This window comes from Macrobrachium nipponense, chromosome 11, assembly GCF_015104395.2.
Source record: "Macrobrachium nipponense isolate FS-2020 chromosome 11, ASM1510439v2, whole genome shotgun sequence".
In the NCBI taxonomy this organism is placed as follows: Eukaryota; Metazoa; Arthropoda; class Malacostraca; order Decapoda; family Palaemonidae; genus Macrobrachium; species Macrobrachium nipponense.
The window spans coordinates 53,416,323-53,488,411 of record NC_061087.1 but is presented as its reverse complement, the minus strand read 5'-3'; the positions used below and the strand labels follow the sequence as shown (position 1 = coordinate 53,488,411).

Here is a 72,089-nt window from a genome sequence, read left to right as displayed (position 1 = left end):
ACTGCACGTGATTACAATCTGACGAAGAATCATGAGTCTCTAAAGATGAAATAAAATCCATGGACCAAGAGTCTAGGGTCTAGGACCAAGAATGAAGACGACTGACCAAGGTCTAAGGAGTTCTGCAAAATATAAACATTTACAGCTATATAACTTTATATAATATAATTATGTTCTTGACTGCAGAAAATGCACAATGAAGTAAAACTTAATGCAAACCTTGTTATACTCTATAAACTTTTGAACACTCACAGGTTAACATAAGACATTTCCAATACACAAACAATCTTCATTAGTTATACAGTATGCACTTATAAACACTGAATCACTTTAACACACGACATTATATAATACACTAATACATAGAACAATTTATATATAGGAGTCTTTTCAGTACTTACTGTTAAGGGTGGCTAGGTGTCAGGTAGTGATCAGAGAAATGCCGGGGACTCTCCATGTTAAGAAAACAAAAACAAACAAGGACAACAAAATAAAGAAATAACTTCTTTAGTCCATGGAGTGAAAAGATACACAAGGGATGGCAGCACAGCATTCCTCGACAAAATCAAGGGCAACCAAATAAAGAAATAACTTCTCTAGTCCATGGAGTGAAAATATATACAAGAGATCAAGAGATGGCAGCACAGCATTCCTCGACATATAATATATATATATATATATATATATATATATATATATATATATATATATATATATATATATATATATATATATATATATATATATATTATAATGACCTACTTTCAAGATAACTCAAAATTAGTTATCATGGGAAATATACAATCGCTTTCTAGGACAATATAGGTTGAAAATTGACTTCGCAATAAGCAGAATGAAAACCCCGAACTTACTAAAGCTGTATATGGTATGGTATACATCTTCATATTGTGGTTGTCATTATTTTAAATGATATATCAAAAGTAAACTATGGTCTAGCAAGGTGCATGAATACTTCATCAAAATGCGTTGGTTACCATAGCTTGGGAGGCCCGTCTGTTAAGTGTTAAAACTTAAAAATCAAGAAATGTTGGCCTAGTGAGTCGTGTCTATAAACAAGAGTAAAGTTAGCCGTAAGATAGAGAGCCAGGTGACAGATATCTTTTTCATTAAAACCAAAATCGAAATTCAAAATAAATTGTGTTTTATACAATTAGGCTCAAAGGCTACATATAATCAGGCAGTTTTTATGCAATACATCTTACCTTTGTTTTGTGAAAACGTCAAAATTATTCATATTCTACAGAGGACAGGTTCGAATCATTACAGGCTGCTCAATGACCAAAAGCCCGTGTCAGCACAAGGCCGAGGATGACTTAATCTCAAACAACACAACAGCAAGTTCAAAAAGTTTCATAATGTACCTACTTACATCTTCAGTCTACAATCAAACGCGTATGGAGGCAACATAACACAATCCACAAATTAAAGACTGCAATAGGAACTGTATCGTCAACTGACAGAATTTCGATTCAAATATCATCATTAACGTTACAGCCTACAGGGATACAGGACAGCCTACAGGGATACAGGCAAACACAAAGTTTAAACGACTATCCTACTTGAATGAAACATGAATGGCACCTAGCTATTAGCCTCAGCGTTGCCAACCATTTAAGAACTCCTTACCCTACCTAGGCACTGAAATTACCCCACTTTCATTGTCATTACCCTACGCCTGGCCTTAAGATATAAGTATAAATAAATTTGTTGTCCATTGGGTACTTTTTATTTATCATTTACACTTTTAAATGGTCAGTTATCTTTTTATTTCTACGCTCTTCCCCCCCTGCCTTTGATTTAGTAACCAAAATGGCATTCCATAATTCTGGCCCCATTTTCTTTGTTTGTTAGTTTTGTATCAGTTAAAAACGAGAAAAAAAAAAAAAACCTTTCCGTTTCACCATTTGAGTTGGGAAGAGTGAATGCTAATTTGGCTAAAACTAATGAATTTTTAAATTCAGGCACATCATTGTCAAATTCTTAACATTGGCTATATAGGAAAACCCAGAATTCATAGTTAGGTTTCCTTTTCAGGTCTTTCGTTTCCATCTCATCAAAGTAGAGGCAACTTTCGCCATTCCATATCAATATCACTGTCATGACTAGCGTTGGTTGCAGCGTTTGCTTTGACCGATTTATAAAAAGAAAGGAAAAATTATTTTTTGCTATATATCTTTTGCACACAAAATTTTAATAATGTAAATGAAAGTAAAATACAAGACAAACATCTTGAAATTACCCTACATTTTGCTTAGATTTCGTGGCATTAACCCGTTACCCTACAGACCCAGATTTGAGGCTGAATTACTTTATGTATAGGGTAATTACCCCACGGTTGGCAACTCTGATTAGCCTTGCTCACGCTGCCGTCTATTGCCATGAGAAAAATAATTCACCGGGCAAACGGAAATCGGTGCCCTATTATCAAGAAGCAGAAAGGCGAGAATGATATATCTTAGTTCTAACTGCCACTGTGACTAAATGCTTACCCCTTTAACTTCTGATATACTGGTTGCGCTCAAGGCAACACACATGCCGTTAATTCATTTATAATTCTTAAGCTTTTCATGCCTTTTATTCTTAATATTTATCATTTCATTAATCAGAGGCTACTCCCACAAGTTTTTTGGAGATTCTCCTAAAGTAGCAACACTGACGCTGGAGGTCCTTAAATTTAAAATTCATTCACATGGGGAATTTCGAGCGTGGGGGGGGGGGGGGGGGGGGGGGGGGGGGGGGGGGGGCGGCACGCCACAGTAGGCGATGTACACAACTGTGTCGTTAACATGTTGAATTTCCTTATGCATAAAACAACTGATTGTCATTTACGTTTATATGAAATTCTGAAATTATATATTAATGAATAATCTCCTTTTGCATTTGCACATTATTTTCCACAAGCTTTAGGTTTCTTTTTATCGTTCCTTATGAACATTTCAATCTTCATTTGTCTCAAGTAAAAAAACATTTAAAATATTGGAGAGGGGTTGTAGTAAAGGCAATTGCTACCTGTCAAAAATTGCCATTTATTCCCTTTGAATCAAATTTCCCAGTTTCTACGAAAATACGTTGATATATGATTATTTTGCTCCACAGAAGTAGTTTTATTATATTAACTATAGCAATGAGTTGGTATAAATTAGTACATTGATATTCAAAGTAATAAACCACTTTTTTTGCATATTTTGTCCATCTCTATAAAATTAGATGACATATAATTACAGTGTGTCAAACTTCTTCCTGTGGAGACTATATATATATTATTTTCTTATTGTAAGGGCACATGCCAGTAATTTATGCTTGCCTTCTGGACGAAACCCTCTTTTTTTTGTATGTTGGGTTACGATTAAAGCACTTGATGTTTGTTTTTAAATTGATGTTTGTTACGTAACCCTGTAATTTTATAGATGTGACAACTGTGTTATGCAATATACTCCTCCCGAGTTTTCTTCTAGGGTGGAAAGGTGAAGCTCTCTGATTTTAGCATCTGACTCCACGAAGGCAAGTAAAAGAAGATATTCTTATAGAATCCAGCCACATCACCTCGTGAATCGTCGTCGCCATTGCAGTAACTTCTTCATTAGGATATTCTGAGATCCTGTTTGCCATTTAAGTTTTATTTCTATCGAAGTAACGTAACGTTTTTGTTAATAATTTTTTGCAGTAATGTGTTAGTTTTCTTGCTTTTTAACGTAATTTGGATCATTGTTGTGTTCTTTAAATATTAATTATATGTGTTAAACCTTTAAATGCGTCTTTGTGAACCCGTGTGGCATCACCCAAAAAGAATTGGTGCAGGAAATACAGTTGATTGTTTCTTAACTGCACTTTTGTTGAATAAAATGCAAGGTTTCATGACTGTAAGTTGGTAAACTCCTCAGCACTGTAACTTGGTCTCATTCAAAGCTAGTGCAGGAGGGCTTAAGGTTGAATGAAATCGTACCGAATGTGGCCCTAAAACTCAGTTTAGTTTCACCACAATACCCAAAGATTTCTGTGTTCAACATTATAGACATAAATTATTATTTAGATCAGGAAAATGTTTAGTAGATACAAAATATAAATATTTCACAAAATGTATTACATTACAAAAGTATAGGTACGTACATATTTATATGTAACATCAGCAAGAGATTTTACAGTATATAAATACATAAGAGAACAAAAAGGAATTCGAATACAGTACCATTGTTACATACATCAGTTACAAGAAGTTTCCTCTGTGATAATGTTAACAAAAACAAAAAGGAGAAACAACTGGCAATCAAATTAATTTTGATAAAAAATACACAAGATTTTATTGTATAGTTGTAGAATGTTTACAAAATAATATAGTAAAGGCGCTACAAGAATTCACCGTAAAAAACTATCAGAGAAAAGAGTTACAAGAAGTTTCCTTTTTGATATTGTGTTAAGAATAACAAATAGAAAATCAAAATACACTTTTCATCACTAGGAGCCGTCGTGGTAATGACTTTGAAGTACCACGAGGCGTACTCGAGGCTAGACTCATCGTACATGGAAATATATTCTCCAGGAAACTGTCGCTGGCGACTTAGCTGAGATTTGACAGCGTCACGGTCAAAGGCGACGGCGACGGCGTCATGACTTGCATGGGAGTTGACGACCCACCACCAGGAAACTTGCTTTCCCAAGGAGACAGACGTTCCCACTGGAGCATTTTCTGCGGCGACAGGCGGTAAAGTTGTTCCGGTTGGGGAGCTGATTGATTGGCAAAGGATGTGGAAGGCACAGGCTGAGGCAAGAAGGATGTCGAAGGAACAGCAGGATGAGGCATGAAAGCTCTGGCTGATGATGTTTCTTGGTCCATTTCCACAAACGTATATCTCGTATATGGAAATAGGTTGAATGAAGCTCTCAATTTTCCCTCCTTCGATGCCTTCTGTCGTCTCTGATCAAGAAACACGATTTCCGTCTGAAGGTAATTATAGAAGAAAGAGTCGATCTCAGCACAGTCCTTCGCAGCCTTTGCAGGTAGAGATTCCAGCAAGCTCTCTGGCATTTGGATTCACCTGGTCAATGACAACGTGCCTGGCCGCTTTGGCATGTGCAATCATCGAATATATATTATATATATATATATATATATATAATATATATATATATATATATATATATATATATATATGTGTGTGTGTGTGTGTGTGTGTGTGGAATGTCATCACAGAAAAGCAATATAAAGTTCATTGGAAAAACAATGGGGAAGAATTTAAGAAAATTGTTACGAGTAATTTCTTGTGTTCAAAATTTTAATTGTTGAAATAATGTAAAAATTGTATTTTTGTTTTTTTTAAAATGAATAAATAAACAAAAACAATATAAAAATATGAAATATTAACCTTGTCAAGGGCGCTGTTTTGGTTGTGTTGACCTTCGGATTCATTCGGTGTTGGCCTGCTTTCCTCGATGGCCGGGATGATGGTCCCGTCCCCATCATCTCCCCCCCACCACCACCGCCAGCAGCGGACAGTAGGGAAAGAAAAAAGTAAATTTATTAATATATTTGGAAACAGCATATATGAAACATGAAAATCTTGCATGTTATGATATTTAATAACCAGGAAAAAACACAACATATGAAACCAATACAAGGAAGAACGATTACCAGTTTTAATCCTTCTTCAGAATCTAACAGGATCACACATGGAGTTTAAATATTTCCCTATATAGAAGCTCCTCGGATCCCTCGATCGCCAACTCTCTCTGCATCCGTCGTTGACTCCTCGTCCTCGGCAAACATATCCACCTCGGAGGGCAAGTCAAGTCCCCGACTAGTTACTCCTCGACGTCAGTCGGGACCAGTGATTACTTTTTAGAAATCTCAGTAGTCGATTACCGTTTTTTTTTTTTTTTTTTTTTTTTCCCGAGACAAATTTCTTTCTTCGTTAATATCCGTTATGGGAGCCTTACTCTGCATTTATATTTATTTTAAAGGGATTTTCAAAATTTATTTTGCATTCTTATAGAAAATAATAAATGTTCTTTTTCAAAAACAAAAATTTATAAACTAAATAGAAGTATCAAGCTTATTTTTTATTTCTTTAAGAGTTGAGACGTTTATTTTTCATTCAAAGAAGTTTTTTTTTTTTTTTTTTTTTTTTTTTTTAATCAGCTAGCTCTTCATATCTTCATGAAAAATAAAGAATAAGAATATTCACCTGTTTTATTTTAGGATAAAGACTCGGGGAATTTTTTTTCTTACTTCATTATCCATATAAATGGATTATCGATATTTACTTGTGTGCATAATGTAATAACAAACACAATACATATAGGTTTAAACTTGAACTTATTGCCAATGCCAGTCCTCATTTGTTATAATTTTCAAGGATTCTTAGCTTAGAGAGAGAGAGAGAGACATAAACCATAATTTTATAAATCAATACCAAGGACCTCTGGACTTGATTATACTGTAGTAGTACGTGTAATGTACCAGTTTCCTGTGAAAGTAATCGTTAAGTAATCGATTACTGATCACCAATTTATGAAATATAAAAGGTCACGGGGCAATTAAAATAAATCCGAACATTAAAAATCTTATTTTCATTTTTATAATTATTTTTTTTCTTTATTGTGCAGGTGGGAACATGAGTAAACGTATTTAATGTGCTCGTGTGTTCCAGTGTAAAGGCATATGACTTTTGGCATCATTTTCATGTTAAAGATTTTATTTTCATTCGTCATTTAGTCTCAGTGGCTTGTCTTGTGGCCAAGAACTGTTACGCCATTTCATTTAAATCCTTCGGCCTAACCCTGTGAGAGCCGTTAATCAGCTCAGTGGTCTGGTTGAGCTATTTTAGTAATAATAATAATAATAATAATAATAATAATAGTAATCAGTTTGTGATTACTTCAAGAGAGGATTCATTCAGAGGACAATCCCTGATTCCCAATACTACTGTATTGGGAGGAAAAGTTTTTTTTTTTTTTTTTTTTTTTTTTTTTTTTTTTTTTTTCAAACTAGGGGATCTGACAGTTTCCTTGTTTTTAGTTGCACCTTCAGGTTTGATAGTTTTCGCCACGTCGGCATCGGAAGTGTTGTCAATGGTGGATGGAGAGAGCACAATCACTCACTCCATCAGCAGTCATGGGCTGTCAACTCAGCAGTCTTATGCAGTGGAGTCAGACGCACAGGTATTCTCTACCTGGTTGGAGTACGACATACTCGAGTATACTACTACATGGTCGGGAGTGTTCTATTGAAGAATAATGTCATTTTGCGGAGTACGCCATGTTCAAGTATACAGGGTCGGGGAGATGGATTTAACGTCAAGAGATAATAAATGCAGTTGAAGCAGTATGGTTTTTATTTGTTGGAGAAGGACATTCTCTTTGTGAGGACAGCATGGTTAAGTGGCGTGGTGTGCGTCATACAAATACGACGTGATTGGGTGGTGTGGAGAGCGACATGGAGTTGAGCAATGTCTCAATGGGAGCAGAGAGCTGTGTTGGTGATGTGTGTGATCACCCATTTTGATTGCTGGTTATAGGCAGTGTTGAGGATCGCCTCGTTGGCAGTGGAGTACAGCTGGGATGACACGCATGAAAATCTGTTGTCGTGACTTGGATTAAAGTCTTAAATCTTCAGAGTATTTTCAATATGTCATGTTGATGTTTAACGGGTTAGCTTATTTTCAAAGTGTCGTGTTTCTGTTTAATAGTTTAGTTAATTTTCAAGTTGTCCTGTCAATGTTTAACAGTTCAGTGTATTTTTAGTATGTCGTGTTAATGCTTAACTATGATTAATAACATTTAATTTATTTATGAGTTAAGAGTTTCTTTTATAAGTAATGGTTTAAGTGTTTTGCCATTACCTTTTGATGCCATCTAATTTCCATGTAATGTTTATTCTTGCTACGGTTGGCCTATTGGGTAATATTTAGGCTCGCTGTGTTTTGCGAAGTAATATAGGTGATCGATTTTGCGTAAATAGATTTTGCCGCTATTGATTTAATAAAATTTAATTAAAACTGCGGTGACTCTGTATACAAATGCATATAACTTAGGTCATGACTGAGTCTGCTGAAGTTATTGTTCAAATTTTACTTCACTCATTGTGTGCATGTTGGCAATGGCACACTTACAATTATATCTATCTAATTGGAGATGGGCCACTATTTTCTTTGCATTTTCTAATAACATGTCTGAGAACACTAATACCTGTTTTGTTCCACCAGGAAACTCCAGGTTAATGAGGTTTCATTTTAATTATAGCCCCTTGAACTCTTTTCGAGGTTGTTTAAATAAAGATATAGGCTTCAGTATTGAGAGCTGAAAGACTTAACATTTTTTGTCCACGACGATGCTCTGGCTGGTTCGCTCTAATCTGTCTGTCTCTTCAAAACGTCCATTTCGTAGGAAATTCATAAGGGTATTCTTAGTTTATTTTAAAGGAACTGTAAAGTGGTGTATTCCATTCAAATATTCATCAGCTTACCATGTAAAATGTTTTTGATGAAAAAGCAATGTTTATGATTACTTCAAGAGAGGATTCATTCAGAAAATAAATGACTACCGTATGTATTTTAAAAGGTCCCTGCACTGTTAGCATTGCCTAGCATTTTCCATTCGAAGCGGATACATTACTACCCCAAAGAGGATGACGATCACTGAAACTGCCAAGTGGTTGGACTGGAGAAAGATAAATGATGATTAAATTCTGAATATCAGCTGCACTTAAGCCACAAACGGAGGAAAGTTCAGGGATTTTATCTGAATTTATATTCTCTCCATTTTTCTGAACCATTGTTGTTGGGGCACAATATGGGGTTGGAGCATTAACATATGCCAAAATATCTGAAGGTTTTCAGAGTGTCGTCATAATTGTTTTAAGTATTTTGCACATTCATGAATGGAAGTTTTCATTTTTCTTTGTAAAGGAAATACAATTACCTTGATATTCTCTCTTATTAACTACTGTATTTAAAACTACCGCTTAATTAAAACTAGCAATTATCTCTTTCTGTCGGTGAAATGGCTACGCATGCGCCTACCGTTACCGTACTTACCTCTGCTTTTTTTGTCAGGAAGGAGGGAGACGTTCAAGAGCTCCGGCTGTGAAAGGGAGAGTATCCTTGTTCCTTGGGGTCCAATTCATGGCGTTTAATTCTTAAGTGTATTTCAAGACCCAATGGAACCTAACAGACGAACTTTGTAACCTTCAGTTTAGTTTTTGTGTTAACTCTTCGTTTGTGCTAGTTTGTTATTGTTTGTTAATGTTACCGTAACTATATAGTTTGTGTAAATTTGATTCAATTATAGTTTAACGTAATTTGTTAGTGTTTGATGATCGTGATTGTTTGTTTTTTTCTTAGTTTGTCTCTATTTGTTTTACGTTCATTAGTGGTAAATGTTCTTGTTTGTATTAAATAGTTTAAATTTTACATAGCCATTGATTCTGAGATCCCCCCCCCCCTTTTTTTTTCCCTGTGAATCAGTTAAGGTCAGTACCTGATATAGGTACGTATGTGCTTGAGTAGGTAATTGTCCCCCAAAGGGATCTGAAAATAGATCGTATCAGAGAGAGAGGAACAGGCCAGTAAAACTCAACCTGTGGTACCTATAGTCTGTGCATATCGAGTAATAATTTCCCACACATAGTATTTTAAATAAAATACTAAAAATATTTACTCAATAATTGTAGCACCTCCACGGTCACCAATAGAACAAGAAAATGGCCTAATTATCTACAGGACTGAAAGGGTTATTGCCAATCATGGTTTCTTTAACCACACCATTTTAGGAAAATTATCATAAAGCATGACCATGAGTTTTGCAAAATGTTTGGTTTAAATTCAGAACATTAGAATTTTCTGCCTGAGTTTAACAGCTGTACCAAAGTAGGAAGAAAAGCTGCAGTATTAACTTGAACAGCAGAAGTTGAGAGGTTTGGGTCATTGAAGAATTTAGTCATTTTAAGAACTGGGATTTGTAGAACATATGGCAAGAATAGGATAGGATTTTGATATGTAAGGGTTTTAGAGAATCTAAGCAAGGTAGGTCTCCTCCACTTCTTAGTATTGGGAACCTTCTTTACTTTCTGGTTTCCTTTGTAAAGATAGAATATAGGACTCTGTTGTTTATGGTCTATCCCTTGAAATGTCATAGAGTACCTCAGCTTGACTTAATTCCCTGGGTGAGGGGGAGTGCTCTTTGTTCTCCTTCCCTGTCCCTCTCATATTGAGTAATGAGCCCTACATGTTTGAGGACTTTATTTTTTGAGTTGCCTGTGGGGCCAGTTCGAAGAAAGCAAAGGGTTTTCTAGTTAAAAATTATATATATATATATATATATATATATATATATATATATCTATATAGATATATATTATATATTATAGATATATATAAGATATAGATATATATATATATATTATATATATATATATATATATATATATATATATATATATATATATATATATATCTATATATATATAATATATATATATATATGTATATATATATCTATATATCTATATATATATATCTATCTAGATAATTCTATAATAAATAATATATATATATATAGCTATAGATATACATATATATAGAGATAGAGATATCTATAAAGTATTATATAATTAGATAATTATATAAATATATTATTAGGATATATATATTATATATATATAGTACATCTCTAATATATTATATTATTATATAGTATTATATATCTATAAGTATATTATATATAATATTATATATATATACATATAATATACAGGAGATATGATAGAAGTATATAGTTGATTATATATGATATATATAATATATAATATATATATATGAAATAATATAATAGATATTATGATTAATATCATATCTAAGAGAGATATTATATAGAGACTATTATATAATACTAGAATATATTATGAATAGATATATATAATAGATATATATAATAGTATATATATATATATATATATATTATATATATATATTATATATATTATATATATATATTATATGTCAGAATATTCTTATATAATATATTATATTATATATATTTAAATTAGAATATATAGATATTATATATAATATATATATATATATATATATATATATTATTATATACATATATATATATAGCTATATTATATATATAATATATATATATTTTTTATATATATATATATTAGATATATTATATATATAGATATATTATATATATATATTATTATATATATATATCTAATAATATAATATATATATAATATATATATATATTATATATAATATATATATATAGATAATACATATATATTATATATATATATAAATATTATATATATATATATATATATATATATTATATTTATATATATATATATATACATATTTATTATCTATATATAGAGATATATATATATATATATCTATTATCTAGCTATATATATATATATATATATATAGATATAGATCTATCTTATCTTAATCGATATATATATCTATATATATGATAGATATAGTATATATATATACATCTATATTATATATATAATATATAATATTGTATATATTCTTTCTATATCTATTCTATATATTCTTATAATATCCTAGATATAGTAGTATATATGGGGGGATATATATATAGATCATACATATATATAGTATATATATATCTATCTATATATATATAGATTAAAATATAAATATATATATATATAGTATCTCTCTTATCTTATATATCTTATCTATATAATTATATCTTATCTTTATATCTTTCCTCTCTCTATTATATATGTCTTGTTTCTCTATATTTCTTCTCTTATTATCTCTCTTATCTCTCTATCTTCTTATTCTTATTATCTCCTTCTATATTTCTTATATTATATATTCTAATATTCTTTAATATCTATCTATTATTAATCTCTATATCTATATATCTATCTCTATCTTCTCAATGATCTTATCTCTCTATCTCTATAATATATTATACTCCATCTCTTCTCTACAATCCCTAATTTTAAATAAAAAATATATAATAATATATATATAGATGATATATATAATCTATATCTATATTGATATAGATATGATATAGATAGATATATAGATATATATATATATATATATATATACTATATATATACATATTATATATGTATATATATATATATATATATATATATATATATATATATATATACAGATCCTTGTTGGACGAGTGGATTTTGCGCTCAGCTACCAATCGGTGGTCCAAAGCTCGATTCTTGGCTTGGCCAGTAGGGAAAAAGACCCCATTTTGGCTCATCCTCAACACCCGACCCCCAATTCGGCTCACAGGAGAGAAACCCCATAAGCTTGCCTTTATCTGAACCTCACGTGTGTTGACCATTAACGACTCCATGGGAAAACCACCAAATATTCGCTTAGTTCAGAAAAGAACCCCAAAATGGATCATGAACTGTGGTTTTGCTCGACCCCCTGAAAATAACCAACTTATTTTGGCTCAAGATATACTCTACGGATGAAAAAAACCACCATTTCACGACTCCTTGAAAATACCCAACCCCATTTTGGCTCAAAATATACTATACGGATGAAAAAACCACCATTTCACATAAATATGAATATGAGTGAAAAAATTCTAAGTCCCTTAACCTAACCTAACCAACTGAGAGAAAAAATTCTAAGGCCTTTAACCTAACGTAACCCAACCCAACCTATTGGCTCAAGATATACTCTACAGATGAAAAAAACCCCATTTCACACAAATATGATTATGAGGGAAAAAAATTCTAAGTCCCTTAATCTAACCTAACTTAACCTAACCCACGTGAAATACCCAACCCCATTTTGGGTCAAGATATACCCTTCAAGGTATACCTAACCTAACTCAACCTAACCAACTGAGAGAAAAAATTCTAAGCCCCTTAACCTAAACTAACCCAACCCAACCTATTGGCTCAAGATATACTCTACAGATGAAAAAAACCCATTTCACACAAATATGAATAAGTCCCTTAACCTAACCTAACTTAACCTAACCCACGTGAAATATCCAACCCCAGATGAAAAACTGCCATTTCACATAAATATGAACACGAAGGAAAAAAATTCTAAGTCCCTTAACCTAAGCTAACCCACACAAGTATATGAAAAATATGAATATGAACAAATTCTAAGTCCCTTAACCTAAGCTAACCCACACAAGTATATGAAAAATATGAATATGAACAAATTCTAAGTCCCTTAACCTGACCTAGTAACTCACGTGTGTGAGTATATGAAAAGATATGAATACGAGTAAAATAAATTATAACTCCCTTAACCTGACTTTCTTCATGACTCACTGTCAGGTGCGCAACATGTTATATCACGTGATAGTATGAATGTGAAAAATTTCTAAACTCCATTCAAATTCAGATAAGCAGCTGATAAGCACCCACAACAGTCACTGCTTTTCTCTATTACTCACTGCCAGATGCACAACATGTCATTTCATGTAATAGTATGAATGCAAAAATAGATTTCTAAACTCCATTCAAATTCAGATAAGCAGCTGATAAGTACCCACAACAGTCACCGTTTTTCTGTGGCTCACTGCCAGGTGTACAACATGTCATCTCGTGACGGTACGCATTCACATGAGATACACAACATGATGCAACTATCACAGCTTGATAATCCCTCTCCATGTCCAGTGTCATACACAACACACACGACACGATATACTGCTTTAGCGAAACCTCATACAAGGGTGATAAATAGTCGATTGTAACTGCCTGTACACACATGCACTGTTAATTCTGCAGGTTTTGCTGATGTGAGTTAATCCCCAAGACCTGATGTGAAAAGACATTTACAATTGCTACCGCCGGTATATAAGGTCAAACAGCAGCAGCAAGACCCACATCAGTTTGCCAACAACATCTCCACAAGCAGACATGGATAATTCCACTAGCAACAGCGGTGATGAAACTATGAGTGACAGCTCCATTGAAATTCCTTTGCCATGGCATATATATACAGCACCGAAGGGTCAGACTAGCCAGAGGACTGCTGAGTCTGTTGTCAACGTTGAAAGAAGAGGAGTGAACAGGGGTGGGAACAGATCCGACCCAGGATGATCCTTAACAGGAGGTACAGCAAGGTGTGCCACTCTGCAGGATGGTGAGAATAATTAATTTTATTTAGAAGTTTGTCGAGATGTGACTCGCTGTAAGAAAATAATGCACATTGTCACCTCTACATTTACATATAAAACAATCAGTTTATTTTCAGTAAATTCTCTACTTGTTATTCCTATTTTTTGCAGGTTCCACCGTGAACGCTATCACAGCTCTACTGAATGGGAAAAGGCAAGGGAGGTCACTGTCAAGTAGGAGGTGCCAAACAACAGCAGACACTGCTTAACACGGAAGGAGAGGAGGCCAACCGAATTGTGAGTACTATCACTTATTCAACCGCAGTAGGAACGCACACTGACATGACAACGCGCTCAGAATTAACAGAACGCAGCTCACCAAGGACGTCTTGTTAACACTCCAAGAGAGGGGTATAAATTCTGTCATGTTATACCTGTGCATCATCATCACCAGGCAGAGAATGATGGGTGGCAGTGGTACCACCTGTGAAATGGGTTCTTTTTACATTATTACGCCACATGTGCTAACATTGGTGGACACAGTGTATGAATTGCTAGATGAAGCTATTGAATACGTGGCAAGCAACCTTGAAGACAGGCTCAACTTAAGCGATCACGTCGCTACACAGCATACAAATCAACATCTGGCAGCGAGAAATGGTGAACATAGCAAACTTTAAAGAGTATCCCGCAGGAGTCAGGGGCTACAGCCAAGTCATCAACATCGAATCTGGGTACAACTGCATTATTATAGCACTAGAAGCGTATGTGCTACTCAGGAAAAACCACAACACACCAGATAAAAACCTCACCAGGGATGTGGAAAACCGGATAAGGATGAATCAGATCAGCATTAAACACACACCCGACATGCCACTGAACAGCGACTCCTTCAAGACACTGGAAAAAGACAACAACCTTAACATCTATGTGTACAAATTGTGTGAACTGGTCATGGGAAAACATCAGAAAAAACGATGGACTGTGCATCTCGCTAGAAAGGGGGGTAACACGCCATGTCCCCGACTGGTCACTCTACTGCTAATCACAGATGACCACCTTGCACTCATCAAAGACATGTTCTCCTACGTGAAGGCATTCCATCACGGGGTAAAGACAACGAGGAGAGAATACACAGGTGGCCTGTGTTATCACTGTCTAAACTTGTTTAATACCCCCGCCATACGCGATGCCCACACCTGAAATTGTTCAACCCGAACCACAGTTCTATACCCAGAGCCCGACCAATTTAAACAGTTTTAAAAAGCGAAAGCACTGAAAAAAACCTCACACATCGCCTTCTTGGATTTTGAAGCATACAACAGACAGCCTGATGCGGATGAAGACCAGAGAGTTGTGTCAAAGCAGAAAGCATACACATATTGTTATGCAAATGTGTTATGCAATCGTCGACGGCAGAAGTGATGAATACTGTACGCACAGAGTAGGGGTAGGTGAATGTTGCGTCAAAAGATATTCTGGTAAAATTAGCCAAAGACTGGGAAAGGATACGTGAGACGATGGTGGCACACGAAATCAGCATGACCTGTGAAACAACCCGCCAGTTTGAACAGGCTACACACCGCAAAAGTTGCAACATTAAATTCACCGATAATTCAAAGTGCGGCATCATGTGCACCACATGCCAACAGACAACTATGTGTGTGTGCGCATTATGCAGGAAGTGAAATTTTAATTTGAAATATGCAGACAGAGCCCTACCAGTTTTAGTACACAATTTGTCTTATGATGCCGGACTCATTTTGAAAGAAGCGGCTGCCAAGCATAACTTCGAAATCTTGCAACGTGATGGAGGCACATTTTATTCACTTAAAATTGGGAACATCAGATTGATGGACAGTGCCCACATGATGAGAGGATCGCTTTCCAGTCTCACGTCGAGTCACATCAAGCAGAAAGGAGCTTTGGAAATCACATGCCGGATGTTATCTAAATATCCCGACGAGTGCACCAAATTAGTTTTGAGCACAGGTAAACAGTGCTACTCTTACGACTACGTGACAGGTTTCGAAGTGTTGCAAAAACCTGGCTTCCCTCCCAAAGTGTGTTTCAATTCCTCACTGACAGGGGAAAGCATACCCCGTGAAGGATATGAACACGTCTGCAAAGTGTGAAACACTGCAAACTGTTTTAACTTGCTGGATTACACCGTTTTATACCTTCTCGTAGACATGGGATTATTGAGGGATGTTTACTTAGCTTGGAGGAAGGCTGCTTATACACAGTTTGGACTGGACCCAGTTTACTATTTAAAATCTACCTCCCTCTCACTAGACGCTTTTCTCCACACTTTGTGAACGCGCCTCCCCCTAATTTCGGATGGGGAAACTTACCAACTGATCGCTAACAACATCGGAGGCGGTTTCTGCAGTCTAGTCCAAAGGCACACCATAGCGAACAACCCCAAGTTAAACCCACAATTTAAAGCTGGTGACCGACAATCATATATAATGTACGTCGATTTTACCAGTCTTTATCCTAAGGTGATGAGCAAATATAAAATGACGGATGAGTTCCCTCTAGCTATACATCACATGAACGTAACCCTCCACCAAAAAACCTATTGGAAAAGGTTAATGTGAGGCTCCCTAAAAAAATATCAAACTGGTAGGCACATACTTGCCAATGGAAAACCATTTATTTTGCTTTCTCCTATTGCAAACATTAATAAGACTCAGTGAAAAAGTTGATGTGATAAGAAAAGTTTACAAGTTCAAACAAGGATTTTATTTAAGGGAATACATCACAGCGAATGCGAAAGAATCAGACGATGACAAGAGGAACACCATCAAAATCTTTATGAACGGTCTTTTTGGCATGACCATTAAAAACCTTTAGTACTTCCACAGGACAGTTGTCACCACTGATGAACCCTCACTGCTTAGAAATGTGTCTAAGCACACATACAAGTCCTTTGAAAAGTTGAACAATCAACGATACATTGTGAATCACTGCAGAGAGACCATTACAGCAGAATCCGCAATCTATGTTGGGTTCAGCATACTGGACCTGGCTAAGGACATGATGTACAAGTTCCGTTATGACGTCCTTCAAAAACTGTATGGTGATACAGTTAAGGACACTGACAGTTTGATTGTCTCCCTGGAGACTGACAACCTCGCACACGAAGGATGTACTTAAACTGTATTTGGATTTGTGCAACTTTCCCAAAACTTACCAAGTGTATGAAGACATGCGCGAGGGGGAACTCGGACTCATCAAAGTTGAAACATGCGTTGAACTTATCAGAGAGTTCATTGGTGTAAAAATGATATTGTCATAATACAATAAAGTTTTATACATACTTACCTGGCAGATATATACATAGCTATAGACTCCGTCTTCCCGACAGAAATTCGAAATTCGCGGCACACGCTACAGGTGGGTCAGGTGATCTACCTGCCTGCCGCTGGGTGGCAGGAATAGGAACCATTACCTTCTAGATCCAGATTTTCTCTTCCACTTGTCTCCTGAGGGGAGCTTGGGTGGGCGATTAATTGTATATATCTGCCAGGTAAGTATGTATAAAACTTTATTGTATCATGACAATATCATTTTTATACATTCAACTTACCTGTCAGATATATACATAGCTGATTCACACCATTGGAGGAGGGTAAGAGACAGCTAGTTACTGAATAGAACGGTAAACAACATACGTTGTAGGTAATAAATAAATAAAACCTTGGTTCCTATGTGTTTAGACGAAGGGTTGACTTCCTAGCTATTGCTCGGAGTCTGCTTCGTCTCTAGAGCCTCAGCGAGGATGTGACCTATGGCTAAGAGTTCTTGTAGATCTGTCAATGGGGTCTTATCCACTTATTCGACAGAATCTAAAGGTCTTTTGTCAATGGGGTCTTATCCACTTACATGACAATACACCTGTGCCTGGTGGCAAAATTAAGGAGCACAACACTGATCCCGATCACCTGATCCTAACACGAGGGTTCGTGCTTAATTTGAAAAAATGATCCCAAAACTCCTTTCAAACAACCCAAAGAAAATACAATGTTAAAAAACAAAAGTTAACTCACTCGTTAAGGATCAGTGTTGGCTCCCCCAGCAACATATCCGCAGACACGTATAATCCAGAGAGAAGGATCTCTCTTAGATAAACTTGACTTCCTTCGATTAATGGGAACTCAACACCGAGTTGCATCTCCCGTAAGTGACAGCTAATATGTTCTCATGACATATTGTTAGGAAAGAATAAGAATTCATAAAGATTCGCATTTCATGCGCTTTTTAAATACTCAGCTGTTTGAGGGAATCATCAAGTTACTAATGAAGGGCTTCACACTTTTTTTCAAAGAAGACCAGTGCTTACTTTGAAATGTATCCCTTCTGGATGAAGCCTAGAGCCTAGTTAGCGTCTGGCTGGCGCCTGGCTGGAGCCTCGCGCCTGGCTGGCGCCTCGCGCCTGGCTGACGCCTCGCGCCTGGCTGGCGCCTCGCGCCTGGCTGGCGCCTTGTGCCTGGCTGGCGCCTTGTGCCTGGCTGGTGCTTTTCGTCTGGTTGGAGCCTAGCGCTTGGCCGGCGCCTCTTGCCTAGCTGGCGTTTTGCGCCTGGCTGGCGCCTTTAGCCTGGCTGGCGCCTTTAGCCTGGCTGGCGCCTCGCGCCTGACTCAAAGCAGGCTCTTTTTGGCGCCTGACGCCTGGCTGGCTCTTCCCCACTTGCTGGAGCTTCGAGCATGGTAAAGTCTCGAGGCTGTCTGGCAATATCCACATCGGACCCTCTTCTTTGGCCGATTTGTTCATCTCTGGCGCATCTGTGCCAGGTTGGAGGCCCGCTCTTTCTCCGCAACTGACAATGACAGTGTTCATTGCAATTGTCTGTCTCCGGCGTATTTTCGCCTGTTTTGTCATTAGCTGGCTGGTTGGCTTTACATTGTCTGAATGTCTTGAACAACCACAAATTTATCAGGAGAATGGAGAAGAATGGAAGAAATTCTTCCCTTCTTTAGCTTTTGGCCTCCGGCCAGGGTAGGTGATATACATCAATTACATCCATAGACAATGGTATATCTAACCATACGAGAGAGAAGAGTCTTTCTCCTAGGAGGAACCTTCGTGATTACTTCCGTTGCTATAGAGATCTCTTCTTACCTGGTGATGAGGTTTCTCGTTGCAGAATCTTCCCTATCCTTGCTCAAAGGAAGGGGAGGAGTCTGGAAGTCGAAGGAGACTCCGAGCTGAAATTGGGAGGACCTTAGATTTCTTGGCTCTTATTGTATCCCTCTGAAAACTTTCTGAGAAGTATTTTGAGCCCTCATAGCAACCTAAGGACTCTATAGGCAAACGCTAAACCCATTTCTTCATCTGTAGATGAAAACGTAAGCCCCCCCCTTTTTCTGGACAACGAAACTTCCATCTAAAAACGTTGAGTCAGACATACTATGCTGGTTAGAACCTATTGCCGAGTCTCTATGGAAACTGATGCGAGATTCCAAAGCATAAAAAATTTAATTGTCTTCTTGGTAGCTTAGGACCAAGAAAAACACAGAATCCCTCATAAAAAATTTTCTCAAAGATGTCTTTATGAGGAGCCGTTCCATGTTGTCGGAACAAGGAATCTGAGGCCACACAAACAATTATCTCGCTCAAAGTATATGATATCCTATTCTTGTCGAATTGAGGTATCGTATGAGATCCCGGAGATATAAATCCTCTGCTATCTCTATTCCCTTTGTAGAGACAGCGTATAGTCTTATACTGCGTTCTTTGATAGCAGATAAAAAACTAAGGTGATTCTTCCCTCTGGAAGGGAAGAAAAAACCGTTATGTGTTTCACAGAGGTATTGGAAGAGGACAGCCTCCTCATTCCATGTGGCACTATCTGTAAAGAATTTATATTTAGGGGAAAAAGACTAAAGTTTATTCCCCTTTCTATAAAATAAAGATGGCGTATATTGCTACCTCTCTTGGTTCGAGGAAAAGGAAGCAGTCTATAGGAAGCCTGTTCGTCTTCTACCTTGCTAAGAGATCTATGAAGAAGACTTTCCGTAGGTTCTCACAACTCTTTCCAATAAATGTTAGACATACGTTAACAGTTATTATCGTCAATCGAGCAGGTTCTCACGGACATGCAAAATCTTGCATCGCTCTTAGGTTAATAAGTCGCTAAAACGAGAAAATATCTTGGATGGTGCTCTTGGCTCATTGCGCCAAGCTGGCGCTTCTGGCGCAATTTGCGCCAGGCTGGCGCTTCTAGCGTATTGCGCCAGGTTGGCGCTTGCGCCAGGCTGGTGCTTCCTACTAATTCTTTTTAGGTTATGTGCCAGAACCTCTGTGCCTTTATGGCACCCGACATCCTTTCACATGTTAATTCCGTTCTTAGTAGGAAAAAACTTTTATATACGTAGTATAGTCCATTCAGGGAAACAATTTCTGCCACAAAGAGAATGTTTCCCATCCGACTCATCCATCTTCTGCGCAATATCCGATTCTAAAAAAAGTTGTGTGTGTTTCTCGAAAGACTTGACCATACCGTAGTCTTAAAGTGAATTCTCTACTACATCCATCTTCTCACTAAGCATGTACTCTAATAAGCCATGCTTTCGTAAGCATGAGAGCATTATATAATATAATGTTCTGCTGCGTTAGAATCCTTTAATAATGTTACCTACGGTAAACAGCATTGAAAGGTTGTAAGATCTTTCTTATTGAAAGCTTCCTCGCAAAAGGCAGACAATATTTTAATTATGATAGCTTCACTATCCCCTCAATCCGAGGCTAAGACCGCGATTGTAGGGGAGAGAAACGGTTAGTTATTCCATCCCGCAGGAGAGACAGATGTAACCGACCGCTCATGACCGAGAACTAGATGGTACTGCGTTGGTCTAAGCGATAGAAGTCTCCGTTAGCCGTCTGGCCTTACTGTTCCAGAGTTGCCAGCTACTCCATTCCATAAAGGAATCTTATAAAATTATTATCGAACTTCAGGAAGTTCTTATCAAAGCATATTTAAGCGAAACAAGACTTCGATAAATCTAGAAGCTAAGTAGGTGTTGTCTTAACAATCCCTTTAAGCATAGTCCTTCCTAGGAAAGTCCTAGAAGGATACTGGTAATTCATGGAAACCGCTTCTAACACGAAGAAAATGTTTCTATCTTACTCGCCATTCACCAATAAAGATATGCTTCTCCAATCACTTCTCAAAGACATGAGAGCATCATATAACTCGTACTCTACCGTAATAGAATCCTCTATAATACTGTTACATTGTGGTAAACCGTATTAATTTTGGAAATTTTGTAAGGATACTAGGAATTCACTTGACTATTTGGAATAATTTTCTGTAAGTGTATATGCTTTGCCATACCATAGTTTTAAGGTGAATTCTCTGTTATATTCTTTCCTTCCCGTCCTCATGCCTGGGCAACGAGAGAATGGAAAATTCTATCCTCGTTATTCTCCAATACAACAAATTATTGTTATACGCTTCTCCTAATAAATGATCCAGGATCGAGGAGTATCATTTCAGATTCCTATTCTTTGGACATAAGGCCGTAATGTACGGCTGAAGTACTAGAAAGAGCCTCTCACCCAATACTGAGAGCTCCTACGAGTCTTTTCCAGTACCAAACAATTACAAGTTCTCCCTTGGGATGCAGTTATCCGATTAATGCCATTCTCATTTTGAATAAGTTTACCGGAAGGGATTATTGATTGCAAGGAAAACTTTCTTTCCAGATACTCATATCCATAATGAGATTTATTTTGCATATTACGAGAGTTTTCGTCATTTTCGTTCCTTTGAAGTTCTTCTCCTATCCATCGTGGAAAAGTAGGCATAATAATCAGGGAGAAACACTGTTTTAGGATGCCTTTCCAATGGCTATCCTTGGCAGTCTGGGACGCTCTACAGAACCTGCCGAGGGGACGCCTGACCGGTGGGGATTCTCTGAAACCTCCTTACGGCTTTCGACATTCCTTCTCCTCTGGGCTTGGGAGCTTGAAAGAGGTCTAGGCCTGGGAGCGAGACAGAGCCGATCAGATGCACCCTCCATTGCAATGGGGAACACTTAATCACTTCTCATCTTTTAATAGCTCACATTTTGAGCTACATTATCTTCAAACTATTACTATCGATTTGAAGTTTCTGTAAAGTAAGAAGGTGATGAGGATGCAACACTACTAGTGCTGATAATTCTAACCGCTCGTTAGTACGAGCAGCCCAAAACAATAAACTTCTAAAGGAAGCGTATCTAGATACATGCTTTACTGATTCCCTAAAGTAGGAAGTCAGTTTATTCCCCCAATCGATTCTAATACTTATTACACTTATCAATGAATAAATATTAATATTTCCCTTTCTTGAAACTATGAGTGTCTACCGAAAATTTCGGTAGTTACATGATATAAAATCTTTGAAAATTTTTTGAAGCCAAATTCATTAAAATGTTAATATAAGCATATGTCTAGCCAAAGACCCAGTACTTCCCTGTAAAAGACAGCCCAGAAGATCGATGGCGATGAAACACGAAAATCAAGTCAGGAGGAACTGCAAACGTATGTTTACATTCCAAGCGACAGAGAAAATCTGGATCTATTCCTGCCACCCAGCGGCAGGCAGGTAGATCACCTGACCCACCTGTAGCGCGTGCCGCGAATTTCGAATTTCTGTCGGGAAGACGGAGTCTATAGCTATGTATATATCTGACAGGTAAGTTGAATGTATAAAACCCAAAGTTTATTCATATGAGACGCAAAACAGTCGGTGTAACACTTTAAAGGGATTCAAAGATGTCGCCAAAAGACTATTAATCATAGTCAATACCAAGCTATAATTGAGAATAATGAGAGCACTTACATCACGGTTCACAATTTGCAGATTGTGGGAGGAACGATGTGTCACACCCGACAGAGGAAGGTAGCTCTATGTCCTTTAGAAGATAAGAGGTATTACATCACCCCTTATAATATCCCTTGCTTATGGTCACCCACAGTTCCGGTCAATGAACGAGCGGGGGGAGCGGAAGGAGTTGATGAAGAAGATGAGGATGAGGAGATCCTGGCACCCCCGCCGCCGCCACCAGCTGTGGCAAGCACATCCAAAGCCTCCGATCAACCGTATGACTTTCAGCCCCCCACTCCTTCACACTGCTTTCCCAAGATAAAAGGTTGTATCAAAAGACAGAGAGTGGACAGCAAATTGGAGGTTAAGCAGAAGCAGCAACAGCGTCCAATAACTGCCCTCGCAAAAGGTCAACGTTCGTCTGATACAGTAGTGAAGCCGTGTAAGTGTAACTTATTGTTTGGGAAAGACGTGTTGATGACGTCACGTTGATGACCTTTAAATAGCACTACCCGGTAGCATATTTCCCAAGTCTGGAAGAGTTTAGGGATGGGGAAAATTAGGACCAATCAAAGCGCTTGGAGCTGATCCATGACATCACAAGCCACGCCTTTTAGCTCCCTCATCAGTCCTATATCTATTACTGCCGCCAGTCACGATGCCGAAGAAATACTTTCTTCTCAATTTCAGTTTACGGCTTGTATGACATATATGCTTACATTGTAATCAGATATATCTAAACATAATGCAACACTAATTCAACAACAATATATTCTTCAAATGAGATACACCGTGAAATATATTAAGCGTTATTGGCTTCTCCCTCTTGTAAATAATATTTTCACATCGCGAATTTCTAAATTATATACCAACAAGTATCTGTTGTTGTTGCATAATTCATTTTATTTCCTGTCAGTAAACAAATTATGATGCAGAATGAATTAATCCCTAGACAAAATTAGGACTATCTAGATGTCAAATGAAATACAGTTGCTTTTCCTCTTTAACTACTTAAAGGAGGCTACGCCCTTTCACAGTGATGTTATACGTGTGTTTCACCCCTCCTTATTCCCTAAACTACACAAACTGGGAACTCTTACCTGATGCCAACGGTGCCCTGTCAGCAACATGTCACGAGGCTTATTAAGACTGCGTAAATATAGAAAAATACTATTTATTTCCCAAAGCAATTGGTTATAACATAGAACAAAATGATTAACAAGTCATAATGGCATAAACACCCAAATCTACCCATAAAGAAACCAGTAAGATAACATTCTACCCTCCTGACTAAGGTTTCACTCCCAAACCCAAAAATGTCATAAAGTCTCGTATTAGTCAGGTTAGAGAATCCCGTTTCTAATCAACCATGGAATTGGACCCATCTGTAATAAAGATAATAGGTATAAAGACATATCCCCCACATCACTCTTTTCAAAGTATTCACGTAAAGAGAGTATTTCACACTTCTCTCTCTTTTCAAAAGGTAACAGTTTTTCTAATTTTTTTTTATAGAATGTGTCCTACCTTTACGATGGGCGTTTTCTCCCGACACTCGGAGCAACCACTTGATCTATTATCGTTTGTCTCAAAGAATGTGTCTTCCACAAGTACCCTGAACTAGTAGGCCTGTAACACGCGTACAAACGAACGTACATGCCTCACGATCGGGGGAATGATTTCTGAGTCAAGTTGCTTGTTCAGCAAATACCTTTACTCCAAGTGAACTTGTATTGCACCACCTCTTGTCTCTAAGCGAGGAGAGCTATGTGATTTCACTATCATTACATGACACTTTAAACATATTATTAGCCGTCGCGAAACTGTAGATTCGACGTTTTCTGCGGAAGTAAACGTGGTCACCACCCCGTTATTCTATGCAAGTGCTACTTGCACCCGCCTCATCGAAGACTGTAGACTCCTGATTTATCCCAGAAATTATATCGAAGACATCTCATCCTTTGCAAAGGCAGTCCACAAAAATGCCATTCGTGTGTAGACCTGACTCAACCCCTGGTACTGTAGAACGAAGTCGTCTCCCTTGCCATCCTCACGTAGAGTTGGGAATTCTCCAAAGTCATTGTGTGTCCGTATTCAAAAGGTCTACATGGTCATAAAATAACTAAAGTCTTGTTTTACCCCACAAATTCGTCATTAATTAATATATTCAATCTACTAATCAAATATTAAAAAAAATTCCTCGCTAAACCAAATATAATCTTTACCTACTGAATTCTCACAAATAATCCCATATCTGACTAACACACTATCAAAAGAGAACCCATAAAGTCTAACAGCAAAAACCCCTTTATGGTTTATATAACTAGCCTCCATAAAATATAATGCCAAACACCCCTTCTATCCAACTCACATACCCTGACAAATTATATCTTCTATCTAAAAGAAAAATGCTATTTAGAGCTTAACCCTCATTACAACATCTCTTGTAAGAAAAGAAAAAATAAATAAATAAATAAATAAAAATAAGATAATACAACAATAATAAGTGAACTTTCCCCTCCCCATTTCACAGCGCACATAAGAGAAAAGAAAAAGAAAACTGTCAGTTGTTTAATCTTCTCGGACGACGTTAAGAAAAGAAAAAAAACATATATATAATTCAACATCTTTCCCAAAACGGAATGTGTACCGTTACAGGATCTGCTACCGCAGCAATCCTATCGACCAGAAAAGACCAGAAAAAAAAAAATCCCCTTACATGACACGTTCTCGTGAAATGCCATAATCAGCATCTACAAAAACAGTGCAAATCCCCAAGTAATCAATTCCAAAGGGAAGATTCGCAACCGGACTCCTTACAGCAACCTTAGCAAAAAAGAAGCCCACCTATGAACTCGTCAGGTGCTTCGCATTGCAGCATATTCAGACTCGCGACGCTAGAAACTCGTGACTCTCAAAAAAAAATGTTTAGTACTGAACTTTGTAAGCACACTCCGCAGAACCATCTCATTACATATAAATCATCATCTTAATAATAACACCACCCTGGTAATATAAATAATTCCTCTATTTAATTACTGACCCCACGCCAAAAAGACCATCCTGTTTCTCAGCTAAAGCAAAAATTTGCAGAAAAATATTAACCCCGAAATCTTACGCCAAAACGCCGCAGATTTACATATATTAAGAAAAAAAAAACATTAGAAGGAAATAAAGGAGAAGGAAAAAAAATGTGAAGCCATTCTGTCACCAAATCACAAAAACAGATAACAAGAAAAAAAAGGGAAAAATTTCCACCCTCAGTATCATCCCCAGCATTGTTAGTATCAGAAATAACATCCATATTAGTATCATCACCACCATTGTTATCATTGTTACCACTGTGAACTCTGATAGAACCCCCGTAATCATCTCCCATATCACCAACGTGTGTTTTAACATTACCTTTCTCCATAACACTCGTATCACCGCCATTAATACCACCGAGCACCTCTCCTCTTTCAATAACCTCCATGTCCTCCATTCTATTCACGTCCTCATATGGTATGAAATAACTCATCTTTCCGACTGTTATCCCATTAGCACCCGCATGGATCGAAATCTTGTCTCTTCTACAAGCAGGATGACCCAACAAGATTTTATTACCTAACGCAATTCCTTTTATCCTTTTATTACCAAAAAAGGTTCTGTTAACACTCTGTTACCGAGAGTAAACTGTATTTGAACACAACCCAGGGTGTTTAATCTATGGGCTTGCACATCACACACCGTCTCCATTGAGGGCTGCAAAGGGTAATTGGAGAACATGGATTGATACAAATTATAGTCCATTAGATTTATTGATGCCCCTGTGTTTAAAAAAAACCGGGATATCCACAACCCCTACTGTTCCATAGACTATAGGCTTGGGCTCTGGGGCGTCCCCCACGAGACCACAGTGGCATCTACCAATCACCTGTACCCTTTTTGTTGATCGGGCTTCCAAAAATTTCACCGATCCCTTTGCCCTCTGGTTTGACCTGCCTGTGAAGTTCTCACATTATAATTACCAGAACCTTGAGGTGTAGGCTTCGCATCTCTCCGTATCTGAGGCGGACAAGACTGCCAATAATGATCAGTACTTTTACACATTCCACAATATTTAACCCTACACAATTTCTTTGGATGTCTTGGTTTATTGCAGTTGAAACAAAGCAACTGCTGTTGCTTTTGATCGATCGATCTTTTGTTATACTCAACTTTTGCGCACAGACGATGAGGAGAAAGTTCCGTGTCTCTCTGTACTCTATCACTCGGGCCTGTCCCGTTAAAAATTGTGCTATCTATGGTGGGACATTTAGACCTGTGTTTATTTATTTGGGTATAAAGCAATTCTTCGTCTGAGGTAGGCTCAACCTTTTCATCAAAGCTATCCACAATTGCATCGGGTACCTCGTGTAAGAGCAGGGAAAAATAGATCAGTTTATGAACATTATTTAGAGGGAGATTATCCCCTGTAACCCATTTAGATGTTTTCAATTTTCCTACCCAATCTGCCACTGCATCAAACAGCTTTGAACTATGTTCTACAAGGCTATTAGTGCCTTTCTGTAGTTTATAAAGACCTCGAAGGTCTCTCACCATATCTCCGTGTTCCTTTGAGCCATATGCTGTTTTCAAAAATGCTTGCAAGTCTGTCCAGGTACGACATTTTGTAAATTGGAAACTCCTTGACCTATGACTGAGGTCTCCCTTATTGAAATCTAGCAAAGCTTTCGCCTCTCTAAATGCCTCTACATCGTCTACTATATTCTTTCCTGCTAAATAGTTATTAACTCCTTCTACGAAGATATTTACAGGTTGTGACAGTACGCCATCTACAATCCCTTTGAATGGGCTGACCCCAGCACTAATGTTTGTCACGTGATGTAGTAGCGTCGTAGGTTTAGCATCCGCCATTTTATCCTGTTTCCAAAGGCTGTTTTATTTAATAAGCTTCCCCGATCTCAATAACATCAATGTATTTATATACACTAAACCCAATCAAGAAAAATCAACACAAATTTTCCCCCAATAATGGATAACAAAAGGTAAGCGTGTCCTGTCCCCAATCACAAAATCAACCCCACGAAAATGACAGTAAAAAAATTAATAATGAGGGGATAGGAAAGGAAAAAGAATGCAAGACGTTTGCCAACCAATTCCCCTCGGCAATTGCCTCGTCCCCAGTTCTCTCTCTCTCTCTCTCTCTCTCTGGCGTGACTTGCAGCAAAAATTCCACTCAGGTAAGTTCGCCACACACAAATACAAGGAACATGAACAAGAACAAAAGGGCAAAAAAATACACAAAATATAAAAAGAAAAAAAATAAAAAAGAAAAAAACTCGAAAATACACTTACGTCTTCATATGACCGTGAACCGAATTCATATACACACCGCAAATATGTGCAAACTGCGAAACACTTTAATATGTCGAAAATTAAACTTTTCCTCCTAACGTTTTTTTAAAACGCCTTTATTCCGTAACCTCAAGAAATCGAAACTGACTTGGCTTGGGAGAGGAAGTCTGAGGGACAGCTTCTCTCTGTCGAATCAGCAGAAAGGACCCCGAGTTGCCTGTGACATGATTAATAACCCCTTTTCCTACCAAAAAATAAAAACCCCCTATTTCTAACTGGTCACCAGTCTCTTCGGAGCGTACCTACAGCTTGAAAAATATATAAAAAGCCTTTACCGCTGCTACCACTGTTTCACCCCTCCTTATTCCCTAAACTACACAAACTGGGAACTCTTACCTGATGCCAACGGTGCCCTGTCTGTAACATGTCACGAGGCTTATTAAGACTGTGTAAATATAGAAAAATACTATTTATTTCCCAAAGCAATTGGTTATAACATAGAACAAAATGATTAACAAGTCATAATGGCATAAACACCCAAATCTACCCATATAGAAACCAGTAAGATAACATTCTACCTTCCTGACTAAGGTTTCACTCCCAAACCCAAAAATGTCATAAAGTCTCGTATTAGTCAGGTTAGAGAATCCCGTTTCTAATCTACCATGGAATTGGACCCATCTGTAATAAAGATAATAGGTATAAAGACATATCCCCCACATCACTCTTTTCAAAGTATTCACGTAAAGAGAGTATTTCACACTTCTCTCTCTTTTCAAAAGGTAACAGTTTTTCTAAGTTTTTTATAGAATGTGTCCTACCTTTACGATGGGCGTTTTCTCCCGACACTCGGAGCAACCACTTGATCTATAATCGTTTGTCTCAAAGAATGTGTCTTCCACAAGTACCCTGAACTAGTAGGCCTGTAACACGCGTACAAACAAACGTACATGCCTCACGATCGGGGGAATGATTTCTGAGTCAAGTTGCTTGTTCAGCAAATACCTTTACTCCAAGTGAACTGGTACTGCACCACCTCTTGTCTCTAAGCGAGGAGAGCTATGTGACTTCACTATCATTACATGACACTTTAAACATTATTAGCCATTCCCCCTCTTTTCATCTACTATACATGACTAATCGTAGATTGATAATAATAAATGAGTAAAACCATGGTGAAATTTATCCACTTTTGTGGCTAAGACCTGCTGACTATATTCTTAAAACTTTTGCTTGTGAGGGTATGGGTCACAAAAGGATAATAACATCACCCTCGGGTGATGTTATTATATATTCTGTAGGAGTGCACTGGAGCCTTCTAAACTTTCTCTCCGCTGGAGCCACTTCCTCACCCATATTGTACGTTTTTCTGTCTTTTTCTTTTTCACAATTATTTCTAATTTGTTTGCCAAAACGACACCTACTACAGCATCAATTGCTACATCTTTGTCATTGGACATTTTGATGGCTACTGGCTACAAATACTTTCCCATCAAACTACTGTAGTGTCAACACTTACTTGCCGGATAAGTTAACATGTAGCTAGCACTAGCTGCTACTAAACTAGCCCCGTGTCAACGAGGCTTAATGTGAGAGGATTAATATTCATGGAATCAATATGAAACTAGTCCCCATAAGTTGGTTGTATATGTAGACTTGCTGTTAGGTGCCTTGATGGGGCAAGGTAAAGGTTAATACTCATGGACTTAGGTTAGGTTATGCCACAGTATGTAGGAATGATAATGACACTGCTCATAATTGCACAGATGGGAAGTCAAAGACTTATAGTGCCAGAGGATTTGGAGATTGGCACTCTGCATTGGTAGAGTGTGAGGCAAAGTAAAAGTGGAGCCATTATAAGGCATAGGATGAGTTCACAATTGGGAAAGTTACTGCAAAAATATTAAAATAAAAGATTAAATCATGTAGATATAAGAAGTATAAATAAAGGAAGAAACCGGCATGCTACTCTGGTTATAGGTGTCAGAATTCATTGTAAGGTAAAGTAAGGCACTCTGCCAGATTGGCACATATGAGGAAAGCTCAGTGGTTCTCTCAAGCTACCTGGAGGCTCTACACCTTTGACCCTTCTTTCTTGGTCGTCTTTTAGGTCGATGGTTTAATGATCCATGAGGAATTGGTGGAACAGAGTCTGAGGAAGGCATTGGAGTGCCGCCTATTCTGGCTGCTGTGGCAATTTGAGCAGGGGCAGTGCCTGTCATTGCTAATACTAGCTGTTGCAGCTCCTGAGTTCTACAGGCAGCTGAGACATGGCAGAATTCTCATTCAGGTACTTGTTGCCTGAAGGTCGGAAAAGAGAGGAGGAGGTATTGTGAGCATGAGAGGCAAGTTAAGGTGACCAACTCAGGCATGGGTTGTGAGGCCACGCCAAGTGATGAGCCTCTGCTATGGTCAGGGGAATCCGACTCTCTTACTGGCAATGGTAGAGGAGCCAAGCTGGGAGAAGAGAAGGGATATGGACTGGGATCTCTTGAAGGGAGATCTATGGTGTGGACTAGCACTGGCACTAAGGCAGGAGCAGGCAAAAGGACTGAATTCAGAATGAGTTCAACATTAGGGATGAACAGGGTGTGGCACTGCTCAGGGCACTTAAGTGGCCCTGGCACTAGAGCAGGGGCCTGGCACAGGAATCAGATTGGGAATTGGCTTGACGTTTGTGATGAATGGAGATTGGCACTGCTCAGGGCCCGTAAGTGACACTGTCAGAGGATTTGAAACAAATTTGGGATCTTCAGAAGGGAGAGCTATAGTGTGCTTTGGTACTGGCAAAAGAGCAGGGCCTGGCACAGGAATTAGATTTGTAAGGGTCTCATTATTCAGGACAGACGGAGCCTGGCACAGCTTAGGGTGCTTAAATGGAACTGACAGTGAGTTTAAGGCAGGTCTGTGAGGTCTATTTGTGCCTGATGGAGTCTTTGAGGTGTTAGGGGCCTTGGATCTTCTTAAATTAGGTAGGGAATGGAAATCCTTCCCCAGGAGGAGGTCATAGCCTCCAGGAATGTAGGCTACTACTGCAAGGGCGCTGATCTTGGTTGTATGAGGCCTGGTGTCAATTTAACATGATTGATACTTTCAATGGTGATGAGCTTATGTCGTTCACTGGTAGGGCCAGGGGGACTTTGTCTTTCCATATCAGAGATTTGTGCTCCAGTGTCATCAAATGTCTTGACCCGGCATGCTTGGAGGGTCAAACTTCTTGGCTATAGTTTTTTTGTGGCACTGCCCACGTGGAGGGATCTGGCTGGTTGTTGGTTACCCAAGAGCCGCCAGACAAGACTTGGTTGGGTGTGGTACCGTTGTGGGAACTGGTGAGGGTCTTTGGCGAAGCTTTGGCCTTCATAAAGCACTGTTCTATGAGGTGCCCGACCTTCTGACAATGGCTGCACACAGGCTTTCTTTGATGATGTCCATTTTTGGGCTGAGCTCTCCCAGAGGTATGAGAAGGGGGGCAAATCTCATGTCCCAAAGGTCTAGAGTGGGGATGGTATGTGTCCCAGCCCATCTGCCAAGTGACAGCACAAAGCAACCATCTTGGGAGCTTATTCACAAAGGTAGGTGGCGAAAGCAAGGGGATGCCAGGGTTGTAATACAGGAAGCCTTCAAGCTGGAAGTGTTTGATTATCTCCTCAAAGGTGGTGGTGCTTAGGGACTCCGGCCATTGTGCTAGAGCTCTGTTTTTAGAGTATGCCTATTTGGTCCAGGTTTGACTTGCTTCCTTGGGTTGCCCTCGCCAATGTTCTCCAGCCTTACTGATGACCTTTTGGACCTCTTCAAGATTCCTTCATTCATCTTGGGTAAGGAAGCAGAAGGTTGAGCAGGGACTGGGGAGAGGTCAGAGTGGGGTTCTCGGCTCTCTGTCGGGGGAGGACGAGCTTCTGGGCTCTCTGTAATTCCCTCTCCCTTCTTTCTTTGTCCCTTTCCTCTGTTTCCTTCTCCTTCTCCTGTGCTCCTTTCTCCTTCTCCTGCCTTTCTTTCTCCCTTTCGGCTTCTCTCACCTTCTTAGCCTCTACTCTTTGTCACTGACCCATGTTGTCAGTTCTGGGCCCTTCATTCCCAGTTGTTTCCCTGCCATGTTGAAGGTTTTGATTTCCTCGAGGGCAGCAGCCATATTACTGATGCATAGGGGGTGAAATTATTCCTCTAAAAGTCAGGTATAGCTTGAGCATGCCAGAAGTGGAACATAAGTAAAATGACACTCGGGTTTGGCAGGAGTGACTATGCAATGGAGTGGGCCAGTAAGTAGTGCCACAAGTAAATGGGAGTGCCCCTTTTGTTAGGTGGCACTAGGTAGTGCAGACTCGTCCCCATGGGGATAGAGGACCAGGGTTTGTGGTTTGTTCCATAGGACGAATTGTGGCACTTGGAATCAAACATGAGTATTTTAAGGTGTCTTTTGAGAGAACTGCCTCTGGTCTGTTTAAAGAATGCATGGGTTTGTTCATAGCGAGTAGGTTTTGGTTGTTCCAGAGAATGTAGGTTGTTCAAAAGAATGTGGTTTGTTAGAAAAAACAGGGTTGTTTGTTCTGAAGAATGAAGGTTTATTTCAGAAGAATGGGCTTGTTTGTTGAACATAGGTTTGTTTGAAAAGAACGTGTCTGTTTGTTAGGGTTGTTTGTTCCGAAGAATGTAGGCTTGTTCGAAAAGAACAGGTTTGTTTATCTGAAAAATGTAGGCTAGTTAAAAAAAGAACGAGTTTGTTTCACTTGTACACAGACAAATCCAGCTCTAGAGCAAGGTTAAAGGTGCTCCAAAGAACATAGGTTTGTTAGAAAAGAACGGTTTGTTTATTTCGAAGAGCATAGGTTTTTTTGAAAAGAATGGGTTTGTTTTACTTGCATATGGACAAAACCAACTATCGCACAAGGTTAAAGGTGTTTTGAAGAACATTGGACTTTTGTTTGAATAGACCGTAGGTTTAATTTGTTCTGGAGAACATAGGGTTGTTCATAAATAATGTTGGTTTAATTTGTTCCAAGGAATATAGGTTTGATTTGTTCCACAGAACATAGAGTCTCTCATATAGAACATAGGTTTGATTTGTTCTGGAGCATGTAGGGTTTTTCGAAAAGATTGTAGATTTGATTTGTTCTGGAAAATGTAGGGTTGTTTGAATAGAATTTAGGTTTGATTTGTTCCGGAGAACGTAAAGTTGTTTATATAGAATGAAGGCTTCATTTATTCTGGGGAATGTATGGTTGTTTGTAAAGAATGTAGGTTTGATTTGTTCCAGAGAACGTAGGTTAGTTCAAATAGAACGTATGTTTAATTTGTTCCGGAGAACGTAGGTTAGTTCAAATAAAACGTATGTTTGATTTGTTCCAGTGAACATAGTGTTGTTCAAATGGAATGTAGGTTTGATTTGTTCTGGAGAACATAGGTTTGTTTTGTTCTGGAGAACATAGGTTTGTTTGAACAGAACATAGGTTTGATTTGTTCTGGGAAATGTAGAGATGTTGCACTTGGTGTGTGGGCTCATTCTGTAGAATCGAGTGCAGAGTTTTTCAAGATTTTATTGGAGCCCTCAATACATGGTAGGTTTCAAGTAACTTGGAGTTTAGTTTGGTGAGAGACACGGGGTGGACGCAGTGCTGTAAAGGCTTACATGACAACGACCTGGGTTGTTTGTGAAGTACATACAGAGATGCGCTTGAAATAAGTAGGCTTAATTTTCATGAGAAAATAAGAAGGGAGTTGGGTTCTAAAGCTTATCATGCAATGGGTGTTTATCGTTGTAATCATGTGTGTGAAGAATTTTGTATTATGATAAAAGGTTGGCCTGACAAAAACATGTGGTCAGAAGGGTTCGTGAATTTGACTTTACTCTAAGAGGTTGTAAATGTGACCATACCTATACTCTGTTTTTTTCCATCTGTCCACCAGCGTGAGGTGTTTGCGTATGGTAACACTGCGTCCCGGGCTTTAGATGATTACATTCAGCTTACATTCAACAATAATAATAACCTTATTTCGAATATTAACGGTGTAATTCGCATACTGTAAATTATTAAAACACTTTTCAGTTGCAAATGTACACCCAGATATCCTTTTATTTACCTAAAACTTACACATAGAGTAACTATTTAAAGCCCAGGACGCAGTGTTACCATGCGAAAACACCACAGGCGGATGGACAGACGAAAAAAGAACAGAGTATAATTATGGTGATGTCATGAGATATATGGGAAGGATGCATATAGTGAAACTCCGGTCAACGTTTTTATGCGAAAACTGACACAAAAACATATATAACATAGAGCAAAATAAATTTTAATATTGTAACATCCTTTGTGTTTTTTAATTAAAAAAATGAACATGTATATATTTGCATGTATAAGAGTTAAAGTTAAAAAAGAACCTATTTGTATGCATATAGAATGCGACATTCCACAATATGTAATTACAATGCTGAATATAAATCAATGACTTCTTGACCAACTAAATATATAAGTTTATTTCGTGGTTAGTGCAAAGTCGTCAAATTTTGCAGGTGATTGTCATCTAGTACTTCTCATACTTCTAGTCAACTGCATATCACACTCTGAGTCTACCGTTAGATTACGGTGTACAAGGTACATCAATATTATAATCTTCATTTAACACAGATCTCTCATTAGCACCACTTGGGTTATTTTCACGCCCAATTTCGTTATCATCTCTATCTAAAGTGGCATGCTCTTGTTGACATGATTAGACTCATTGGTTTTCCTCAAATGTGCCCTGTTACATCTTATTATACTATTATCAGATGAAACATTATACCTCTCATCCAGCCGTTCTACTACAGTACTCTTATCCTAACTCTGTATACCCATTACCGTAGGTTTAATCATGATCACATCACCTTCATTTAATGGATCTAGATCCTTACTGCTTGTATTATTGTACACTGAACTTCTAAGATTACAATACCTCTTGTTTTGTTTCACATGTTCTGTACTAATTACCAGTGGAAGTAGTGTGCTTCTGCCTAAGCTGCGTTGTCCTGGACTAAAATCAGTACCTTGAGTTGGTGTGTTTCTGTAATCAACCATGGCTATATATGGATCTCTACCACTATCTATTGCCTTCTTAATCAATCTATTGGTCATTTTGACTGTGGATTCTGCTAATCCATTGGACCGTAAATGCTTAGGCCTAAGCTTGTTCTGTGTTCAAGATCCCATTCCTTTGTTAACTTATGAAAGTCTGTATTAGTGAACTGAGAACCAGTCACTTATGAGTAACTGAAGGGGACCCGTAACTTGCAAAGTGCAGCTTCAATTTATGAATCACACTGGATGCTTTGGTATTTTCTAACCTGTCAACTTCCCAAACATTACTATAATAATCAACAGTTACTATGAAAATTGTTCCCTAAGTTCAAAGAGTTCTACACCCACTTTTTCCCATGGCCTATCACTTAATTCATGAGGCATGCGGATCTCTTTTTGTTGCAAATTTTCACCTCGATATAAAATCTTTTAATTCAGCATTTATTGATGACCAAAATATGCACTCTCTTGCTCTGCGTAAGCATCCTTCTACATTTATGTGAGACAAGTATACTGCCTCTTTTATTTCCTTACATGAACTGAAAGGTACAATTATACATTCACCTAAAGATTAAGCCATCCTGCACAATAAACAGTTATCCCTAGTAGAGAAATGTGGAATCAAATTTGTTGGTATTTGATCCTTTGGCTCTGGTTACCCATACACAATTACATCACCCAACTGTTTCAAAGTTTCATCCTAGTAGCTTCATAAATTTGGTTTAATCGTTCCTCTTTAATGAGTAAGTATGAGACCTTGTTAATTGCTTCAAAATCACTACCACTTTTATTAAATGATAAGTAAGACCTAGACAATAAGTCAGCTACATGGATTTCTTTACCAAGTGTGTACTCTAGCTCAGTGTCATATTGTTGTGCACTTACAAGCATACGCTGTAGCCTCTCAGGAACTCTGTTCAAAGGTTTCTTATGGACAAGAGGTGTTTATGGTCTGAGAACACTTCAGTCCTGCGACTGTATGTTTATTGATGAAATTTCTTTAAGGCAAAGAAAACAGCTAGCAGTTCTTTTTCTAATTGTGCATAACGCCTTTCTGTTGATGTCAGTGCCCTACGATAGGGCTTCCATCCTGGTGTAGCACTGTGCCAAGTCCAGATTGACTTGCATCACATCACACTGAGTTTCAAGACTTAGAGAGAACAGGAGCCTTACTAACAAGGTCTTTTAGTTATTGAAATGCTAGCTTTTGTTCTCTCTATTCCCACATAACACCTTTCTTTGTTGAATTTCTTTTTAGCTCCAATACATCCGAAAGGCTCAGCAGAAATTTTGTGAAACAGCTACCCATCCCATTCAATCTGAGAACTTCTGTAGCTTTGGTTGGGACAGGAATCTTTATAATGAACTCAATCTTAGAAGGATCTGCTTTTAAACCACAAGCAGTAACTTTTTGACCAAGAAAAGTGATCTCAGTTCACTTTTATTCTATGCTTGTGACAGTGATCAAATAGCAATTTCACCATGGTCCATCATAGCATCTTTCTTAGATTCTCCGTTAATAAAGAAGAACATCATCTGCTATACATGTAATGCAAGGACGACATTTCCACCGAAATGTCAGTCCTCCCAATGTATATACCTCTTTTTACATATACCAAAATGTAGAGCAGTTTGCGGCCTTTCCGCCAATATATGTATAATAAATTTACACACTCTGTACGCTTAATTATATGTATATTTGTAGGTGCGAGAAAGCACAATCACAGCGGGGGTCCACTCCCTTTTTTTTTCGTATGTACGCGTGATGGACACTATAATTCCGTCTGCACAGCATCCTTATATATGTCCGTTTCTGACCCATAAACCAGTATGCATTTCTCCTAGTCTCAGTCTCCAGTCTTCACAATAACAGCAGCTAAGTCATCAAGAGCAAATTGAAGCTTTTTCTGTGAAAAATCTCACTACTTATTGCAAGACCAGATGGTAACTAGCCAGTAAAATCTCCCAAAAGGTGTTGGAAACGTTGTCAGCATGCTGGATTCGTGATCTATACAATGCCAATATCCATTACGCAAGTCAAAGCGTGAAAATATTGTGGCATTACTCATTTCAGGCAGAATATAATTTATAATGGGAAACGGGTGCAATTATCTTTCAAGAGTCAATTGTTGAGGGTCAATACATAGCCTAATATCCCCTGTTTTTTCCTATGCAACTACCATCTTGCTTGCCCATGGAGTGGGTTCCTCTGCCCTTTGGATGACCTTTTGCCTTTCTAAGTCTAACAACTTTTGTTTGACTTTTGTCTTCAAACTAATATGTACACGCCAAGTGGAAATTGCCACTGGTTTGACATTTTCATTAATAGTTAAATGAACATTGCCTGGTAGTTCACCAAGACCATCAGCAAAAACATAAGCATAATCAGAAAATACATCTGTAATAGAACAAATTCATTACACACACACACACACACACACATATATATATATATATATATATATATATATATATATATATATATATATATACACACATACATGCAGACACACAAACACACACACGGTGCTCCCTTTATTTCTGTTTCATCAAACACGTTAATTTATCTAAATTAATCTAAATCATATTAATTAAACTGTCATGGAAGAGCTTCTTACGGTGTAATGAAATATAAAGGAAAATGCTCTCTCGCGGTTTTTCCTCTCACATCAAGTCTGGTACCAATAAGCTGAATGACTGACAATGATCTTTCAATGGGTCTTCAAAGTTGAAGCCATAGATACAAAAGGGAGAGATTGGGCAGTCACGTGATTGTCGCATGCAAGTAAGGTGTCATGCTATGTGTTATAGGAAGCCTGTTGTTAATGTGTAACATGTGAGATTCAGGACTGATTTTTGTCAATTTTGTGCTTATGATTTCCTGATAAGAACAAAGAGCGAGACTGCTACCTTACTTAGGATAGAAACTGCAGAATGGATAAACAGCCAAACGATGGATCATGCATATGCAGCAAACATTTTCTGCCAAAGTACATTTTCAAGCCTCCGGGTGTGCATGAACTTAAGTTTCTGCAACAGACTTTGAAGTTCAAAATATGTAATGAAGCCACGATGTAGCTACCAAAGCAGTTTTAGTGTAATAAGAAGTAACCATGTTGCGGAGGATTTTCCCTCACCATGACATTAAGATACGAGAATAAGAATAATAATACTATTTGTATACATATACCCTTTTGTCAGTCTTCTTGCCTGGAGACACGGGTCGGAGAATGGTACTGTGTCATAATTGAAACGGTGGGTATGAAGACTAACGTTTACGCTGCCTGGAAAATAGGGTAGGCCTGTCCTACCTGCTATTCCTTGTGTGTATGGGTCTTACTACTGATGAGGCCAGGTGATGTCTTCCCACTGGGAGGAGTTGAAGTGCTGATTTCCATTTTAGGGGTATTTAAGAAAATTCCTGGTATTCAGCTTGTTTCTTTATTACTCATTACATCATGCCAAATTTCTCCCAGGCCTAGTCTCCTGGACTTGATTAATTTACCTAGTCTTCAGAACTCCTGGACTAGATCCCTGGATTAGATCCCTTGCAAGGGATAGATAATCATTTGTATTAACAATTTGGTAAAATAACCAGAATGAAAGGTGGACTGATTGACGCCCTTTTCACATGAAAGCATTCGTGATCTTACATGTGTTGTTAGTGTTACCAAAATGCAGACGAAAGATTCAGGGCAGCGCTCCCATACTCAAAGTGAGAAAAAACAAAACAAGGAACTGGCTACACTGCCACGCACTCGTGTTCACAACAAAAACGAAAACATTTTATAGTTAAAATCATTTTACAACAGTAAAGATATTAGAGGATGATGATGAATCAATTCCTAAATAAATCATTAATAATTAAAGTAATATTCTTCCCATTACAACCAGAAGGGGCAAGCCAGCATATACATCAGCTCTGGTAACGGGAAGGTTTATACAGCCATGCAAACTACGATATAAACTGAATATTAATTGTATCCCTATTAATATATATCAGATACAGTAAATTTTCAAATCCTGTAAAATGATCGTACAGCCTATTGAATACTGGCTGTTAGGTATCAGGCTATTAAACCTACTAAGGAATTCAAAGCAATGATTATATAATGAAGAAAGTTGGCAACTGTATATTCCATAATCCTACCTAATGTTTGCAAGTACCTAAGTTTGATAGTTTTGATATTCGTGACGTAAACACGATATGACATCAGTAGGCTCCGCCCATCCTCCTGATAGGCAGTAAGTCACTAACATAGCCTAGGCTTCAACAAATTCGATAATCGCCAGCAAGATATAGAATTTTCCCTGTGGTTGCAAGACTGCATTTGTACTACGGCTTGCTATTTGTATACAAGCAAGAAGACCTGTGGCAAGATGGGTAATGAGTAATAGTTACTTGGCAACAATCATCTCTTGCTGCAGCAAATAGAAGGGTATAGCCTAGTGCCGAAATCTGAGGTAAACAAACCAGATTGCCTTTTTGATTTCTGCCCTGAATAGCTGTAGATCTAACAAATGACCTATAGACTGGTTTATTATGTGAATGAATTACAGACATTGAATTATTTGCAAAGGAAAAACAATGGCAATATCAAGAAAGTGGAAGAATTCCAAGCTAAAAACATAGTCCCAAAAGGTTTGCTCATTTCCCCCAAATCCCCTATGTAGGCGGAGCTTTTGTACCTCCTTAATGAGTCAGAAGGTGAATTAAGTTAACGCGTTGAGCAGATACATACCTCTAAAGATACATACCTCTTAAAATACATCCCCTACGTAGTTACCCCAGATGGGAGGTGTTAAACTTCGTTGGTTTGGAAGTAAAAATTGTATCTCCATTATCAGTTGGCTTTTATTCACTGTAAGAGTGTATAATACAAGTTTACATGACGATAAAAATAAGCCATGCGTGAAGTTAGCTAACGGCTTCGAGAAGTTTCAACGACGTGCTAAGCATAAATAACAAACAGTGTACTATCAATAAGATAGAAGCAAATACTTTTGAAAAATAGAAATCACAAATTTATGTCAATATTCCGTTACGAAAATTACTAAAAATATTACTGAGCCGCGACCTGCAAATTAGACTTAAAGGAAAATGCAATTTTGCAACATGAATATTCATGACAGTATTTAGTGTCCATGAAAACGCAAGATGGCCTATAGGGCCTAGGGCTCAGTAGTCAGCCCTTCATGAAGGATAAGTGAACATGAACAACTAAATTTTGACAAGATTTTATTTAAAAATATAAATATCTACCCTTACAATAATTAAATGAAACAAAATACACAAGGCCTTAATTAGAAAATCATCGCTCACACAATGGCCACGTAGTCCTTAGGGGATCCGTGGTCGGTTAAATCTTGATGAACTACAAATCACCAAAAAAAAAATAATGACAGGGAACTATACTCACTTGAATTCTAATCACAACGACACTTTTGGTAAGCTTGACATAATTAACTTTAATCCTCAATCCAATTAGTTACAAAACATGGTAGCAATGATTTAGCTGGTAGCACTGGAACTATAAAAAACATGTCTTGCCTCTAGTACGGCCTGGAAGGGAAGGGCGAAACATCTTCGCATCCTGACACTACCATGTATGCATATGCAGTGATTAGTTGGACATTTTTGCAACTCATACATTACACAATCGCTCGTTAACATAATAATTCTGGCACAAAATACATGATGAAATGAAATATGGAAAAAAATTCCCCACGATTTATGTCAAAGGCAGACTTGAAAAAGACACAAAAAGGCAATACATATGAGAAAGAACCATTGGGTTTTGCTGCCCACTTTCTTCTTTGTAACTTCAGGTTCAGGACCACGGAAGATTTAAGTTGAGAGAAAATGGTGCACACATTTATTCACGACAGAAACCTCCGCAAAATAATGATAATAATAGTAATAATAATGCAATCAAAGGGATGATGACAAATCCTGCTCATCATCATTGATATCGCTGAAGCGTTGGATGGGTAGTGCTAAAGTCAACGATTGAACATGTCATCGGCAAGTGGGCAGGGCCACAGTGAGAAGTTTTCCTCTATCCTTATGTAAACTTCTCCTATCTGTGGGTGGAGCCTCATGACGTCCTAGGTTAACGTCACTATTGTGCTCAAAACCTGACCTGTTATTTTGATGGCTATGGCATAGGAAACTCACTTTTACTCTGATAAGTACCAGAACTATTGAACTTAGGTACAAAATAATTATTGCAAAAATTAGTCAGAGTTACAAAGTATAAACTTGCCAGCTTTCACCTTTAGCCAATGCTTTGATAAAAAGTCATTGCGAAAGAATTGCGTTCCATCGGCTCTGAATCCAATAGTAGGCTGTCAATAATATTATTATGCCTATGAATGAATCTCGTATGGGATGACAGCGTTGGAGATGACAATTATTTTATCATACTGTTGTTGAATTTTACTGCCTGTCAGTTTGACCCATGAATAAAGAATGATAATTAGTTCAGCTTCTACAGAGTAAAACTGTAAATTTATAGTGGAAAGAAAGGCACATTTTAAAGAGTACGAAGATTCACATTAGATTGCATGAGTTGCATCAATGTTTACATAATAATCAATCCATAGCAAAGGCGCCAGGCAGTGCACTTCACAAACTTAGTGGCTATCACTGACTGTCCAATCTATCCGTCTATATCTATGGTTGAAGCCCTCATTTTTTTTTGTACAAAATTGTAGCACACTGTAACATTTGCCATGTTACCCTCGTCCCCTCGGCCGCCCCCCGCCCCTGCCTTGCATTACATAATACTTGAAAGACTCCTTAACCGGATATTTAGTTACCTGCCTACATTTGTCTCTCTCTGTCATGCATTATGATGACAGGTATAGGGAAGTTTGCCTGTTGGGTCCGCAAAGTGCAGTTTACCAATTTGACTCTCACTGAATTTGTTAACGAAGCGACAACGTAGTCGGAATTTTGGCTACGGCAGTAGCGAGCTCGTCAGCAAGCGAAGAGGTGCTCTGCTTTAAGGAGTAGTGGGGCAGTGTAAGGACGTGGTCCGGTAGCCCTTGAGTAAACTGAAAGAATCCCAAGGTAATCTTCGTGATATTGACCGTTAGGTCAAGTGTTTATTCTATATTGTATATAGAACATTTGTATATTTATTGATGCTTATTTTACACAAGTAATTGTTTTGTTTTAGGAATGGGCAGCAAATACCGTAATACCATGGGTATTCTTTTAGGTATTTGTGTTAAATTTGGTGTTAAAAATTTATGGAATATGACTTTTAAAGTATTGTGGTTTTGTGTTGATACTTTAATTTTGGTGTAATTAGTGTTGTCATTGTAAGAGGCTTTTCTTTTGCTTTTCTTTTAGGTGTTGACCGCAAGTTACGTACCGACTATTTTGTCCTTGTCTATTCAATTGCTTTATACGTTGTTGTGTGTTAATGTAGTAAGTTACGATTGTTGATTAGTTTGCATTTAATTATTAGGTAGCTATTATTTTGGTTTATGTTCAATGTCAAGTTTTTATAATAAATATATTTTTTAAAGAAATTGGTTTCCTTTCTGCAATATTAACCATTGTCGTGTGTATGAACCTTTTATGAAGGGAACGGTCTCCTTTACCCTAGTGAATTAAACCATAACAAGCTTTAACTATAAAATTCACGTGACACACTCCCACACCTATGAGAATCCTGATCAGTGAACATTTCATTGGTTTCAGGACAACTGCTATAGAGGAGATGGAAATCTGTCAGAGACTGATTCAGGAGGGAGCTGAAGGCACAGAGGGGCAAGTCAGGAGATGGTGGTTCAAACAGGAAATGCATGTAGTACTTCGATCATCTTTTATTTCTGACAAGTAGGTACTCTAGACGAGCGACCAACCTACAGTAATTATTCATCATCACAATGTGACCAGGATGAGGTACTTGAAGTAACCAGTGAAGTTATGAAGTTACCCACACAAAATTAGAAATCATTGCGAGGTCCCAACTAAAAGCACAGAAAAATTATGAAGAAATGATTGAAGGCACGGGAAGGTATTGATGAATATAATTCTTTTCTGATGTCACTGCTCCCAAAATTTAAGAAATTTAGTGATTATCAAAGGTTTGATGTACAAATAGAAATTCTTAAAATCATGAATATCATGGTACTGATGATGGTTATGGGTCGAAGCAATGCCTTTACAACGGCGCACTATCCCTTCCACTCACACTTTCATCCTGAAAACAACTCCACCATATTTTTCTCCCCACACCCAGGGTCATTCAAGTCATCAAGGTCAAATATCTATGCAACACCAGCTTTGTGAAAGCAATCTCTCGAACCAAGACTTTTTACATACCCAAGGTTTGGTTCATGATCTAAGTTATCCAAAGCTAAATCGCGGGTGTACACCGACTGCATTGAATAGTCATGTATGTATGTCATCTCCAGTATCAGAAACATCTGAAACGTGTTTGAAACTATCGTAATTGGTTTTGAATATTCAGTGATTTATTTGCAAGAAACGATGGATCCAGTTGTTTTGTTTATTTACTCAAAAAAAAGAGAATTTAAGTTATTTTTGTTGCGTATGACTGTTCATCAAGCAAAATCAGTGCAAGATGGTGATAGTATTTTTTTTCTATCCATTATGGTGTGTATTGAATTTAAACTAGATATAATTATACTGTATGAAATTTATATTTAAATTTATCACATGTATGATTTGATGTAACGTTTAAGTAACTTCCAGATTAATGCTGAATTATGTATTAATAAGAACATACAAAACACACTATGCATTTGGGATTTTGGTTACCTTAAAGTTACTTCAAATCTTTCTTCTTTCGGCACACATTTTCTCATGTCCGTTTCCTGACGAGATGTTATAGGTCCAATTATTTTTATCAGATTATTAAGTGTTTCTTCACGCATCCTGAAGTAGGTGTAAAAATTTTCAGGATAAGACTGAAGGTCTTCAAATATGGGAAACTTTCCCTAAAGCATTCTTTGGCTACTTAGCAGGTGTATACCCAGTACCTTCCTATCTGTGGGAAATTTGTTTCGCTCAGTGGGAAGATCGAAGGAATATACTCTACAAAATTACAAGGGTAATTCCTTCCACTGAGTGTTCTCTGGTAGTAATTTAGTAAATGGTATAAAACGGGCTGTTAAGCACACAATTCTTCCGTGCGCCTAACGTGTTTTCAGACTTGTGCCAGAAAATCCAAAGGATTAATAATTGCTTGGTAAGCTTAAGTAGGCTAGTTAAATTCCGGTAAAAGTAATTCAGGTAAATGCAATTTATCTAAATAGGACTATGAATAAATCAAACCAAGGCCATAAAATTCCCAGGGTAGTTCAGTTTGGTCCCAGAATTCTATTAAGTTCCGACCCGGTTAAAGTAAAATTAAAGTAAACTAATCCCGAATAGTAATGCTAAGTAAACAGACAGACCTAATTTCGACTAAATTTATTACTACGCCCATATAATTATATAAGCCTTTGTAAAATTATTCAATCTGAGTCTATGCCTAATTAATTCTCACAAACTCCAATATTACAATAGCCTAACTATGTAAAAGGGCTTAAAATTTAGTCAAGGTAAAGAAAACCGTGTATTACGTCTTGAATAAGTAAGTTAAGTTAAATACGTAAGTTAAACGTTAAAAGACGAAACCGCTTCCTACCGAAAAGTCCGTTGGCTCAAATCAGCCGTCCAATAATGGCGGTCTAGTCTTTGTGGAAAATTAGTATTTTGACCTACCTTCAAGTTAACCCAGTTTGGACACACACCTCTTAATTCACGTGTAAACTAAAAACAAATCCTATATATTTAATCAGCAAACCCAGCGACCTCTAATCGCATTCGTGGAAATAAATTGGTACGTTGATAAGAAATGTTATTCCACTTACCGAATTTTCCGTCGACCGATCAGTGACGAAGGCTGTTAAAAGTTTTGGTTGCAGATAAGGATTTCGGATAGGATGAGGTTTTAGGATAGGTACAAAACAGGAAAGGAGATCATACAAACCAATTATTTAAAGGGTTATGAATTTCTAAAACCCTACACTACGTAAATTAAACTTAAAGGGCGAAGTCGCCGACCTAGTTGTCGCCTTCTTCGCTCGCCGTCTGTTTGAACAAGGCCCAAAAAACCCGCGCGACCTAAGCCTACCCCTTGAAAAGGCCTATGTCAGGTCAATGGTTCTTATCACTCCCCAAATCAATTAAATAATTTCTTAAATAATTTGAAGGGACAGTTAAATCTATTTATTAAATCTATCTATCAAATATTTTAAATGCTAAGTAAAGTTAATCAAGTTATTCAAAATATAATAATAATTTTTCTGCAGAGCTTATACTAAAGAAAATGGGGTATAGTTACTTTGTAGCTCTTAGCAGTGACTTCGTTAAAGGTTAGAAAATGTATATGTACAAATAAATTTACAACATCCTCCCGGGGGAGATAACACAAAACACACAGTTTTGTGTTAGGTTAAACAGCTTCATCATTAATCAACTGCTGTAAGAATCGCCTCGAGTTGGTGGCGGCTCTTCTCTTCGGTCTCTCTTCTGCTTGATAGCCTTCAGAATTTTGACTGTCTCCTAAACTTTTCTCCGCAGCTTCTACAGTATACATATCGTCTGGCTTAGAGACCTCCAGCGGGTAAAGTTTGTCAACTGACCTAGTTGTCTCTCCATTGCTGGTCTGTAGCTTCACAACTCTGACCAGTCCATCAGAGCTGGGCATCAGCTGAATGACCCTTGCCAATTTCCACATGCAACGAGGGGTGTCATTATGTACTAACACCACATCTCCTACTTTAATCTTGGTTTGGAACGGTTGGGTTGGATCCCCGTTGAAATAGTGTCTATCTCTCAGGGACTGCAAGTATTCCTTCACCCACTGTTCTTGGAATGCATGTATTACCTGAGATACAAACTTGAATCTCTCATTACATTGTTTGTGGTCAAGCTCAAAATCTGGGTCATTCAGGTAGTCCCGGTCTATGGTAGTGGGTAACGAGTTTAACCGGTAGCCATACAACAGGTGAGAAGGGGTAAGGGCATCGACGGTATCTGGAGATATAGCATCCACATATGTAAGAGGTCTATTGTTAATACGACGCTCTATCTCAGTGACAATTGTATTCAGTTCGTCAGAATTAATCCTCTTCTTGAATATAGCTTTCTTTAGTGCTGATTTCACACTGCCAACCATCCTCTCATAGAAGCCTCCTTGATGGGGTGCCCTAGGTGTGATGAATGTCCATTTACAATTTTCCCTAGTCAGTGTGGACTGTACGTCAGTGTCATCATACAAGGACTGGATCAAGGAAGAACCAGTTTTGAAGTTAGTGGCATTGTCAGAAATCATTCGACGAGGGCAAGATCTTCGTGCAGTGAATCGCCTGAAGGAATTGAGAAAAGCAGTGCTGGTTAAGTCTTTTACCACTTCCAGGTGACAAGCTCGTGTTGAGGTACAAGTGAATACGACTATGTAAACCTTGTCTAGTTCTTTAGTGGCTGGATTGCAGATAAGAATTTGTCCAGTCAAATCTACTCCGGTCACCTCAAATGGCCGGAGACTGTTCACTCTGCAAGCCGGTAGAGGTGGCGGAGGAGGCCTGCGCAATGCAGGTCCTTCCAGACGGCTACATAGGTGACACTTCGTTTTCATCTTCTTGACACACTGTCTCAGTCTTGGTATCCAGTATTCTTCTCTCACCTTGCAAATTGTCTTGAACGCCTGCATGAAGAACATTTTCATGTGCTTGAATGACTATAAGTCCAGTCAAAGGAGAATTTGGAGGTAAAAGCAGAGGAAATTTACTGCTATATGGAAGGTGGTCCGCATTTTGTAGTCTCCCAGTGCATCAAAAGTCCATTCTCATCCAGGAACAAGCCTGGGCTTTTAATTCTGGCTGGAATTTTGTGGGAATTCTTGTTAAGGTATGACAACTCCTCTGGGAAATACTGACTCTGTGTGAAGCCAATAAGAATTCGTAATGCTTCTGAGTTCTGTACTTCGACATTTTCAGAGTTTGCGGGTCCAGAGTTCTTAGTTTTACGATTCCCAATGGTACGTTTAAGGAGCCTAGTGAACTTAATTACTAGCTTAGTGACATTTATAAGTTTAGGAAGGGAAGCGAACCTATGGATCTCTATGGGACAAGTAGCTTCTTCACTGACAACTGTAGTTAAAACTTCTTCAGGTGTTTCAGGTGGGTAGCATGTAGATACATCTGCCTGCTCTGGCCACATCTCTGGGTTCGGGAGCCAACTTGGGCCATGGAACCAAATTTGACTTTTCTTAAACTGCCGCATGGAAATTCCTCTAGAGACAAGGTCTGCTGGGTTTTCTTCACCAGGTACATAGAGGTACTTCACTTCAGTGACCTGACTTATCTCATTCACCCTGTTGCGGACATAGATGTTTTTAGATTTGTTGTTCTGAATCCAGTGTAGGGCAACTTTACTGTCAGACCATATGACAGTGTCAGTAATCTTGACACCATCGGTAGTGAAAACGGTTCTGAGGTAGTCAGCTATTTTGACTGCACTATAGTTGGCAGTCAGCTCAAGTTGTGGTATGCTTTTCTTTTTGAGAGGGGCGACTCTTGCTTTAGAGAAAATTAGGTTCGCACCTGCGTGTTGGTCCATCAAATAGGCTGCAGCCCCATAGGCCTTTTCACTAGCATCACAGAATACGTGAAGAGAGTAGTTGGTCCCTCTGTTGGCTGTAAAGCGTGGGAATTCCTGGTATGCTATGTTCTCGAGGTCTTTCTTGATCTTCGACCACTCTTCTTGAAGTTCTGGTGGCAAAACATCATCCCACCTTTTAGATAGTTTCCAGATCTTTTGCATAAGAACTTTGGCTCGTACAATTATGGGAGCAAACAATCCTAGAGGGTCAAATACTTTTGAAAGGTTGCTCAAAAGTAGCCGTTTGGTAAGCGGAGCTTCCTCAAAGGTAGGGGGTTTTATGCTTAAGTGGTCAGTCTTGTAGTTCCAATGAAGTCCTAGAACTTTGACAAGATCTGAGCCTTCTGTTGTTCCATCACCTTCTTGTTTTACCATTTCGTTGAAGGTTGGGTCATTACTGATCCATTCTCTTAAAGGCATTCCGGCATCTGACAGGACTTCCTTTGCAACCTTGTAAAGGCTGTAGAGGCTGACTGTTGTTGGTAAGGAACCAATTAAGTTGTCCACATAAAATTTGGTCATGAGGAAACTAACTTCAGGTGAAGTGGGGTAGGTTTCAAAGTGATGTTGCAAGGTTGACTGGAGTAAAAAAGGCGAGCAGGTGGCTCCAAAGAGAACTGATCTAAACCTATAGGCTTGAAGGTCCTTTTCATTGTTAAGATCTTTTAGCCAAATGAAACGTGTATAATCACGATCCCTAGGTTGGAGACCTACCCGTAAGAAGGCTTTGCTGATGTCTGCCGATACCGCAAATGGGTCGAGACGGAATTTCAACAACAAGTCGGTTAAATGACTAGTCAAGGATGGGCCAGAGTATAAGCAATCATTCAGGCTAGGGGCCTGCTTGTCCATCCGGGCACTTGCATCAAATACAATGCGAATGGGCGTTGTTGTTGAATCCTTAATCACAGGTAAATGGGGTAAATAATGGACATTTGTCCGGTTTTGGTCTTCTTCTGGCACTGTTTCAATGAAGCCGAGAGACAGTTGTTCTTTGATGATCTGGTCATAAATTTCCAGATACTGATTAGTTTGTTTCAGCTTGTGAATAGTACTGTTCAGTCTTTTCCTCGAGAGTGCTAAGTTGGTAGGGAGTTGTTTCTTATCGACTTTCCAGGGGAGAGATACCTCATATCGTCCTTTAACCATATTGATGGAATTCTTGAATTCTTCCAGTACAAATTTATCCTCCGGTGACATATCTTGATCAACAATTCCGACTGATTCTAGAGTCCAAAGCTGTTGGATGGGGTCTTCAGCAAATTTGCTATCAGACATCTCAAGTGGTATCTCTAGAGCAGCTTTGGAAGGTTCATCAACTGCTAGTCTCATTACAGTTACAGAATGAGCACTGATAGGGGTCATTACTAGGCAGTTTACCAGCGACCAGATATCCTAAGGAGACTCAATCAGGTTCACTCTGTTTGCTTGTGGAGAATGGATAAAGTCAAAGTAGTGATCTATGCCAACAAGCAGTTTCACCTGGTCAATCTGACTACTTGACAAGTTAGGATCAGCTAGGGTGACATTCTGGCTCTTCAGTTCAGACACTATCTTACAGAGTCCACGAGGCCTAGCACTCTGAGGTAGTTTAGGTACGACAATAGCCTTTAAAGTTACAAGGCTGTCATCGTTTACCCTGACAGGTACAGTGACCGTACTATATTCTCTAGGTTCTTTGGTATCCCAGAACCCACTGATGCTCAGCTGGACAGGGTTGTCTCGTACAAGTTTACACTCTTCCACTGCCTCTTGTGTGATGAAGGTGCGTTGCGCCCCAGAATCAAACAGTGATCTAAGTTCCTTGGTGTTGCCTGTGGGCGGACACACCACTTTCATTAAGGCGGTAGGGAGAATTCCACTTGTTTGTGACTTTAAGTCTTTGTCACTGTCATTGTCTCCACAATAGTTCACAGCAGAGACCTCAGTTGAGGAGTCAGGGCACAATGCTGAATGGTGTAGTCCAGTTTTACATGACAGACATTTGTGGAACTTCACAAGACAATCGGTTGTCTTATGGTTAGGTGAAGTGCATTTCACACAACGATTTTTTGCGGTAAGTCTTGAAATGCGCTCTTGCGTGGTCTTGTAAATGTCACACTGGTAGGCTTTGTGTTCTGGTCTATCACAGAATACACAACTTTGAGTTCTAGCGGTCTTATTAGGCTGTCCTGGAGTGACAGAAATACTCAGATTCGTAACTTCGTTTTTCTTAGGGGTGTAAGAACTAACCTGAGTTTTGGTCTGATTACCTGGTCTATTGGAACTTTGGTTAGGCTTGGGTTTTCTATGGGAGTAATCCTTGCTCTTATCCCTGGGTTCAAAATCCAAGGAAGACAAGGTCAGGATTATCTTTCCTAGCCCCTCTCTAATATCTAGGAGTGAGGGGTAGTCCTGTCCACACTTGTTTTGGATTTGTTCTTTCACCTTGCCAGGTAGTTTTTGAAAAACTAGAGGTCCAAGCGTCCAGGTACAGTGATCCGAATTAGGTTTGTTTCTTTCTATGCCTCTAACATATTGTTCAAGTTTAGTCCAGAAGCCACGTAGTGAATCCAGGTCTGCAGAAGGTTTAGGCAGGCCTGCTAGTTGACAAATTAGAGATGAGATTATTTTCTCTGGATTAGCATAAGTTTTCTTCAACAGGTCAATGGCGTCTAAATAGTTTTCATTCGTGACAAGAATATTTCTAATCAGAGTTAGAGCTTCACCCTTCAAACATCCCTTCAGGTAATTAAATTTGTCAACAGCTCTCAAGTCTGGACGAGAGTGAACGTTAGACTCGAAAACATCCCAAAAAGGGGGCCATTCTCCATCGGTCCCTTCAAATTCTGGTAGTGATAAAGACGGCAACTTAACCTTATGCCATGGCCTAAACTCTGTTGCAATACTCCTCTGGGGTTTGGCTTCCATGCAAATGATTTTTAGTTTCTCCAAAACTTCAGTGCTCTCTGTGATGACTTGGTTGGCATGACACCGCTTTGTAGTGAGCTGTGTTCTATCAGGGTCTTGCTCAGAGAACCCTTCTTCTCCAAGTTGAACTAAGTACTTAAAGTTGAGTTCTTCATACTTCTTTATTTGAGACTCTAGCCTAAGACGATATGTCTCCAAGGTCGAGGACTCAACATCACTTGCCCTTTGAATCAAGTCCACAGCAGTTGTGCATAAATCCTTGCAGTTTTCCTCATAAAGTCGGAGGGAATATGCTAATTGTGTCGCAGACATTTTATGAGTTTAAAAGGTAACAAGACAAAAAAATCCCTGGACAACAACACAGGCCTTAAACATACCCGCTGGGGATGCCAATCTTCCTTTGTGGGAAATTTGTTTCGCTCAGTGGGAAGATCGAAGGAATATACTCTACAAAATTACAAGGGTAATTCCTTCCACTGAGTGTTCTCTGGTAGTAATTTAGTAAATGGTATAAAACGGGCTGTTAAGCACACAATTCTTCCGTGCGCCTAACGTGTTTTCAGACTTGTGCCAGAAAATCCAAAGGATAATAATGCGTGGTAAGTTAAGTAGGATAGTTAATTCCGTAAAAGTAATTCAGGTAAATGCAATTTATCTAAATAGGACTATGAATAAATCAAACCAAGGCCATAAAATTCCCAGGGTAGTTCAGTTTGGTCCCAGAATTCTATTAAGTTCCGACCCGGTTAAAGTAAAATTAAAGTAAACTAATCCCGAATAGTAATGCTAAGTAAACAGACAGACCTAATTTCGACTAAATTTATTACTACGCCCATATAATTATATAAGCCTTTGTAAAATTATTCAATCTGAGTCTATGCCTAATTAATTCTCACAAACTCCAATATTACAATAGCCTAACTATGTAAAAGGGCTTAAAATTTAGTCAAGGTAAAGAAAACCGTGTATTACGTCTTGAATAAGTAAGTTAAGTTAAATACGTAAGTTAAACGTTAAAAGACGAAACCGCTTCCTACCGAAAAGTCCGTTGGCTCAAATCAGCCGTCCAATAATGGCGGTCTAGTCTTTGTGGAAAATTAGTATTTTGACCTACCTTCAAGTTAACCCAGTTTGGACACACACCTCTTAATTCATGTGTAAACACTAAAAACAATAATCCTATATATTTAATCAGCAAACCCAGCGACCTCTAATCGCATTCGTGGAAATAAATTGGTACGTTGATAAGAAATGTTATTCCACTTACCGAATTTTCCGTCGACCGATCAGTGACGAAGGCTGTTAAAAGTTTTGGTTGCAGGTAAGGATTTCGGATAGGATGAGGTTTTAGGATAGGTACAAAACAGGAAGGAGATCATACAAACCAATTATTAAGGGAAAAGGGTTATGAATTTCTAAAACCCTACACTACGTAAATTAAACTTAAAGGGCGAAGTCGCCGACCTAGTTGTCGCCTTCTTCGCTCGCCGTCTGTTTGAACAAGGCCCAAAAAACCCGCGCGACCTAAGCCTACCCCTTGAAAAGGCCTATGTCAGGTCAATGGTTCTTATCACTCCCCAAATCAATTAAATAATTTCTTAAATAATTTGAAGGGACAGTTAAATCTATTTATTAAATCTATCTATCAAATATTTTAAATGCTAAGTAAAGTTAATCAAGTTATTCAAAATATAATATTAATTTTTCTGCAGAGCTTATACTAAAGAAAATGGGGTATAGTTACTTTGTAGCTCTTAGCAGTGACTTCGTTAAAGGTTAGAAAATGTATATGTACAAATAAATTTACAACACTATCTTTAGCTTGTTTCTTTCTCTTTTGGTAGTAAAGCGCAAACCCACGCAACATCAACAGTATATATCCATGTTGACACAGTTGAGATGTTCATCTGTTGTGAGCAGTGTCTCGACTGTGAGTACAATTTTTTTTTTAGTAAGTAGCCAACCACTTTCCACTGAAAGTGTCCGTGTGCGGGCAGCCTAATGTGAGCAATCCGTACCTGAGCATCAGGAATTTGAATTTTGGAGGCTAATTTGAATGACCCGCTGTAACTTTAAAATTTCATTATTTAAGAAATAACAAACAAACACTGAGAGGAACCCCTCCAGAATACGAGCTTTCAGAGAAACTTTTAGAATCACAACTGTATCTTTATCCATTGTTGCTCTACAGATATGTTAGGTCCCTCACCCACCCACCAACCCCCTACCCCCTTTCCTGAACGCCAAAAATCGTTATCTGTATCTCCATATTGGCAAAACGGATTTCGATGAAATTTGGCACGATTAGAGACCTTAGTGGGCAACCTCCAAAGCCAGTTTCATCCTGATCAGTTGAATATTCCAGAGTTATAAAGGACCAAAGTCTTGGCTTTTGTGTACTCATGGTGGCTGGGCTTTTACTAACCGCCAACTACTGTGGCAGTTGATCTATACACTCTCGATATGCATTTTCCAGGACATTTTTTCAAAACTATACCGAGGGCAGCAGACCTTTGAATTTGAGATTGTGCATACTGTGATACATGAAGCAATTCACAGAACTACTTTTCAATATCTATACGTAGTCTGAAGGAAACATATCCTGCAGTTATAGAGTAAGATAAAGCTTTGGAAGAGAAGGTTGATAAGATGTAATTGTTGCGTCTACCTAGTCTTTTAGCTAAATAGAAATAAGGAAGATTTAGAATTTTTCCCCTATTGAAGGATCTTTAGAGGACCTGCTTCTTTATTTCCATTTGCAGGTCTGAAGTTAGTTAACAAAACTACCAGTATATTTTTCCCTACTGTGACTAGAATGTTCTTACCTTAGTATTTGACATACTGAGACTGGATGTTGCACTTCTTTTGGAGACAATATCCAGAAACTCATATGAAGCTAGACCAGATTTTTATAGGAAGCAATATGCCACATCAGAGACAATATATTCTTGTGGTAACGGAGTCAGTCAGACACATAAAAAAAAACCGCACACACACACACACACACACACAATGCGCATTGGACAAATGAAACACACTGATGCTTGAAGCAAATCCAAAATTCTTTCTGGCACCTCTTTTTCTAACCTTTTATTGGAATTATTTATACTCGCCACAGAAATACACTATAAAATGGCTTCCGTCCAAACTTTTTTTTTATCTTTTTAAGAAAGGACCAATGCTCATGCAAGAGGAAATAAAAGAAACGACCAGCCTAGCTAAAATCTATGAATCACTGAAATAGAAATAAAAGTGGCCACAAAGTGTACAAAGTACTGGCACCATAGATATAGATTGGAGAGATTGGACAGACAGTGAAGATTGTGTGCACTTAAGGCGCCATTGCTATGCAATAATTCTCAGAAATAGCAGAGGCAGTGACTACAGACAGAGACCAGCAGCAACAAAACCACTTCTGGCACCCAGTGCTGGGTCATCAACTTTTTTTTTTTTTTTTTTTTTTTTTTTACAAAAGCGGGATCTCACAAGAGCAGTGGATCATATTTCACATGATAGTGACATTTTTTTCACTCATGAAAATCTTTATAACTGTGTTGAAGCAACATCAAGTAAACAGGTGTTAGATTAGTCAACTTACAGTCAACTACACGCCTGCTTTTTGTCCTAAGAAAATAATGAAATGTTGTAATAAGCTATTATTATAGCCTATTTGACATTAAATTCATGTAGCCTAATAAATTAGTCTGTAGGGCTACTGTCAGTCCATATAACCATGGTTAAGTCTGACAATTTTCCCTACTATTTATGAGTACTACAATGTACATAGTATCATGAAGCCTAGCCCTAGGCTTGTGTCAGTTTTAGTATTAATGAAGGGTTATAGTACTGTTATTTACCATGTCATCAAGAAGTTCTCAAACCTCCTTGTATGCAGAGAACTTAGCTGAATTTGATCTACCAGAACACTTAAAGATAACAAGCTATTCTTCAATTTTACCATTATCATTTTTATCCTATACTTCAAATTTATACTACATTATAGTTTTAAAGTAAACTTGACCAACTAGCCAGTCTAACAGGGTTGATCATCAAATAACCAAGGGTAGCCTACCATAGCAAAGGTAGCCTAACATGGCATAACTTTCAGGAATGCTGACTTTTTCTATCTGTACCTCTCCACACACTATGAAATATAGCTCAAGTCTTGGCTACCTATGAAAGTCTAAGTTATTCTCACAGGCTATCCTAACTTATACTATTCAATGTAAATAAGTACATTGAATTACAGGTCAGTATGACTGACATATTGGTGCTATTACTGCATAGCTTTACATATGTACCTCCTGGTAATGCTTTGCTCTGGTTCTCTAAAGTATGTATAGTGTACTTCCCCTGAGTCACAACTGTATAAATATGAATAATTATTGATGCAGACTGTAATTACATTTATACTGTAATTGAATAAATAGTTAATCTTATAAGATGTTTGAAAAGCCCTGTTTGTTCAAATATGCTTTAAAGATTTCTGCAGGTCAGTGTAGGAAGCCTGTTGTTAATAATATGAGTTTCAGGACTGATTCAATTTTGTGTTTAAGATTTCCTGACAAGACCGAAGAAACTTCAGACGGGATAAAGAGCCAAACTATAGATCATGCATATTGCAGCAAGAATTTTCTGCCAAAGAAAATGTTTAAACCTTCTGGTATGCATGAGCAAACTACAATAATAATTGCATCCCTATTAATGGCATCAGATACAGTAAAGTTTTAAATCCTATAAAAAGATTGTACAGCCTATTGAATATTGGCTTTCAACCTAGGCTATTATTATGATATTATTATTATGATTGTTGATCAAGCTTATATGGGATGGTAACGTTGGAGATGACAATTATTTTAGCATGCTCTCAAATTTTACTGCCTGTCAGTTTGACCTATGAATAAAGAATGATGATAATTAGTTTTGCCCTTAGGGAGTAAAACTAAATTTATGGTGATAAGAAAGGCACATAACGTCGGAAAATTGGTCCCATTTATTGTTAAAGCGTATAAAAACTGCAGAAGACAGAATAACTATTTTAATTTCTACATATAGTACGTATTGTCTTTGGTAAATGCTGAAAAGATCATTTACCAATCTTTAAAGACTGCTGAGAAAACTGGCTGTCAATGATCATAATGTTGTAATTGTTGAATTAGATTGTGAGTTGAGACATTGTTTACATAATAATCAAAACGTAGCAATGGCGCCAAGCAGTGCACCTCACAAACTCGTTTGGCTATCATAGGCTGTCCAATCTCTCCACTCTATCTCTATGGCTGGCACCAGCTATGCCAACGGAAATATAGTATCATTATGCCTATAAGTGATATGGCATAAACAGTAACCCGCACAGGATACACCTCTGACAAGTAAACAGAACCTGATGATAGCATATCCTTAAAACAACTCCTTTCACTTTACAACCATTTCTTAGGTTATCAAGTAATCCAACTCTGCTGCTTGAACTATCAATTTCACCCTCTTGTAAAAGATGAAGCTGCTTGAAATAAAAATTAAATAACTATTCTTAAAAAGACAAGGAAAACAGATAGAAGCCTTAAAAGGGAACAGTTGAACAACTCACACGCAACATGTCAATATTGTCTAAGGTACTAAACCGCTCCTTTAAGAGGGAAAGTGAAATGAAATTCTTTGACTGCACGCAACTAGAAACCCAATCACAAAATCAATACTAAAACGCTGAAATTCCTGACAACTCTATTCAACGGCAGAGGTCATTTCGAAAACGACATTGGAAAGAAAATCAAGATCTTTATGAAGTCATAGTGTGTTTTAATACTGATTTGGTTATTCGGTCTCAGCCAAAACGGAACCATTCTAATTTCGATGCTATCTATCTATCTATCTATCTATCTATCTATCTATCTATCTATATATATAATATATATATATATATATATATATATATATATATGACTGGTAAAAATGTTCTGTAATTACAGAATTCCATCTAATAAAAGGAGCCCATAAAAACACCAAAATGTAGAGAGAAAAGTACTATATTTCAGAGACTACTGTCTCTCTCTTCAGGTATATGAATAAGAAAAGTTTACAGAAAAGGTGGTATTTATACCAAGAGATCCGTCCACAAGTAAGCCAATTTAGGTCACCCCCGCTGATAATCTTCCTTTAATCTTAAGCGTTGGTTGAATGAAAACTTCGTCGACGATATCTGAGATCACCGCCTTTTGAGATGTTCATTACCTGCTTCTCTTTTATTAAGGCCGATTCCATCATTGACTCTTTTACCGGCAGTTGCTGCTATAAATTATACTGCCGGTACAAGAGTCAAATGATGGAATCGGCCTTAATAAAAGAGAAGAGTAATGAACATCTCAAAAGGCGGGTGGATCTCAGATATCGTCGACGAAGTTTTCATTACAACCAACGCTTAAGAAGATTAAAGGAAGATTATCAGCGGGGGTGACCTAAATTGGCTTACTTGTGGACGGATCTCTTGGTATAAATACCACCTTTTCTGTAAACTTTTCTCATTCATATACCTGAACGAGAGAGACAGCAGTCTCTGAAATATAGTACTTTTCTCTCTACATTTTGTGTTTTTATTTTGTTTTTTTATGGGCTCCTTTTATTAGATGAATTCTGAATTACAGAACATTTTTACCAGTCATATATATATATATATATATATATATATATATGATATATATATATATATATATATGAAACATTTTTTACCAGTTTCATATATATATATATATAATATATATATATATATATATATATATATATATATATATATATGACTGGTTTTAAAAAAATGTTCTGTAATTAACAGAAATTCCATCTAATAAAAGGAGCCCATAAAAACACCAAAATGTAGAGAGAAAAGTACTATATTTCAGAGACTGCTGTCTCTCTCTTCAGGTATATGAATAAGAAAAGTTTACAGAAAAGGTGGTATTTATACCAAGAGATCCGTCCACAAGTAAGCCAATTTAGGTCACCCCCGCTGATAATCTTCCTTTAATCTTCTTAAGCGTTGGTTGAATGAAAACTTCGTCGACGATATCTGAGATCCACCCGCCTTTTGAGATGTTCATTACCTGCTTCTCTTTTATTAAGGCCGATTCCATCATTTGACTCTTTTACCGGCAGTTGCTGCTATAAATTATACTGCCGGTACAAGAGTCAAATGATGGAATCGGCCTTAATAAAAGAGAAGAGGTAATGAAACATCTCAAAAGGCGGGTGGATCTCAGATATCGTCGACGAAGTTTTCATTCAACCAATGCTTAAGAAGATTAAAGGAAGATTATCAGCGGGGGTGACCTAAATTGGCTTACTTGTGGACGGATCTCTTGGTATAAATACCACCTTTTCTGTAAACTTTTCTCATTCATATACCTGAAGAGAGAGACAGCAGTCTCTGAAATATAGTACTTTTCTCTCTACATTTTGGTGTTTTTATGGGCTCCTTTTATTAGATATATATATATATATATATATATATATATATATATATATATATATATATATATATATATATATATATATATATATATATATAATCTCTGTTGAACTCAGGAATTTGTAATTAGAATCGATATCCAGCCCCCTTTGTCATGTTAACCAAGTCAAACGTTTGCCGCACGTAGCCATATTATGAATTCTTATTACATCACCGTGATTCATATACATGCATTAAGCTACAAATGTCCTTTAATATCTAATTTACTCTACCTCAGAATTAATATAGTTTCATATATGTTAACCGAAGGAGAATTTTTTAGTTGATTATGTCACTGCAGTCCTGGTTTCTCCCCTGCTTGTCCGCTGGTTCAAATCCAATAGAGAACAAAATTATTATCAACTAAAAAAATTCCCTTCGGTTAACATATATGAAAATATATTAATTCCGAGGTCGAGCAAACTGGATAGTAAAGGACATTTGCAGCTTAATGCATGTATAAGAATCACAGTGCTGTGATAAGAATTCCTAATATGGCTACGTGCAGCAAATGTTTGACTTGGTTAACATGGCAGAGGGGGTTGAATATCGATTCTAATTACAAATACCTGAGTTCAACAGAGATTTGTAATCTCGGAATCAGCATCAACTTATAACCTCACTTGTTGGCCGAGTCGATAATGTCACTGCAGTCAAGATTTCTCCTCTGTTTGTCCACTGGTTTGAATCCACGGAAGGACGAAATTATTACATATCAACTAAAAAATCCCCTTCGGTTAGCATGTATGAAGATATATTAATTCTGAGGTAGAGCGAATTGGATATTAAAGGACATTTGTAGCTTAATGCATGTATATGAATCATGGTGACGTGATAAGAATTTATAATATGGCTATGTGCGGCAAACGTTAACATGGCAGAGGGGGTTGGATATCGATTCTAATTACAAATACCCGAGTTTGACAGAGATTTGTAAGCTCGGAATCGGTATGAACTTATAACCTCACTTGTTGGCTGAGGTGATAACGTCACTTCAGTCCTGATTTCTCCATTGTTTGTCCGCTGGTTTGAATCCACGGGAGGATGAAATTATTATCAACTAAAAAATTCCCTTTTTGTGAACATATATGAAAATGTATTAATTCCGAGGTAGAACGAATTGGATACTAAAGGACACTTGTAGCTTAATGCATGTATATGAATCACGGTGATGTAATAAGAATTCATAATATGGCTACGTGCGGCAAACGTTTGAGTTGGTTAACATGACAAAGGGGGCTGGATATCGATTCTAATTACAAATTCCTGAGTTCAACAGAAATTTGTAAGCTCGGAATCGGTATCAACTTATAACCTGGTTTTGTATTGTTCATTGAAAATTTAATTGAAACATAAAATGGGTGAAATTCATATGATAAACTCAGTCCTTACTGAGAATGTCTTTGGTACCATCTTTGATTTGGAACGCTCATCCATAAGTCAGTGGTACACCTTCACATTGGTGCCACCTTTTTCGTAGCATTCAAGCCCCCGTTTCACACATGCCTGACCAGTATCTGACAGCATTTTGGGAGTCACTGATGCATATGCGTTTCTAATGGAACCGTTCTTCAAGAGCTGGTAGATCTTGAGGCTTGTTCCATAAACTTTCGACTTGATGCAACTCCACAAGAAAAAATGAGTTTTATCCCTAACTAATCATAAAATTTTCATACAAGCAATTATATATCGTATTATGGGGATTCTTGACCCACTTTCTGACCTTCGTCAGTACGAGCAAATGAGTGTACCAGTATGAGTGGTAGATGGCACTGTGCAATTTGTATCAGTGCACAGTAAGGTTAATAAATGGAACAGAGAATATGAGTTAGGACAAAAATAAAAGGGGGTGTTGGATTTGCAAAATAAACCAAGATCAACGTTACACTTGAAATCAATCTATAGGTCTCAAAAAAGGGGGTTAAGTAGGGAGTGCCTTGCCACCTGCCTGTGGATGAAGGTGCCACGTACTCAGAAAGAAGTATGTGATTAGTAGGCAGTTTCAATGTGTAACAAAAGGTTTAAGGTTTATGGATACACCTACACAAGGGTCAAGAAGTTGAAGTATGGAGGGAGTAAGTGGCAATTTCTCTGGAGCAGGTAACATCACACCCAGATAAATTGGGCACTGTGCCAGGTTTGGGCAAGTGCCAGGAGAGCCCAGTGACTCTTATAGGCTACCTGTAAGACTTACATCTTGTACCCCTCCTCCTTAGTCCCTTTCTAGCCTGCATGTTTGTTGGTATAGGAGGAACCTATGATACCAGATCTAAAGGAGGAGTTGGTGTCTTAGGTACTCCTACTGCCTCAGTTCATCTAGTTCAGCTTTCAGCTGGGCTATAGTCAAAGTTTCCAGAGTATCCTGCTCTGGGGATGTGGCAGGAGAGGAAGAAGGTTTGGTAGTCATTGGATGCTCACAGGTGGCAGTGACTAACTCAGGCATAGTTTGTGATGCCACACCTTTGTGTGAGTTTCTGCTTTGGTCATGGGAGTTCTAATAGGACTTGGGCTCAATTGGGGTTAACTCTTGGTCCGACACTGGTGGCAGGGCCAAGCCGGGAGGTGAGAATGTACCCTGTTGAGGATCTCCTGGGGGAAGATGCGGTATGGGCTCTGGCACTAGGTTGGATTCCAGACCAGGCACAGGATTCGTACTGAAGAATGGCTTAATATCCAGGATGGAGGGAGCGTGGCACTGCTCAAGGCACTCAAGTAGCACTGGCAGCATGTTAAGGATAGTCCGCGGAGGACTCTCTGTGGAGGTCTTCAAATTCTGTCCTAGGAGGACGTCATAACCTCCATTAAGATACTTAACTGCTGCAAGTCTAGATTTTTTATTGGTAAGGTCTGGTGACCCTCAGTTGAATGGTAGGAAGTATCATCATCTTGCAGTTTATTGCCTCTAGAGTAATGAGCTTGTGTGTGTTGACAGTGGCTCTGTAGTGGACTCGATCTTCTCTTATGAAAGAGATCTGAGCACCAGAGTTGTCAACAGCTCTGACGTGGCATGCATGGTAGTTATCTGTGGGAGTTGTCACAGTGATAGGGCCTTTGCCTGGAGGGCCTAAGGCTGAAGGCATGACTACCGCCAAGGGAATGGCAGGTATAGCGTTCTTGCTTGGGCACTTCGCCAATGAGGCAGAATGTCTGTAAACTTTGCATGCAGTGCAATAGTTCCAGCTGTAGTCTCTGGGTGGCGCTGTTCCATTAAAGGGTACAGGCCTGCTGCTGGCTTGGGGAAGCATTGCATCATTCGAGCTCGTTGGGGTAGTGGATGTCACTGTGTGTTGGCTGTCACGTGGTTTGTTGCGACACTGCTCAATGCAATGTCCAGTTTGTTTGCAGATGTTGCAAGTAACTGGCTTATAGGTAAGCCCATTCTTGGTCTGGGCCATTGAGGGCATAGAACTATGAGGGGTAACTTTCTTACTGAGAGAGCTGAGGTGGGGATGATGGGTTTCCCAATCATCTGCCAAACGGCAGTATTCAGCAATGGTAGTGGGACACTTTTCATAAATATATGTGGCGAGTGCACTTGGAGCATAATAGAAAAAATCCTCCAATTGCTCATGCTCGGTAAGGTACACAAGCATTTTGACTTTAAGGGATTCCAGCCAATGGATGAAATGTTTTCCTTTGTGATATGCCCAGTCCGTCCAGGACTGTCCGGCTTCTTTCGGTAGGCTATTCCAGCGTTGTCTCCAGCGTTCAGGTGTAATTTTCTAGGCTTTGTTGACCGCCCTTCTGACTTCTGCAAGATCTCCATGTTCAGTAGTTGTCAGAGTATGCAGTGCAATCAAACCGTTCCCCTTCATATTTTTGCTCAAGATTAAAGATACTTCAAGTGTAGTTGGGGCATAGTTAGCAAAAACCTCTTTATAATCAAGCCATGCTTCGGGTTCAGTTTCAGACCATGTCTGGACGAGCATGCTCATGCTGCTTAGAGCAGAATGGGGTGTGGCTGGAGAGGGGCGATCGGCTCTATGTTGGGCGAGTGCCATGGCACTGTCGTGGTGAGCTTGTTCAAGAGCCAACTCATGGGCATGCTGCACTTCTAGCGCTAGTCTCTCATTCTCCTCCCTAGCCTCTCTCTCTCTCTCTCTCTCTCTCTCTGCTCTTTTAGCCTCTCATTCTGCTCTTTCAGCTTCTCTCTCTGCTTTTTCCATCTCCTCCCTAGCTTCTCTCTCTGTTCTTTCCCTCTCTTCCCTGGCTTCTCTCTCTGCTCTTCATCTCTCTTCCCTGGCTTCTCTCTCTGCTCTTTCCCTCTCTTCCCTGGCTTCTCTCTCTGCTCTTTACCTCTCTTCCCTGGCTTCTCTTTCTGCTCTTTCCCTCTCTTCCCTGGCTTCTCTCTCTGCTCTTTCCCTCTCTTCCCTGGCTTCTCTCTCTGCTCTTTCCCTTTCTTCCCTGCTTCTCTCTCTGCTCTTTCCCTCTCCTCCCTGGCTTCTTGATCCCTTTGAGCTTTAGTCACCTGGGCATCAATCCAAGTTATTAGGGTTTCTCCTCTGAAGGCTAGGACCTGTCCAGTTTCTAGAAATGTCTGGTATAATATATATATATATATAATTCAACATAAGAAGCCATGAGAGAGGTGTAGTGTTCAGTATTAGTCCTCTACATGGAATGGTGAATCCCACAATGGCACTGGTATCGAGTAACATGGTGTTCCGTTGAACAGGTGTGGTACTGTGAAAACAGAGCCAAGATGGAACCTCAGGTTACGAGTCTGTGGAACCACTAAGGCAGGAAAAAAGGAAGGAAGGACCACGACGAGCCCTCAGCGTGCAAAACTTGGGGAGTTGCCAAGGCTGGGAATAGGAAAGAACAAAATTTGCTTGCTGATCCCATGGGACGAAGGTTTATTCAAATAATGCTTGTGGCACTGGGCAGACTACCTGGGAATGGCTTGGAAAAGCCAAGGACTGAAAGGCCAATACAGGATGAATGGTAAAGTAATTACACATGACAAATGGTCGTCTTCGAGTGGGGATGGATGTCCAGTGTACAGTTAGTGGCACTGGTAGTGAGTAGATTTTGCTCATAAAGAACAGGATCGTTGATGTCCACGAAAGAACAAAGTTTGTGGGTCCCTTTGGACGTTGTTTCGTTTGCGTGGAACGAGGATAAAATCCAAAGTACAAGTGTTAGGGACTTGTGCACAGACAAAACTGGCTATTGCATAAGTTGGTAAGTAGGTGTTCGAAAACATGGGGTAACATACACACAAGCTGGTACCGATGTTCGTGATGCAGTTATGTAATAGTTAAGTATAATAAATGTGTGCATGAAACCGCAAAATCAAAGTGCAAGCGTTAGGGACTTGTGCATGGATGAACCGGCTATTGCACAAGTTGATAAGTAGCATGCACATGGGCAGGTACTGATGTTTGTGCAGTGGTTACGTAATAATTAAGTACAATGAATGTGTGAGGGAAATTGCAAAAGTCTAATAAAATAAGAAAAATTAGCAATGGTAAAAAATGAAACTGCGCGTATGAGCGTGTAGGTTGTGAATTGTAAATGGACTTGTGGCATTTGCACTTTTGCAAGACTTACGCAAGGAAATGAAGTCAGTATAAAAATAAGGGAAATCGTCAGAATGCATGTCAGTTCCAGAAGAACAAAAGAAAAAGCTATTCTTTAAAGTTTAAAGAAAAATGTAAAAATTTCCTCCTTGCGGCTCAAGTATAAGTAATGCAGTTTGATTTTGTAGGTCACACAATCTATTGGTCTGTTGTAAAACTGAGGGTTTGTATATCTTTCACAATATAAAAATCTTATGCTATGTGACAAGGGTAATTTATTCCACTCTCATAAAGGGTATTCAAGAATGTCTTCCCGCATAGAAAATGCATTAATGATTAAACCAATAACAATGGGGAATAATAAGAAGAGTGTCAATGTTACAAAATATGGTTACGAACTGTCAAGTGTTAAGACTACCTATCGAAGCTTGCTATGGGTAGACAATGGTTCGCGACCAGGAAGATACCAACACAAATAAACTTTGTGATATAGATGCAAACAGTTTCGCTATTTACATTGTTATGATTCATAATGGAATTCCTATATGAATTGATATTACGATGGTACGTGAATCAAGCTACCATGCCAATTTACTAACAAGTTAAAGTTTGTAAAAGAATTCAAAAGAATTTAAACAGAAGTTGGTTATTCGGAGGCCACAGCTACATAGAGGGTGTTGCCAAAAAGGACTTCCCAGCTAGTGTGAATATCATAAGTTTTCGGCGGGAATTTAACACTTTCCGGTCAATTTAACAATTAACAATGGTTATCACTGCACTTTCCTAGCTAATGCCTAACTACTAGAGACACATTGTCTCGCAGATAGCATAGACTAATGAGAACACAGTTAAAATATATGGTCTAGTGGCAACAAGCCTTCTCCGAGGCAATGAATGAATTTTGTATGCACTCATGTTATTCCTCCGTTTGAACACCTAGGAATAAAAATAAATAAAAGGTGTAAAATTAAAATACAGAATAAAGGACTTACCGTTGTGTACTGTTGTTCATGGGTGCCAAAGGTGTGAAAAAGGAAAATAGGGGTTTTACAATAGATTCGTTTCTCTTGCCAAACTCTCATACTTATCAGTGGGACTGATTGCTACTCTAATGAGATATTAATTAAGACTTTAATTATGCGATCCTGGCCAGGTCGCCGTTTGTTACATGTGTGGCTGCGCAAGGTTTATTAGTTTCTCTAAAATTAACTGACATCTGACATGACTGGGTGCCACGCAGGTAACAACAGAGAACAGGGGGAAAAGTGTATTAAAATTGATGGATTTAAGGAAAATGCAATGTTACATTTAACTAAGATTATTATTACATAAATCAGAAGGTGGAAACACTAGCTCCGTGGCACTGAGGTTACGTTAATTAACAAAGCAATTAGTGCCACTATGAAAACCCCAGAAAATGTTAAGCCCTTTTATGAAAAACCCAGAATTGAAGGAATAAAATACTTGTTTCAATTATCACCAATCATGAAATAATAGGTAACAGCAGCTCTTCAATTTTCCACCCTGGGATTTGAAATGGATGGTTGTATAAACCACCTGGGCACCGTGGAACAAGGGAGATGTACATAACCTCTTGTATTCTCCCTCTCATCCTTGTACAAATGGAGTCTTGAAGTAGAGCCGGACTTGGGGTAGAAATTCTCGACCCCGCAGAAGCTATGGGGGGGTGAGAGTGGGCTCAGGGATGCCCGGTGTGAACAGAGCTGTGACTGCTATGAGCATGCCCGTGACTCGCGTCTCCAGCTGTGTTTTATTTCCTCTCCTTGTTCTTTGTACATTGTTTGCCACATCTGGGCCTCGGCTTCTCCGATTCGTTGATGGTTTGCCTGGAATTGAAATTTTAAGCGACAGCACACAGGTGTGAAATGGTGCAACAAAGAGAGTGATGTTGGCTGTAGGAAAAGGGTGGAGTGTTTTGGGGAAGAATCAGCAAAAACTGAGGGCTTAAACATATATTTCGCGTATGTATGTTACAATGTATATATATATATATATATATATATATATATATATATATATATATATATATATATATCAGTACTTGCTATCTTAATTGCTAATGTAATTAACCAATCTTTTTGGAAGAGTAGTGTATTGTTTAAGATAAATGCACCGACCACCGAAGGTAGCATAATATTACACGGGAACTGTTGACGCTAAAAGGTGTCAGATGCATAATTTAGCACCTATTTGATTTATTGTTGGTTGAGCACAGTACGTACTATAATAATTCTGGTTGTAAGAAAGTGTGTCATAGGATATACGTATGCCATGATTTAAGGTGTACAGGATTGTATGGACGAGTTTATCATGTGCAAGCTGTTTAAAATGTGCTTATGACAAAATAATATAAATTTCTTAATAACAGCGTTATACTGTCAGGAAAACATAAATTCTTATAGTCATTTTGGGGCAATAAACTCCCAAGAAACTACTGCATAACAATCGACACCAGAGTAGCTAAGATTTTTCCTTTCTTTTCAGCGTGTGGGAGAAAAATGGCAGAAATTTCCCTAACATCAAATACCTTTTAAAATAAATGTTCACGAACAACTTCCAAACAATTTGGGAATGATGGACTTACCCTTTGTTATTATTCGATGTGACTCGAGTTCCAGTTGTACAGCAGTACTGTTACTTCTACTCCCTCTGTGCTGTTCTTTAGAACAAATGTTCAGCGTCCAGAACGTAGTATGCATTTTTCTTCTTTTCTTGTTGCAGTAGGAGAGAGACGACGAGACCATGCCTTGGTATGACTTGTTCAAACAAGGAAGTGTTCAGGACAATTCTTAGAAATAGTGTGAACATCTGCGATATAACATCCACGATAGTATGGCTCCTTAGGCACCTATAAAATATGCAAGTTAATAAAGTTATCGATCTGCAAGCAGACTTTTAGGTGTTGACTTTGATCAAACTTGAAATATAAACGATGACTCCAAAAATTGTTATTGTATTAACTTTTTTTTTTCTTTTTTTTTTTTTTGGTATTCTTGCGTTTAGTGTATGGTTGATTGCAATTGATATACCAAATTATAAGAAAGTTTTGTAAATGAAAATTGGTAGTTGCATATATGGCATTCGACTTTTTCCATTAGCCTGGCGATGGAAACAACGTTCTCTGAAATACTGCAAATACAATCTCGGTTGTCCAAGTTACTGAATTACAAAAATATTTTCCATGTTCTGAATTCTCATGACCCATACTTCAAAATATTTGTTTTTCATCTATTTTTAAGTTTTCACAATATCTTTACCTTATTTATGAGTTACTTTACCTTGACATTCCTTATGGTATACACTTCATTCTCAAATATTTTATTTCAAATCTCCTTTATCTTTATTGCATCATATTCATCCTTACATTAAATACGTAGGACTGAAGCATATAGTATGCAGTGTAATAAATACCATTACCTTTTAGGCTTCCAATACGCCTCTGAGCTCCGCTGGCAAGTCCAGGTTTACTCTCACAAAGTTCAGCAGCCAAACACAGAGCTCCCTCACACTCACAGTCGCAAACATGCTTATTCATCCCTCACAACAGCAGCCATGCGGTTCCAACCACATACTCGGCAAACCACCATTAATTACTTTGCCATCTGCAATTCTGCATGCTGAATGAAAACAGATCATAGCCCACTGATACAGTGGACGAGTTCCCTAACACTGGTGACCCCAGAGCGACTTACCTGGTAGACCAGTATAGTTCTCACTCCCAACACCAGGTGACTAATGGACTAAATATAGCCATGGTCTACCAGAGAGAGAGAGAGAGAGAGAGAGAGAGAGAGAGAGAGAGAGCCACTCACAGACTAAATACCGTGCCTAATTTCTGGATTCTCTCTCTCTGACAGAATTGACGTAGTATTTGACATGTATTATGAGAACAGTAGTAAAGCTGAAAAAAGGCTCAGGCTTATGAAATAGATCCCATTGATATGTCTACTTCAAGCAATATAGCAGCCTTGCCTAAAGACATGGATGCTTTTTAGGCATCGATTTGTGATAAAAATCAGCCTCTGAACTTCTCTATAGCCTATATTATGCAGCATAAAGACAGGATGCAAACTATCACTATGTATTCAAGTGATGTGGTTGAGGAAAAAGCAATCAAATCACAGAATGGCCAAGTAACTAAGTTCTGCCTTTGAGGAAGCAGATGGAAGACTGTTCATTCTTGTAGAAAATCTGCTATAGCATCATCGGACACAGAAGACTTCCAAAAAACTTTGGACCCTTTCTGGAAAAGGACAAACAACAAGATACATTCCAGTACATGACCTATGTGAAATAGTAGAAAAACAAATAATATGAACCTTTCCTGCAGTTCATTCACTTAGTGGTTGTGACACTTCGGGTAAAGTCGTAGTCGTAGTCTTGCGAGGGCTAAAGACTATGCTTACCTTATCAAGACTTTGCAAGAGCGGAATGGTCAGATATGATAATACAAAATGCTGAAGAGTACTCAACAAGAGTCTTGACAAAAAAAATTCAAGAAAATGGAAGACCTCCGCGCCTTTCAACAACAATGCATGAAAAATTTGGATTTTACAAAGCTTCCACTTCTTTCAAGCTACACATCAAAAGAGCTTTTCTTCAAGCCAATAGATGGTAGAGTATATTATACGACAAAGAATGCTTTCAAAACCCAAATCATTTTGGTTATATAGAAGAGGAAGGCTGGAATCCTCAAATCATTCTACAACAGCTACCTGAAGATTGTTCTTTCCCTTATAATTGCAAGACTTGTTCCACAATAAATATATGCAGATGTAGAATAATGCAATAGCATATTTCAGATCTTGCTTTTGTTAAGATTCATGTAAACGTAGGAGTGATTGCGATGTATAAAAACTCAATTGTAGTGGGATAATTCTCGTTTTTTTCTGTTTAACCGAAGATATTCTGCAATAAAGAATTTTTCTCACACAAGATTGTCATTATCAAGCTTAGATGTGCATTTTAAACAATTTTTGGAATCTTGTAATTTTTTCTAGAAGCACTCATTTTCGAGTTAGAGACAAATTTTTACTACTAAACAGACAAAATGTTGTTCGGCATAAACCATACTATATTACAAAATTTCTTATGAATAAATGGATCTATAATGCTATAATAGAGTGTAAAAATGCTTTTTGAATAATTTTGATTTCCTGCAATATTTTTCTGGAAGCCTTCATTTACCAAATTTTCGGTTACAACCGATTTCGGTCCGGCGGCCATCTTTGAAAAAATCTCCCCATATCAGAATCGCGTACCTAAGCTAAAAATTACTTCTAGACATAAAAAAAAACATTTTGTGAAGAGAACTGCTATATAGACCTCCGTGGAACAGACACCACCTATGCGGTTCCTATACTTAAGGGCATTTCTCTTCAATTTTTGGTTTGAACTTCTTATCTCTCGATGCAATTCCATGAATTCTCTTAGAGTTCACATTTGGATAGTTTTCCATCTTTATTACCTTCCGTAAGCTCATCATAGTATGGGGAAGGTACAGTTGCTATATCTGTCATATTTTGTTCAACCTCCAAAAGATACGATGTCCTCATCTTACAGTAATGCACAAGAAGTTCATAACCAATTACTCTTTTTATGAAGGACTTATAAGATGTGTTGAAAAATATTGAATTGACTTTCATGGTTACATTGTTCATGCCAGTGCCTCCTTTCTCTCTTTTTAAATACATAGTCTGCCTGTTTATTGGGTGATCGTTTCTATTCCATAAAAACTTAAATATACGTACATCTTTCTATTGATTTCCCATTCGTTCTTGGTAATGGAAACACAAGGGACATATACCAAGCTTTTGACAAAATTTTTGAAATGACTGTAATTGACTTTTGAACAGTGACAGTTTCCTAGAATACAATTGGCCTATATTAGATACAATACACTTTCCTATAACTTTCCAATTTTCTTCTTTTGCCTCTTCGTAATCATTCTCATATATTACACCGAGTATCTTCAACGACCCTACAGTTACATTTATGCTCAAATCTGGCCACACTTCCTTGTTTTTCCATAATCCTATTCCTGTCATGATTGTTTTTTGATAATTAAGTCTTGCGCCTGTTGCTTTTATTATTCCCAATCTTTAATTGATTCATCAGACTTAACTATAATGGTCGTATCATCTGCAAATCCTAATACTAATTCTCAGTCCATTTGGTAGTTCTAAAGCTTTCTTGAGCAGTTTACTCCTTAACTTCCTGTATAACGGTTCCTGAGCTATTACGAAGAGAATCATAGATAATGGATATCCTTGGCTAACAGACCTCTCAACAGGGAAATAATCGGTTAGGTTCCCATTAATGCAAAGACAACCGAGCATTAAAATAAACAATTTTTATCAAACTTATAAAACTGCTTGCAAACCCCATTCTTTCTACTACTGATACAAAAACCACCATTGAACTAAGTACTGCTTCTCAACCCTAACTTGCAACACCTCGAGACCCGAGGGTCATTCTCAGTAGACCCAGCTTGGTTTTTGTGTCATGGATTAATTACACTGGAACCTACTGATAAGGAGCCATTAACAGAATAACTAATAGACAAACCATGGCCATGCCTACTGTTGTAAGATGACCTGGTAAAGAGACCATTTAAAAATGTTAAAAAAAAAAAAACTCTGTGACTAAACCATCTGCCTGGTTCCATAGAGCAGATGTGCAATTGTGCCTTGGAAACGTCTTGAGTTCAATGAAGAAGGTGGCAAAGGGGATACAAGATAGCAAAGGTATCCTAGGATGAAGTTGAGTTTCTCCTGATGCTGCCAGATATCAATGGTAATGGATAACCAAGAAAGTAAACACGACAAGAGAAATATAGCCCCACCTACTCTCAACCAACATCTCGGCCACCCCTCCCAAATCGAAAGATATACACATAGCAGATCTCCTTAAGAGGGTGGACGACAAGTATTCTCAACAAACCACAGCTTTTTGCAAAGCCAGAGACAATAAGGATCATGACCAGATTGCAATCATGAGATTCAATGCAATGCTAAACAGTAACAAAAAAGGCATCCCATCCATCCATCAACCAAAACAATAACCAACAATAACAAAAAAGGCACCCCATCCATCCATCAATCAAAACAATAACAAACAATAACAAAAAAGGCATCCCATCCATCCATCATCTGCATACACAACCAAATATTTGGAAAAGCAGTGAGAAACTCCACTCCAATTGCAGCTGGAGAGAAAATGAGCAGGGTATCCACCAAAGGTTAAAGATGGCAGGTACTATACAACTTCAATAAATTCCTGCTTCACCAGATTCTACACCACTGACCAAGCCTCTGGCAGGAAGTTCCTGGTTCACATCCTTGACATCTGTAAGTATTACCAAAAGTTCACAAACTTAATAACCTTCTGAACCAAGAACCAAACGTGATGGTTAGGAAGTCTGTCTACCGATGCAATGTAGTCTGTGTAAGCGAAACCTAGGTTTAACAGCCAGGATTGGTCCCCAGTCACAGAGAATTAGCCCAGTCATGTGCTCATAAATTAGTTTCATCACCTGTCAGTGGGTCTTGGCTGCATATCAGACCGATACCCTGTAACCACATCTTCGTCTGGATGCCTTGTCAAAAGGGGATCAGATCCCAGCAATAAAATGTTCTCTGAGCAACCTTTGTATATTTCACCTTGCTCTGGTGACCTCTCAGAGTCGGTGTCATGTTCTTCTTTTTCTTTATTTGTTCTCTTTAATTTATTTTAGTTTATAGGTCCTTTATCGTTTTTTGCTTTATCTATTGTTAGTTGTTAGAGTCTCAGGAGGCTTAGGAAGAAACAGAGCACGGTTTTTACTTCATTAAGACACCATTAAAAACATACATAAAATTACAAGTTAAGTATATGACGATGAATCGATGTGTGAGTCTTTCTCGAATCTTGTAACCCACAACTGTGAGGTTCTGGACCCCACACAGCTTCTGATTAGGCTCCCAGCTATTTACTATCTGCTTCTCTGCTCTCTGCTTGCCTTCTGGAAGGTTCTTCAAATACTACCGTAGGCGGAGAATTTGCTACTGTCCCGCCTGGTAGTGGTTCTTATTGGTCGAAGATTATCACCGCCGTCCCTTGGGTGTGATT

At 38.2% G+C, this 72,089-nt stretch overlaps 3 protein-coding genes and 1 long non-coding RNA gene across 4 annotated transcripts; all 4 read right to left on the bottom strand.

Annotated features, from left to right (window-relative positions):
• Positions 1-45,822: 45,822 nt before the first annotated feature.
• LOC135208730 (uncharacterized) lies at positions 45,823-47,091 on the bottom strand. Its single transcript, XM_064241226.1, has one exon. It carries the CDS (start codon positions 47,089-47,091, stop codon positions 45,823-45,825), a length of 1,269 nt encoding a protein of 422 aa, XP_064097296.1.
• A 71-nt stretch (positions 47,092-47,162) lies between these two features.
• Positions 47,163-49,397, bottom strand: LOC135208723 (uncharacterized). Its single transcript, XM_064241215.1, has one exon. It carries the CDS (start codon positions 49,395-49,397, stop codon positions 47,163-47,165), a length of 2,235 nt encoding a protein of 744 aa, XP_064097285.1.
• A 30-nt stretch (positions 49,398-49,427) lies between these two features.
• LOC135208718 (uncharacterized) lies at positions 49,428-51,254 on the bottom strand. The gene has a single exon (XM_064241200.1). It carries the CDS (start codon positions 51,252-51,254, stop codon positions 49,428-49,430), a length of 1,827 nt encoding a protein of 608 aa, XP_064097270.1.
• A 14,007-nt stretch (positions 51,255-65,261) lies between these two features.
• On the bottom strand, positions 65,262-66,805 carry LOC135206069 (uncharacterized). Its single transcript, XR_010312674.1, has 2 exons — positions 66,565-66,805; positions 65,262-65,806 (listed from the first exon to the last, which is right to left on the bottom strand). It is a non-coding gene; the product is annotated as an uncharacterized LOC135206069 (long non-coding RNA).
• Positions 66,806-72,089: the final 5,284 nt, after the last annotated feature.

Bases quoted from the DNA above. Each gene is read 5' to 3' on its own strand.
- LOC135208730 (XM_064241226.1), bottom strand. From the start codon at position 47,091: ATGTTCTTCATGCAGGCGTTCAAGACAATTTGCAAGGTGAGAGAAGAA.
- LOC135208723 (XM_064241215.1), bottom strand. From the start codon at position 49,397: ATGACCCCTATCAGTGCTCATTCTGTAACTGTAATGAGACTAGCAGTT.
- LOC135208718 (XM_064241200.1), bottom strand. From the start codon at position 51,254: ATGTCTGCGACACAATTAGCATATTCCCTCCGACTTTATGAGGAAAAC.